At 41.5% G+C, this 72,089-nt stretch overlaps 1 protein-coding gene across 5 annotated transcripts; it reads left to right on the top strand.

The window, feature by feature from the left end:
* Positions 1-34,509: 34,509 nt before the first annotated feature.
* On the top strand, positions 34,510-63,029 carry ccdc136a (coiled-coil domain containing 136a). Of its 5 annotated transcripts, none has more exons than XM_079860186.1 (11): positions 34,510-34,587; positions 45,158-45,382; positions 49,833-49,907; positions 50,131-50,433; positions 52,765-52,800; positions 53,346-53,457; positions 54,266-54,545; positions 54,638-54,769; positions 55,476-55,541; positions 62,521-62,588; positions 62,907-63,029. In XM_079860186.1, exons 2-9 carry the CDS (start codon positions 45,190-45,192, stop codon positions 55,509-55,511), a joined length of 1,167 nt encoding a protein of 388 aa, XP_079716312.1. In that variant the 5' UTR covers positions 34,510-34,587; positions 45,158-45,189; the 3' UTR covers positions 55,512-55,541; positions 62,521-62,588; positions 62,907-63,029. The 5 variants fall into 5 exon arrangements, with proteins under 5 accessions (XP_079716312.1, XP_079716315.1, XP_079716314.1 ...); XM_079860187.1 differs by lacking the exon at positions 34,510-34,587 and adding an exon at positions 39,306-39,325; XM_079860189.1 differs by lacking the exon at positions 52,765-52,800.
* The last annotated feature ends 9,060 nt before the right edge of the window (positions 63,030-72,089 follow it).

Raw genomic sequence — 72,089 nt, 5'->3', positions numbered from 1 at the left:
TTCATAATCATAGCAACATCCCAACTGCAGTAAAATGTTAAGTACTACCATTTTAATAACATTATACAGTGATATATACGCTTTAATATTTTTCTTTCACTCTAAAGTGCACCTGCAAAGCACGTTTTGGGGGGTTAATTTTTTGCCAGACATCAACAAGTACTACTACTACTAATAATAATAATAATAATTACAACAACAACAACAACATATTTTACTCCTTTGGGAGGGCAACTATTCAAGTTATTATCTGGGACCACATTAAAAACATCCCCAAGTATAAATTTGCCATTCATAGTTGACATGTCTGCAATTTGTTTTTCTAATTCATAAAAAGTAACAGCATATTTGAAGATTTGCAATTAGTACCATAAATATTAGCTATAATATATTGCATGTATGAGTCCTCTTGTATGAGTATTAGCCACCTTCCATTGTTATCACTCTCATTGTGGACAATTTCCCACCTGAAATTTCCTTTGAGAATAGCGACCTCTGCTGATCTATTTGAACCATGACTGTCCTGACACCACTGGCTCTTCAAAAAATTGTGATCAGCCCTTGAATTATGCTTTTCTTGTAATTAATAAAAATTAGCCCTTTTATCTTTCAAGAAAAAAAGCATTTATTTGCAGAGACCCCAAGAGAAACTAATGAAAAAGTCAGGATTAGAAATAATTTAATCAATTACCATACCTTGGTTTATAAGAACACCAACTCCCGGTCAACCCTTCTGTTTAATTAAAAAATAAAACATTCTATACTGCCTAATTTGTGTTAAGAAAATAAAAACAAGGGAGAAAAAGAAGATAAAACCGAAACACTGGGACAATAACTGTCCACGACCCTGTTTTAACTGTCCAGCACAACCTAGAGTTTTCAGCTTTTTTATTTAATTTATTTTTTTACCAGAACACAGAAATTTCATTAATACGTCACATCAACTGTCGAACTTCAAGGGAGAAATCTGCCTTCATTCCTTTTTTCTCTCTTCTGGCGCTTTGTCCTCTAAACAGCAAATTCATTAATTCTCCATTTGTCATCTTGTAGTCAAATCTGCATCCCATCCACATAAGCCTTTGCTCCAAGAAAGAACGCCATCTTTCCAGCTTTTCTGGTGCACTCCACCTCTGGCCACAAGTGCTGTCTCACTGCTCTGTCAGTGGGTGTACAAGTCTTCCTATAATTGCAACTTGTTAATCTTTAAATGAGTAGTTCACTTTCAAATGAAAATTAGCTCATGATTTACTCACCCTCAAGCCATCCTATGTGTATATGACTTTCTTCTTTCAGACAAATAGAATCAGAGTTCTATTAAAAAAATATAAACTTCCCAGTTTTATAATGGCAGTGGATTGCAACCAACAGATTGAAGCCCAAAAACGTGCATCCATCCATTGTAAACGAACTCCAAATGACTCCGGGGGTTATTAAAGACCTTCTGAAGCAAAACGATGAGTTTGTGCAAGAAAAAGATTAATATTTAAAACTTTATAAAGTAAAATAACTAGCCTATTCCCCGACAGACACGTTGGGCATTGTTCTTCACCCGATTTAATTTCAACGTCACTTACCGCCCAGGGGACAAGAATCTCCGTGCCGATGCCCTCTCACACCTGTACCACCCTGAACAGGATTTTTCTGCACCGGAACCAATCCTCCCTCCAGCCATAGTCATGAGTCCCATCCAGTGGTCTCCGGATGACCAGATTGCCAAAGCCACACGCTCTGAACATGCTCTGCTGGGAGGTCCTGAGAGACAGGTTTTTGTACCATCTGCCCTACACCTGTCTCTCATGGACTCTCATACATCTCTGGGCTCTGGACACCCAGGCAGCCAGCGAACCCTCTCGCTCCTCCGAAACAAATACTGGTAGTCTGAAATGACCCAGGATGTCTCCCGATACGTCAATGCCTGTTCAGTCTGTGCCATCTCACGAACTCCTTGTCATTTTCCTGCTGGTAAACTGGTTCCACTACCCATTGCCAACTGTCCATGGTCTTATCTTGGCATTGACTTGCCACTGGTCTTCCTTCTATCGGAATCATACACTTGCATTCTGGTAGTCGTCGACAGATTCTCTGAAGCCTGCAAGCTTATTCCCTTGAAGGGGTTACCCACAGCATTAAAGACTGCAGAATCACTGTTCCATCATGTCTTCTGCCACTTCGGACTACCAGAAGATATCGTCTCAGACCGTGAGCCCCAGTTCATATCCCGTGTCTGGCGTTCCTTCCTCCAACTACTGGGTACTGTACTTCCATTAGCATCTCATCGGGATATCCCCCACAGACCAACGGTCAGACTGAACGTAAGATCCAGGAGATCGGGAGATACCTGAGGGGTATGGGACTCAGCTCACAAAACCAGCTCCAGCGAGCAGTACGGAGACTCAAGAGCCAGGCAGATGCACATAGATCTGCCACTCCCATTTACCTTCCGGGACAAAAGGTCTGGCTCTCAACTAGGGACATCCGTCTTCGTCTGCCTTGTGAAAGCTCCCCGCTACATACGTCCATTCACCATCGAGAGGGAGCAGGGCCGTGCAGAGACCTCTGGAGGGGCAGGTGCTCAAAGTATAAAAGGGGGGCACATGGAACAAGGCTTTAAATGGGGCTGTGTTTTTCCTGGCTTAAAATGAGGCGGAGGGGGTAAAATCATAATGTATTTTAATAATAAGATAATTAAATTTGTATTTTTTTGTAGATAATCATTTAGCCTAATGTGTTTCCCACAGTATTTTTTTGGGTTGAGCTTGCTACCTCTAGGGGGGTCCGGGGGCATGCCCCCCCGTAAGAAAATTTTGTACATTTTAAAGATAAATTCATTAATCTGGTGCACTTTGAGTCACCCGAATCCACTGTTAAAAATAATTAATCCACCCGCAAACCGCCCATATTCTTTGATTTAGATATCTTCATCTGATCATCACATTACAATTATTCACATTCTTAGTGTTAAGCATGATAATATGGTAACATATCACACTGAAGTAGGCTGATTTAAAATTAACATTTATATAAAATAAAAGTTCTTCTTTTGGCAAAATTACATTTCCTTAATAGCCTAAACAGAGGCTTTTCTCCCTTCAAACTTAAATTGTCAATGTTTCATTACATCACTGTTTGAAAACTCTAATTTTTTGTACCTTTTATAAAGGGCATCTGTCCCCTAATTTTATTAAATGTATGCTCCATCTTTCATTTCAAATTCTTAAATTTGATCAATATATTCAATTAAAATAATAAGACACTAGGCTGTTACCAATCAAATTAAATAATTTACATTGAAAAATTATAACTGTATTAAATTAGATTATTTTAAATATTTTTGAATATACAAAAATAAGGAATGTTGAAAAGATGATACTTTATGAAACTAAACCGCCAGTAGGAGGCGGCAGGCGACCGTTTTAATGAGCGAGTCATTGAGTCATTCATTCAAACGATTCGTTCAAAAAGCTGATTTATTCAGAATGAGGCAGTTTGTGAATGGGTAATTGAATCTTTGACTCAACCGATTCGTTCAAAACGCTGAATCATTCAGTAATGCAACAAGTGTTGCTGTGAGATGCGCTATGGTTCTGCGGTGATCTTTGTTTGGAACTATTTTCGCTGCTGAAACAGAACAAAAACAGTCATTGCGTCTAAAATGTAAGTGACTTAATTTTAACTATTTGTTTATTGACCTGTTATGAAATCAGTCTCGGTTTCAATCTTGATGGCATTCAGGAAAACAGTTACTTCTACAGCCTGCCCTACACACTGCGATATAAACAATATCTCTGCATGCTCTCTTCACGTCGTCCTTGTAAAATAATAATAATAAGTAAACAAACATCAAAATCACTTCGCTGAGAATGAAACGCCACTTATGTCAGCAGCCGCAGATTTGAAGATTTCTTCTGGTAGTGCGCGTAGCCGCGCGAAATTAAAAAATGTGCGTGCAGCTTAAGGAATCGCCCCGGATGAGTTCGTCAGGTGAAAGGACATCATGTGGGTCATTTCATTTACGGCTAAATTATTATTAATTAATTTTACTAATAGTTAGGTTGGGCAGGCATCCACAAAAGGGCCTTTAATTACAAAAAAAGGAGAGGAAATTTTGCCTTGACAAAAGGGCACTTTGTGACACTCCTTAAACCCTTCTAGTTAAGTCAAGTCATCTTTATTTATATAGGGCTTTTAACAATGTAGATTGCTTCAAAGCAGCTTTACAGATATAAACGTATAATTTAAGGTAAGATTGTTTTGGCGGTTCTTTAATAAAGTTATTTTCCAGCTAAAGTTAGTTTTGATTGATCGCTTCCGTCGCAACGATCATTTGTTATTAAATTAGGGGCCGCTAAGACAACACCATTCTCTCTACACAAACTTTAAACGCGAACCTGTGAGAAACGCTGATGGCATTCACATGCGCATTAAGAATTGGTTCTATAGTTATGTGCGTTTTAATATATGTGCGCAGGTTTGTAATTCCCTACAAACCAAGCCTAAACAAAGTACTGGTGTTTCCTTATAGTTTTGATACATAATTTTATTTTATTTTATCAATTCGGGGTAGGTACGCAAATTGAGTTTTCCCGACGACGCTTTATCTGTAGAGTGGTAAAGGGATCCTCCATAGGGAGAGACTAGTTGGCACTTCAGCACTGCGTTGTCATCGGGTCCAGGTGAAGGTCCTTCATCAGATCTGGATACGGCCTGGATCCGGCAGGCTGCGGGTAAACCTCGGGATAAACAAAGACACTAAAATTAGCGTAGATGCCATTCTTCTCATGATGTAACGAGTACATCAGGATTTATGGGAAGTGTTCCCGGTTCCAGCTGACCTAATCTATGCAGCCTAACATTGAATTATAGAAGTCTATAATGTATTATGTGAATGCTAGGTCAAAGAGATGTGTCTTTAATCTAGCTTTGAACTGACAGAGTGTGTCTGCTTCCCAGACAATGTTAGGAAGATTGTTCCAAAGTTTTAGTGCTAAATGGGAGAAGGATCTACCGCCAGCAGTCGATTTTGATATTCTAGGTATTATCAACTGGCCGGAATTTTGAGATCGCAATAGACGTGAAGGACTATAATGCGTTAAGAGCTCGCTCAAGTACTGCGGAGCTAAACCATTTAGTGCTTTGTAAGTAATCAGCAATATTTTAAAATTGATGCGATGTTTAATAGGGAGCCAATGCAGTTTTGACAGAACCGGGCTAATATGGTCATACTTCCTGGTTCTGGTAAGAACTCGAGCTGCTGCTTTTGAACTAGCTGTAGTTTGTTTATTAAGCGTGCAGGGCAACCACCCAGTAGAGCATTACAATAATCTAGCCTTGATGTCATGAAAGCATGAACTAATTGTTCCGCTTTTGTCAATGAGAGCATATGGCGTAATTTAGATATATTTTTAAGATGGAAAAATGCGGTTTTACAGATACTAGACACGTGACTTTCAAATGAAAGATTGGTATCAAAGAGCAAACCCAGGTTCCTAACCGACGACGAAGACTTAACAGAGCAGCCATCAAGTGTTAGACAGTATTCTAGGTTATTCTATAATCTTCTATAATCCTCTGGTTCCTTCTTCCACAGTGTCTGGTGTAAATGATGCACTCCTCCACCTGAGATTATCGAGGAGGACAACATCTATCATGTGGAAGCCATCCTGGACTCCCGACGATGGGGGGCCTTCTCGAGTACCTGGTGGAATGGTAAGGATATGGCCCTGAGGAAAGATTGTGGGTGAGCCGTAATGACATCCTAGACTCATCCTTACTGGCGGACTTGCACATGAATCATCCTAACCGTCCAGCTCCCAGAGAGGTCAAGGCCGTCTCCATCGTCGCCGTCCTGTGCGGTCAACCTCCGGAGGATGCAGCCTTCGAAATGAGACTCAGATTGCACTCAGATATCTTCTGGTATTTCATTTAAGCAGTTAAAAGTTCGTTTTACTCCTGTAATTTTCACCTAACAGAGTTTCAGAAAAACTAAAATTTACCTTTCTTTGTGTTCTGCCAAAAAAAAAGTCTTGTTTGGTTGTTATTTGCCATTGTCAGGACTGTGCGGCGCTGACTGTGCTATTTTTTTTTTCTAGGATAGATTAAAATCGATCATGTGGTGTCTGTGTTTATGTGTAGTGCGTGTCTGTGTTTATGTGTAGGGAGAGACAGATTTAAACAATCACCAGTCAGCAACCGCTCCGAACTAAGATTAAACCACCAATTACTTAATTCGTATCATATTTCCCCTGTTCCAGGCCAAAAACATCCGGGACTGGATGTTTGAGCCCCGAATGATTAGTCCTAGTGACGCCACTGCAAACAGGTGAGACGACAACACAGTCAGGTTCTGTCACCTCTAGTTCTGTGATGATGGCTTGGTGTGTTACAGCCTTAAGGTCTTAAGTATTGTTTGGTTGCTCCTGAGGTATAGACAAGTTTCCCGGGCACGTCTGGTTTACTTCCTGTTTCTGCCAAGAACTTCCGGCGCAGGCTGAGTAGTGGTGTAAAAATGGCTTTGGAATGGCAACATTCGACCGAAAATCTTATTAAAAATGGTGTTTTGACCATTCCGCATCCAAGTAAGGTAACATCATGGGCGGACAACATGTCGATATGGCCCAGCATCACAACATCCAAGATCTTTTCTTATTTTATTGATTCCATGGCGGTGGATGGGAATGCAATTACTAACCTGAAAAGCTCAGAGGCGTTTCAGTACCTCCATTCCGACAAAGTGGGCTGTGTACTTTTACACGAAATGGGCAGTTTAATTTACCTAAAGGCCGATGTTCAACCAAGCCAGTCCGTTAACAATTCAGCGCATAACGCCTGGGTTTTGGTTACCAAGACGGGAGATGTGGAGACTGCAGGCTGTACCTGTATCGCCGGACCCGGACGTTCCTGTAGCCATGCAGCCGCCGTGCTTTGGAAGGTACGTTAGCCCATCTTATGCTTGTATTAAGATGTTTGTATGTATCCGTGTGTTAATCTATAACAGAACACGAAGACTAATACAAATAAAAAGTAATCCCCTCTAGCCTGCCTGCCTAGCATTTTAAATGCTCGTTGATCGGTGCTGATAGGAAGAGAGACACTTTGCATACATTGCGAGTTACTTTTACTTTTAGAGTTACTTTTAAGACAACAGCAAGGCGTTTACAGTGAGCGCAGAATGCGGGGGTGTTTGACAGTGCTTTAACCCTTGTATGTGTGTGTGTGTGTGTGTGTGTGTGGTTTATGAGGACACAAATGTGTATAAAGACATGGGTATTACAACGTAAACATGGTTTATGAGGACATCTGCGTCCTCATAAACCAAACGGCTAAAAAACATACTAAATGGTGTTTTTTGAAATTCAAAAAAGGCCAAAAGTTTTCTGTGATTGGTAGGTTTAGAGGTAGGGTTAGTGTAGGGGGATAGATTATACAGTTTGTACATTAGAAAAACCATTACGCCTATGGAGAGTCCCCGCAAACCACATATCCAAGTGTGTGTGCATGAGTGTGCGTGAGTATGTGTGTGTGTGTGTGTGTATGTGTGTGTGTGTGTGCGTATGCATGTGAGAGAGAGATTGTGTCTAAGTTTATTGTGCAAACGTGTAACCATATCGTATCATTTATCACTTTATTAAATGTTATTTATTTATTTAATATTTAATTATATTTTCTTTTATTCTTTTATTATTCTTTTCATATTTTTCCAGATTTTTTTTATATAAGTCTAAATAAATTCAGGCATTAAGGGGTTAAACATTGATGTTGATGGCTGCAGGCCCAGCTCATTGTTTTGAAAAGTAACAAAAACGCTCTACCTTCATCATACCCTTGTTATTTTGATTTACAAAATGTTTTCTCTAAAAGAAGTCAATTGTGCTGTGATGCTCAAACCATTATTTAAAAAGTGTGTGATTTTGTTTCTATCTGTCTGCAGGTAGAAAATGCTGTGAGGCAAGGGAAGACAGGGCTTGCCTGCACTGATGTGCAGAATTGCTGGAATGCCGGGACAAAAAGCAATACTGGGCAGCAAAAAATCAGAGATGTGTCTTTCCGAAGACACAGCAGAAATAATCTATACCAACCAGCATCACAGGCATCCTCCTCCAGCATAGTCTCTACACCTAGTCGCAAGGTAAAAGTCCATGAGACACTGGAAGAATGGCAAAATTACTGTCTCTCCACACCAATAGCAGCACATTTTACTGCACCTGGCAGTGGACTAATGCAGCTCACTTTTAACACCAGCCTCCCTGCTCAGTCTGCCGAGACATCAAAAGCTCCACTGCCCCTACATCATGGTGATCACAACACACAACTTGAATGTGAGAAATGTAGGGCATTCTACACCACATACATTGACATGACCACAACCCAATTTATGTACATTGAGCAGCACACAAAAGAACAGAGCAGGGAACAACTGTGGCATGACATGCGACGGGTACGGATAACAGCAAGCACAGCCAAGAATGTGCCAGTTCGGGCTACCACAGCACCAGACAAATTCTTGTCTGAACACCTCCATCCTACCTTTCACGGTAACGCGGCAACCCGGCAAGGAGCAGAGGGTGAAGAGCACGCCAGGCAATACCTGCAAGACCAAGGTCATGACATCGATGTGAAAGGTTTGGTGGTTTGCCCGAGTGAGCCATGGCTTGCTGCGAGTCCGGATGGTGTCATGAACAGAGACACACTACTGGAGATCAAGTGCCCTGTCTTAGTCAAAAACCAGTCCCTTACTGAAGCACTTGCTGCTAAAAGAAGTGAGATCAAACGCATGCCCACAGGGGACTTCCATCTGTCCTTCAATGGGCCAAAGGGATATTACATGCAGGTGCAACTGGGCATGCACTGCACAGGGCTACGGCAAGCCTTGTTGGTGATTTGGAGTAACACTGAATGTCTGCAGCTCAACGTGCTCTACGACCAAACCTTTGTTGAGGGACATATCTCAAGGCTACACTCCTTCTATTTCACCCACATGTTGCCAAAAGTTGTCGATGACTTCGATGATGGAAGGCTGGAGTTGTGTTCCAGATACATGGATGTTGTAAAATCAGCATGACCTGCTTATGTGTACTGGGGTTATTAGTCATTCCTTTTTTAACCCCTTGTCCCCTGTTGTCACAAATTTGTGACAAATCCTTTCTAGCTTTTATTTATTTTTATCAAACTGATTTATTTTATTTATTTTATTTTACTTTTATTTATTTTTAATATCAGTCACTTATAATTTATCTTTATTTATTAATTTTATTTATTTAATATTTTATTTTATTCCAGTCTTTTTCATTTTGTAATATTTTGAGATTTTTTCCTGTATTTACTTTGTTTTTATTTAATTATAAAAAAATTCAGCCATTAAGGAGTTAATGAAATTGTCCCTTTGTTATGGAATAGGATCAATAAAAATTAATTCATTTCTTCTCAAAAATCAAATTGTTTATTGTCATGTGTCAATATTTACAATACAAGAAAAAGAATAGCACTCACACAAGTTTTTCTTAGTTAAAACTCTGTTTTGTCTTAATAATCACAACACCAGAAAGGGAACAATAACAATACATTTACACAGGTTTTTCTAGCTGAAATTATTTATATATATATACATATATAAAATAAAATAAAAGGAATATGTACAATTAAAAAAAACAAAAAAAAAACAAACAACTGCAGGTAACCCAGGTTTTACTTTTCATAGGGACTTACACCTCATGTGGCAGTCGGATGAGTCTGGACCTCATGTTTGCTAAAGCAGCACATATGGTAAGAATCTTGTCCAACCTCGGGGTCATGGAGATGGGGACAGTTTGGGACAGAATTTTGAAGACTTTAAGTCTTCGGATTGCCCTCTCCACATGTATACGGACATTGGCCACTCGTCTAGTGCGCGTTACCGCCTCATTGGTCAATTGACCACGCTTGTGGGTAAAGGCAGGAATATTCAATTTCACCTTCCTTTCATGTAGTACATCTCGAATCGTGAAACCCCTGTCAGCCATTACCTCATCACCAGGCCTTAGGGCCTCCAGAAACCCACTGTTTATAGTGATGAACTTATCACTGCTTTTACCAGCATAGGCCTCTGATATAAACATTATCAGCCCATGAGGTGACACAGCAACAAGATATTTGGCAGTATTGGTTCCCTTGTAATGACTGAAAGTGGCACTCCTACAGTTAAGGTTTGTAGCTCTCTGAATAGCCGTTTCAGCACAATCGATGATGCAAGTGGTCTGGGGGTGGTTCTTTTTAAAGGATGGTGGCATGTTAGCACGAATAACACTTTTTGGCAGCCAGGCAACCATGGGTTCAAGCTGCTCACCCAATGTATCAATCCAGTGAGCAATCACCTTACTTACTTCACCTTTAGACACTTTAAAGCGCTTTGCCACATCCCCTAACACAAGGTTCAGTTTCAGTTTCATGAGGGTCATCAGTATTTGGTCAACAACAGGAATACTACATGATGGTTTACTAAATGGCAACATCGTTTTCACCAAAGTAAAAAAATATACCAGACGCAGTCCTGTGTACAGCAGCGAGGTATCATCATCCAGGAGCATATCATCAGCCACAGTCTGACCCCCAGTCTGCGTCGATTTGTTCACGTGGTCCAACTTTGCCGCGTAGCTGTGGTCAGTTTTTGTTAGGTCCTCCCATTGTGTTGCAGCATCTTTAAACTTCGGCACGATGCACACTTCTAAAAGACAAACAGCATAAACTATAAATGTATATAACCTACTAACACAGGACAGAGACACATATATCAACAGTCGAACTTATGCTGCAAACTTTAGCTAACCAAAAAAATATCAAGATACACTTACCATCCGATTGCGTGTCACTTGTGTTTCTGTCGAGTTTACGTCTCTTTTGCTGGGGAGGTCGCTCGTTCCCACAGTTCCGGGAAAGGGTTTTCCTCTGTGGGCTTTTTATCAATGAAGTGATAAGAACAAACAAACAGTCTTTTGGGCGGATTCTTCAACTTCAAAGCCGCTAGCCACTTCTGAGATTCAACATCTGTTTTTGGTTTCTCATACAACGCATATGGGGGAGCACATCCACATTGGCGCCTTGTAGATGGTTGATGGTCGAAACATTCTCCTTCCGACCAAATATTCAGCAATCGCCACGAGTTGTTGCAGTGTGCAGTATAAAATAATAATAACAATAACCTATAGCAGCCTATAAATCTTCCAAAAGATTTCAGTAACAACTACGCTAGAGAAAAATATATTGATTATCATATGTTACTTCAAATGTTTCCATTCGTTATGATGATATGAAATGAGATAATAGTAAAAACATGAAGCCAAAATATGAAACATTCAAACGCGATCGCGCTCCAAAATATGAAACATTATGGTTACCATATACATACGTTTGATCAGAAATCCACAAACACAGTAACAGTAAACACGGGTCTAAATTTTATAATATTCACCATACACCTAGCAACAGTTCAACTGCAATGTCAAATTTATGCAACAATAACAAACTAATATGTAAGAATTTCTTACCTTACATCTTTCTTGTCTTCAAATCGCGTTCTTCTTCTGAGGTAAATCCAATTTAAGCTCACGGCGCGTCTTTCAAACTCAACAAAAAGCAGAGACTTGTGAAGTTTTTTAGTGCTTTGTTTTTGAGGTAACGAGCGCGTTTGCGTTCCATGTGGAGATTTGCATGTGAATCTCTTTTGCGCACGTGGGCGTGGTCAAATTAAAAATAATGAGCAAGCATTTGAGATACTGGACATCTTGTTGGTTTTATACAAATTACTTAAACAGAGAATATTTGTTTTCAGTTTGAATCCGATCATTTAAAAGTACACACTTAAATGTTTATAAAGGTATATAGCTCATAAATGTGTGACAAGTATTCGCTGAGTTTTGTTTCAGTTTATAGACGTGCTCAAGAAAAAAAAGTTCACCGCGACTGGGAGGCAGAAAGCACACCCTGTTTATTTTCTTTATTTTACAAAAGCACAATGTTTTGATTTGATTGTAAGTGGACACATACAAAAGTAGAAATATCACAGATTCTTTTTTTATATTTCTTTTTTCTGTATGACCATAAATGACAGAGTAATTTAAATTTATTGTGCTACAATGTGAAGAAAACCAGCAAAACGCGTGGGCGCATTTGCCGACCCCAGAGGGTTAAGCGCAACGGAGAAACTATGTCTAAAGTGCTGGAAAAGAGACAATTAAAAGTTTCTGTCGCAATATCGAGATCTTCTAAGCTATCTGGGATGCTGCGATGATGAAACTGATCAGGAAGATTATTAATAAAGCAATCTTTAGTGGCAGAAGTGATAGATCTAACATATTTGTAGCACGGAGTCGGCTTTGCAGCCTTGGCTAAATTAAGTTTACACGAGACTGATAATGATCTGAGATGTCATCGCTCTGCTGCTCAACGGCATCAACATTGATTCTGTATGATAATTTTAGATCTAGAGTAGGGTTACGACAATGAGCAGGTCCTGACACGTGTTGTCTAACTCCAATAGATTTCAGAATGTCTTTAAATGCCAATCCCAATGCATCTTTTTCGTTATCTACATGTATATTAAAATCACCAACAATTAGGACTTTATCTGCAGCCAGTACTAAATCTGATAGAAAGTCAGCAAATTATTTGATAAAATCTGTATGGTGCCCTGGTGGCCTGGACAGCTAGCAGACGGTCAGTTTAGCCAGTCTGCTTCCTGACCTGAGCCCCAAGTCATGTTTGAGCTCTAAGACTATGTGCCATATTACTAGAGAGAAGAGCAGCACCATCCCAGGAGGATGAATACCATCTCTTTTCAACAGGTCAGGTCTACCCCAAAAACTTTTCCAATTGTCTATGAATTCTATATTTTTTTGTGGACACCACTTAGACAGCCAGACATTGAGTGAGGACAATCTACTAAGTATCTCATCACTCCTGCGAACAGGAAGGGGGCCAGAGCAAATTACAGTGCCTGACATCGTACTTGCAAGTTCACACACCTCTTTAACGTTAATTTTGGTGATCTCTGACTGGCGGAGTCGAACATCATTAGTGCCGACGTGAATAATAATCTTAGAAAATTTACGATTAGCATTAGCCAGCACTTTTAAATTTGCTTTGATGTCAGGCGCTCTGGTTCCCGGCAAACATGTGACTGATGGCTGGTGTCACGTTCCGTGTAATAGAATCGCCAATAACTAGGGCACACTCAACAGGATTCACACTGGGTGTTTCACTGAGAGGGGAGAACCTGTTTGTTATGATAATCGGAACGGAAGAGCGGTGTTTTGTCCCGCGACTACAGCGTCTCACCGTCACCCAGTTGCCCTGCTGCACGGCCTACAGCCGGAACCGAACAATGTACAGAGTTCACTAAGCTAGTCGCATCCAAAGCAGTATCTAAAGCCCTTGCACTCTTACAATTAACCTCGATTAAAGTTTGGATGCGTGTCTCTAGTTCTGAAATCTTCTCCGCCAGCCTGACTATCTCCCTGCATTTATCACATGTAAATCCTGTGCTGACAGAGAAGGCTATGCTATACATGTTACATGAAGTGCAAGTGACAATAAGAGGAGAATGACAATATGTTTGTTGACTGATCCTACTAAGTTCCTAAGTTCCTACTGATCCTAAGTTGTTTGATGAACTCGTAAAAGGCACGAGCGCGCGCGAGAAAAAAATAAATAAAAAAAATAAAGAGCGCACGAATGGCTAACAGGCTAGCGCTATACTAGTGTGTTGTGCTAGCAATAACGATTTAGATTGAAGCTAGCGATGTCAGGTTAATGTGTGATGTTGAGTAAGCTATATTTAGCAGTGTAAACAACAAGGAATGATAATAAATAATGATTCAAAACAGAAAGATATATGAAGCTTTCAGACGCAAACCAACGCAACAACAGCAGCAGCAGCAAACGAGGCAGACAGGAGCAATCCATCGACGAACAGGCAGTTCATCACCAAGTACCTGGAGAAAACTGCCTGTTGCATAAAATCCCCAGGCTGATAGGAGTTGGACTTCCTGGTGGCACACATAAGCTGAGGTCCAATGCTATTTAGCAGTTGGCAATCTTCTTCTTGGCAGATGGTATTGCCCAATTATAGCCATGTCATCAAGGATATTCAAAGGGTTTTGATGCAGTCTGATGAAGTCATTTAAAGTCACCAATCTACTTCGTGGTCGTCTCTGGCTTTGTCTTTCTCTGACCCTCAATTGAAGAACATGCTGTAGTGCAGCCATGATTTCCTCTGCAAATCTAGTGAGGTGTAAACTCTATAGAGCTTATGTAGCCCCACCCCTTTTCAGCGCTGCGCTCGTTGTCTTTTGACTTCCGGTCTGTATTTTCACACCGATTTTGCATGTTTATTAATGAACGGCTCGTTTTAAAATCTTCCCGGTCGACTGACATTTCTTAAGTCATCTGCTTTAAACATTACAGTTCTCATGATAACTTTTGTTAACTTTATATTAAGTAAATCCACTTCAAAAGCGAATTACTCCTGGACAGCAGCGCCATAGAAATATACAAAGCGACCGCAAAAACGGAAGTTAAAAGACAATATTCTAAAGATGGCAGCGCCCTCGTTTCTCTGGCGCATAAGGTCTATCCTAGCTTACTTGAAGGAACCATGTGAAGGCTATCAGGCTGTAATAATGTTCACATTTCCCACTGCTTATCATCAATTTCAGTAATCAAATTAGGCCCTGCCTTGAAGAAAAGACATCTTCCTTTAATCTATCCTCTGTTTGTAATGTTCATAATGATAAAAAGCTGGCTTGTAAAACATGTATTTTTTGTCTGTACATGTGGAAATTGTCACGAACACACACGGGAAGCAGGGAAGATCCAATTTGCAGTAAGTATTTTTATTAAGGGAAAATCCAAAAACAGTGGTCAAGTCCAGGCATGGGTCAAATATCAATATAGCAATCCAAAACACAAGACAAGCGCAGACAAGAAACAGACACTGAAGTGGCGTGATAAATACAAGGACTCCGTGACACATACTAAAACAGACAGGGTTATATACACAGGGAAATGACAATGCTAATGGGGAATTGGCAGAGTGCAATGATTAGTGACAAGGGACAGCTGAGTGCAATGAAGAAACAAGGATCGTGGGGAATGTAGTTCAGAATGTGACAGACACCGTGGGGAAGGAGGACATCTAGTGGTGACCCAGAGAACTCAAACCAGACACTGTGACATAACCCCCTCTCTACGGAGCGGCTACCAGACGCTCCAAGACATGACAGACAAAACAAGAGTCCAGGCGGGAGGTGGACTGGTGGAGGATCAGCGGGAGGGATGGGGGGCCAGGTCCATGGAGGGAAACGGGGACAGGGAGTGACAGTTCATCTGGCGGCCAGGGCGGAGTCGACAGTCCATCGGGAGACCAGGGTGAAGCAGATGACTCATCGGGCGGCCAGGGCGAAGCGGACTTTCCCTCGAGTGGCCAGGGTGGAGCACGTCGTGCAGGCGGCCAGGGCTGAAACAACAGTCCATCGGACGGCCAGGGCGGAGACTCTCCCTCGGGCGACCAGGGCGGAGACCTTCCCTCGGGCGGCCAGGGCGGAGACCTTCCCTCGGGCGGCCAGGGCGGAGACGACCCCTCGGGCGGCCATGGCACAGGAACAGACACCGGCTCAGGAACAGGAACCACCGGCTCAGGAACAGGAACCACCGGCTCAGGAACAGACACCACCGGCTCAGGAACAGACACCACCGGCTCGGCGGTAGCCATCTTGTCTGAAGACACAGGTTTGGCGGCGGTCATCTTCTCCAAAGACACAGGCTCGGCAGACGTGACGTGAACAGACTCGGCGGCGGCCATCTTGTCCGAAGACACAGGCTCCGCCGACGTGAGTTGAACAGTCTCGGCGGCGGCCATCTTGTCCAAAGACACAGGCTCGGCAGGCGTGACGTGAACAGGCTCGGCGGCGGCCATCTTGTCGGAAGACACAGGCTCGGCAGACGTGACGTGAACACTCTCGGAGGCGGCCATCTTGTCCGAAGACCCAGGCTCGGCAGGCGTGACGTGAACAGGCTCGGCAGACGTGACGTGAACAGTCTCTGTGGCGGCCATCTTGTCCGAAGACACAGGCTCAGGAACAGTCTCTGGCTGGGCAGACATAACGTAAACAGTCTCTGGCTGGGCGGAACTCAAGTGCTTCCTCCAAACGTGCAGAACCACCAATGCGTAAAACCCAAAGACAGCTCTCCTGGCCGTGGCAGGACTGATGGTGGGCTGCTCCAGGACGACCTCCGGGACGACAGTGGGCTGCTCGGGCACTGCCTCCGGGACGACAGCGGACTGCTCTGGCACGGCCTCCGGGACGACATGCTTCCTCCATGCATGCAGAACTGCCAATGCGTGGAACAGGAAGACAGCTCTCTTGGCTGTGGCAGGACTGAAGGTGGGCTGCTCCAGGACGACCTCCGGGACGACAGCGGGCTGCTCGGGCACTGCCTCCGGGACGACAGCTGGCTGCTCGGTCACTGCCTCCGGGACGACAGCGTGCTGCACGGGCACGACCTCTGGAATGACAGCGTGCTGCACGGGGACGGCCTCTGGGATGATAGCGGGCTGCACAGGCACGACCTCTGGGGTGAGATCAGTCTCCGGACTGGCAAACTTGCGTCTCCTACCCCCTCTCCGTCTATGACGGCGAGACGGTGGCTCCGACCCGTCCCTCACCAGCCCAGAGTGGAAGGGGGGCCATGGTGGAGAGTGGTGTTGGATTCCCTCTCGACCAACCACTCCTCTGCGACCTCCCCGGGTCCCACGAAAAATGACCAGACGGGTTCCCTCAAAACGCTCTCTCCTCTCCCGCTCGGTGGCTGGGGCAGAGAAGTTGGCGAACATACCGCTGGATCTTTGTGTGTGACGTCCTTCTGTCACGAACACACACGGGAAGCAGGGAAGATCCAATTTGCAGTAAGTATTTTTATTAAGGGAAAATCCAAAAACAGTGGTCAAGTCCAGGCATGGGTCAAATATCAATATAGCAATCCAAAACACAAGACAAGCGCAGACAAGAAACAGACACTGAAGTGGCGTGATAAATACAAGGACTCCGTGACACATACTAAAACAGACAGGGTTATATACACAGGGAAATGACAATGCTAATGGGGAATTGGCAGAGTGCAATGATTAGTGACAAGGGACAGCTGAGTGCAATGAAGAAACAAGGATCGTGGGGAATGTAGTTCAGAATGTGACAGACACCGTGGGGAAGGAGGACATCTAGTGGTGACCCAGAGAACTCAAACCAGACACTGTGACAGAAATGTATTGGCTAGATGAAGTACATATATTTGTGTTATCTGTCACTATATCTATATATACTTTAAATATTAATAATGTTGAAACTTACATGCTTATCTCTGAAAATAATCATCAACCATTAGCCATTTACTTCAGAATCAATTGCAAGAACTCATTACAATTATTATAGTATTTCATAGGGCCTTAGGCCTTGTGTGGTTCAACAAACACATGGACATCAAAAACATTGCATCAAGTTTTATTAATCAAAAACATTGCATCTAGTTTTATTGATCAAAAACATTGCATCTAGTTTTATTAATTTGGTTTATTTAGTTCAGGACCTGCAAAAGACATTATACCGGGGATGAGTCATAACAACATATAGAAAACATTTCACATTGCACAAGAAATTACAGAAACTTAATGAATCCCCATTGAACAATAATCATATTACCTGAGTCTTCTGGCAAGATAATTGGCACAGAAATTGAGGGCCTGGCAAAACTCATCTCCTCTTAGTCTTAGAGCTCAAACAATAGTCTTAGAGCTCAAACATGACAATCTGGGGCTCAGGTCAGGAAGCAGACAGACTGGCTAAACCGACCGTCTGCTAGCGGCCTCCCGTCACCCAGGTCAGATAAATCCCATCACATAGAGCCTCTTTCACCTAGCTATCATCATATAGAGACTGTGTCTGTTCCCCGATTTTGGAAATCCAAAAAACGTTTAAACCCATCTAAGGTTAAAAATTAAAAAATTTAATTGATGTTCAACAAATAAAAAACAGCTATAATACAGATGAGCAAATGCTAAAGCTTGGGTTGCTGAATATGATCGCTTACTTTCATAAGCACTCATTGTTAATGATATGATTTCAGATAATAACCTAGATGTGCTGTGTTTGACAGAAACCTGGCTAAAACCAAACGATTACATTACTTTAAATGAGTCCACCCCGCAAGATTACTGTTATAAACATGAACCTCGTCTGAAACGCAAAGGGGGTGGTGTTGCTGTAATTTATAGTAATATTTTCAAAACCACTAAGAAATCAAGTTTTAAATATAATTCTTTTGAAGTGTTAGTGCTTAATGTAAAAATATATAGTATAAATGATAAATCACGTTTGAGATTTGTGCTGGCTACTGTATACAGGCCACCAGGGCACCATACAGACTTTATCAAAGAATTTGCGGACTTTCTATCAGAATTAATATTGACTGCAGATAAAGTACTAATTGTTGGTGATTTTAATATACACATCGATAATGAAAAAGATGCAAGATGGGTTTGGCATTTAAAGACATTGTAAACTCTATTGGAGTTAGACAACATGTGTCAGGACCTACTCATCGTCGTAATCATACTCTAGATCTAATATTATCACATGGAATACATGTTGATGCCGTTGAAATTCTGCAGCAGAGCGATGACATCTCAGATCATTATCTAGTCTCGTGTAAATTACATTTAGCCAAGGCTGCAAAGCTGACTCCGTGTTTCAAATATGTTAGACCTATCACTTCTGCCACTAAAGATTGCTTTATTAATAATCTTTCTGATCAGTTTCATCATCTCAGCATCCCGGATAGCTTAGAAGAACTTGATATTGCAACAGAAACTTTTAACTCTCTCTTTTCCAGCACTTTAGACACAGTTGCTCCTTTGCGCTTAAAGAAGATTAAAGAAAATAATCCAACGCCGTGGTACAATGAGCACACTCTGGCCCTTAAGAGAGCAGCCAGAAAAATGGAACGCAACTGGAAGAAAACAAAACTAGAGGTATTTCGCATTTCATGGAAAGAGAGCTCGATTACATACAGAGAGGCTTTAAAAGCTGCTAGATCTGCTTATTTTTCAACCCTATTAGAAGAAAATAAACATAATCCTAGGTATTTATTTGAAACAGTGGCTAAACTAACGAAAAAGAAAGCTTCAAACACAGAAGTTTCCAAGCAGCACAGCAGTAATGACTTTATGAACTTCTTCACTTATAAGATTGATAATATCAGGGACAAAATTATAACTATGCAACCGTCTACTACAGTATCGCATCAGGCAGTGCATTGTAGTCTCCCTGAGGAAAATTTTGATTCATTCGTTGCTATAGGAGAGGAAGAATTTACTAAACTCGTTAAATCATCTAAATCTACAACATGTATGTTAGACCCTATACCGACTAAGCTACTGAAAGAGATGCTTCCAGAGGTCATAGTGTTGTATTCTCATTCAATGTTTCCAAGGTTACGGGGGTTCTGTGTGCGCATGCGTTGTGAGAGTGAGAGAGACACAGAAAAGAGTAAAAAAGTTATCGTTCCAAGCTCTGGTGTGAAATTGAACTTCTTGCTGAATAACTAAAACACTTCAACACAACATTGGCGATGAGGATGGCACCTTTTCTTCCCGTTCCTGGTGAACCGCCTTGAACTGTGGGCGAGTTGGGCGAGTTGGATTGATGGGTTCACGGTATATCTCGAGGCTATGGACTATACTGAAATTTCGGATCGGAGGAAAATTGCCCTGCTTCGTCACTGTCTCGGGGCCGAGGGACAGAGAATATATCGCGCTCTTGGGGAAGCGGAAACTTACGAGGAAGCGGTCGCTCAGCTCGCTCTCCACTTCACGGGCCAGCAACGAGTCATACTACGCCGATACAAGCTACGCAAACGGCTTCAGCGATCGGGTGAGTCCGTGCAGGTCTACGTAACTAATCTGCGAGACTTGGCGCGCTCGTGCAATTATGGGACACTTCAAGATGAGATCGTTCGTGATCAGTTTATTGAAGGGATACTGTGTGAAAAGACACGGGAAAAACTGTTGTTAGAATCTGACGAACTAACACTAAATCAAGCGGTTGTAATCGCGCTGCAAGTGGAGGCAGCTCTCGAATGCTCTACACTGCTCACTGATGCGCACCCCCCCGCGGACATCCCTATGCAACAACTCCGACCTGCCAGTAACCAAGGCCACACTCCCTTACCCATAGGAAAAAGTGAGAGTAAGGATGCAGGTTTTCCTGTGCATTTTACACAGCTGCAGGGAAACCGGCGATAAGGGCGCTGATATCCACCATGTCACCTCCACCTGGCAACAGAGATGGCCAGCGCTGTTTGACGGACTGGGTTGCCTTACAGCTTTCACCCACAAGCCTCTGGTGGACCCTGGAGTATCGCCAGTCATACAGCCCCTGCGCAGGATTCCTCTTGCTCTGCAGGAGGAAGTCACTGCTGAGCTTCAAATGATGCTGGACATGGGGGTGATTGAGCCAGTTAATGCGGCCCCCTGGATTTCTAACCTGGTCATTGCAAGGAAAAAATCTGGTGGAATACGAGTCTGTGTTGACCTGCGCGCTGTAAATAAGGCTGTTATCCCCGACAAGTACCCATTACCTACAGCTGAGGAGCTGACCACTCACTTCTATGGTTCGACGGTCTTTACAAAGCTGGATTTAGCGGCAGGGTTACTTGCAGGTGCCACTCCACCCTTCCAGCAGAGACCTCACAGCTTTTGTCACACACACTGGGGTATTTCGTTATACTCGTATGCCGTTTGGCCTAAGCTCCGCCCCCAGCTGCTTTCAAAAGGTGATGGCCACCATCTTTGCTGGTATTCCTGGAGTTGCAGTTTTCCTGGATGACATAGTTGTTCATGCATCGGATGTCCAGACCCATAACAACCGTCTCAGTAGGGTGGTCAGTGCTCTCATGGCACATAACCTTACGCTGAATGGAGAGAAATGCACATTTGCAGCCTCAGCCATAGATTTTGTAGGGTTCCGTCTCACATCTAGGGGTATCGCCCCTCTTCAGTCAAATATCGAGGCGATTAACAAAATCCCAGAGCCCACCTCTGCCTCCCAGGTAGCCTCATTTCTGGGCATGACGGCCTACTACCTTCGTTTCCTGCCTCAGTACTCCCGAACCACAGCACCACTTCGCCAGTTACTAAAAAAAGAGGAGCCATGGGACTGGACTGCAGCATGCTCCGAGGCCGTACAGACACTGAAGTCCCAGCTTACCACACCACCTGTCCTGGCCCACTTTGACCCTGACAGTCAGACTATCGTCACCTGTGATGCATCTACACAGGCCTTGGGAGCGGTGCTGTCACAAGAGCAGGATGGAGTGGAAAGACCAGTAGCATTCGCCTCCAGAGCTTTGACCCCCACGGAACAGCACTATTCTGTCGGTGAACGTGAAGCCCTCGCGTGTATCTGGGCAACTGAAAGATGGCACCTTTTCCTCTATGGTCGTCGTTTCATCCTCCGCACCGACCATCAGGCTCTGATCACGCTCTTGTCAGCCTCCGGCTCAGGTCATAAACCCTTACGTCTGCACAGATGGGGTGAGCGCCTAAGGCAGTATGATTACCAACTCAAATTCACACCAGGGAGGGACAACGTGGTCGCTGATCTTCTATCTCGATCCATTGATGCGCCCACACCAACAGCCTCGCCAGGCAGTGATGACATGGAGCCAGAACTCATCCAGATGCTCCATGCACCTCTGAAAGCGTCCGTCTGGATGAACTGGGTTCGGGTCCGCAGACCCCACCGTAGCAGCAAAATAGCATCGTTTTGGTCTAAACCCCTCCAGGTGGATCGTCAGTTACAGTCTGCCACATTCTTGTTGAGCGATGGCTCGCGCTGGCATGCTAGCACACTGCGGAAAGTGCCGGCCCCTTTCAACTCAACCAGGTACCTACGGGCGAGGGAGCCTAGTGGGAGAGCGCCACAGTACATGCCCCTTCCGGTCCCTCCACTGGAGCCAGTACAGCCAAGGCCAGGCCCGGAGTTTCAAGGTTCCCCTGTCAGGGAGGCCCCGCAACCATCTCTTCCAGCATTGGGGCCTCAACACCTTCAGCCACGGCTTGACGTTTATCAGGGTGGCCAAGATGTGCCACAGTCGACGGCATTGGAGAGTCGACCGGTTCGGGCAAGGGCTCGTCCTGCATATCTGAAGGACTTTATCACAGACTATCACGTATAGGTGTTTAGTCATTTCTCCTCAACTATAGTTTAAGTTGAAACACAGTTTTTGTAGTTCTTTATGGGGAGGGGGAAATGTTGTATTCTCATTCAAGGTTTCCAAGGTTACGGGGGTTCTGTGTGCGCATGCGTTGTGAGAGTGAGAGACACAGAAAAGAGTAAAAAAGTTATCGTTCCGAGCTCTGGTGTGAAATTGAACTTCTTGCTGAATATCTAAAACACTTCAACACAACACATAGATTCTCTTCTTACTATCATTAATTCGTCTTTGTCTCTAGGATACATACCAAAAAACTTTAAGCTGGCTATGATTAAACCGCTTGTTAAAAAAACGCAACTTGATCCTACAGAATTAGTCAATTACAGGGCGATCTCGAATCTACCTTTTCTGTCAAAGATAGAAAAGGCAGTATCTTCACAACTGTGTTCCTTTCTTGAAAGAAATGATATCTGCAAGGATTTCCAGTCTGGGTTTAGACCGTACCATAGTACCGAGACTGCTCTCGTTAGAGTCACAAATGATTTGCTCTTATCATCCGATCGTGGTTGTATCTCTCTATTAGTGTTACTCGATCTTAGTGCTGCATTTGACACCATTGACCACAACATTCTTTTAAATAGACTAGAAAACTATGTTGGCATTAGTGGAATTGCACTAGCATGGTTTAAATCATACTTATCTGACCGTTATCAGTTTGTAGCAGTAAATGAAGAGATGTCTTATCGATCACAAGTTCAGTATGGCGTACCACAAGGCTCAGTACTAGGACCGCTGCTGTGCACTCTGTACATGCTACCATTAGGATATATCATTAGGAAACATGGAATTAGCTTCCACTGTTATGCCGATGATACTCAGCTCTATATTTCTTCAAAACCTACCAAACTTACCAATTCACAAAATTAACAGAATGCATAGCTGATACAAAAAATTGGATGACTCGTAATTTCTTACTTCTAAATTCTGAAAAAACAGAGATTCTAATTATTGGACAAAAAACTTCCTCACGTAATAACCTAGAATACTGTCTAACACTTGATGGCTGCTCTGTCAAGTCTTCGTCGTCGGTTAGGAACCTGGGTTTGCTCTTTGATACCAATCTTTCATTTGAAAGTCACGTGTCTAGTATCTGTAAAACCGCATTTTTCCATCTTAAAAATATATCTAAATTACGCCATATGCTCTCATTGACAAATGCGGAACAATTAGTTCATGCTTTCATGACATCAAGGCTAGATTATTGTAATGCTCTACTGGGTGGTTGCCTTGCACGCTTAATAAACAAACTACAGCTAGTTCAAAACGCAGCAGCTCGAGTTCTTACCAGAACCATGAAGTATGAAGGGATGTCAGAAGTGGATGGTCACGGGCTAGCTTCCTTTACGTTACAAGAAAGCTACCCCATTCGCGCGCGTCACTCACACATTTATCAGTCCCCTCCTAAGTTCAGGCGACTGGAAATATCAATATTGCAGTAAACGAGCCTGTTATAATACATGCACGCCTGCAAACAAATGCCGTCACAAGACATGATGACGCTCTCTGGCTATTCGCCTATTATAACCCATCTTCCCGCTCTCTCTCCCTTTGTCCGAGCCGCGCAAACTGCGCCGTTCTCAAGGGATGTCAGAGCGGACGGTCACGAGCAATGTTCAGCACCCCGCGTGCCTCACTCACCGGCGAAAGGAGGAAGAAAGAGTGTTTTAGTCCCGCCGAGGCCGGACCAACCTCCAATTCTCACACATTTCTCAGTCCCCTCTAAGTTCAGGCGGCTGGAAATACTAATATTGCAGTAAATGAGCCTGTTATAATACATGCATGCCTGCAAACAAACGCTCAGTGGCGGAATCTTAGGCTTTTCGCGCCAGAGACCCGTGTTCGAATCCCGGGTCTGCCAGCAGACAGAATTATGCCGTCAAAGCTTTCGCTCTGTCAGTCCCCTTAAAAAGGCAACTGCAGATGTGTATTTTGCAGCCAACGAGCGCGTTGTACAACCCGCTCGCCTGCACCCTAATGTTGACGCTCTCTTATATGCTCGCGCTAACTGAAAGCTTGTGTGTTTTCCCCTGTGGCTCAGTGGCGGAATCTTAGGCCTCCGCGCCAGAGACCGGTGTTCGAATCCCGGGTCTGCCGGCAGGTTAAATTATGCCGTCAAAGCTTTCGCTCTGTCAGTCCCCTTAAAAAGGCGACTGCAGATGTGTATTTTGCAGCCAACGAGCGCGTTGCACAACCCGCTCGCCTGCACCCAAACACCGTCTTTACGGTACCCCAGAGAAATCTCATAAGAGTACAATTCTGGTTATCCGGCTCGTGCCGATGGTGTCTTGAGTGTAGAAAATGTGCCCGCTTTCCAGCGTTCACCCCTACACACAAGCACGGTTCCCCCGGTGTCATTTACTCATGCAGAGCCCACACCTACTCACTGCCCGCTCTGCTACACTTTTATCCCAGGGGACGGAACCTTAATGCCACATACCGGCCGTGTTGTGAACGTAAGCCCTGTGCCCGCACACGAGCGCTCACACTTACTGATAAACACTGTATCCCCGGCGCCGCTCACACGTCCCGCTTTTCTCGCCGCAGAATGTTCTCCATCCAAAGTGATCGAGTCATTGAGTGTAAACCGGCCAGCTATCGCTGTCAGCGAGCCGCCGTATTCAGGCATCGAGAGCGCGTGCGCCGCACCGATACCTCTGATACAGGTTCTCGACCACACGCAGTGCGGTGATCGGAACCCAGAGGCCATTCTACCCCTAGCTATACATGCAAAAGCATGGAAGCGATTCCGGGCGTGTCAGAATGGGTGCTGAATACTGTAAGCAGGGCTATTACTACAGTTCGCTCGCCGTCCCCCGTGCTTTCAAGCACGGACCGGGATGAGAGTGAATTTGGAAGTAGCACACCTACTTTGTGCAGAAATAGCAAAGCTGCTGTGCAAGGGGGCATTAGAACCGGTACATCCTTCTCTGAGTGAGTCAGGCTTTTACAGCCGTTACTTCCTCATGCCCAAGAAGGACGGAGCTCTCAGACCTATATTAAGCTCTCATGAGGCGACCGTTCAAAATGCTCACGACCAGACAAATCCTCGAGGGACTGGTTTATTTCTCTCGATCTGAAAGATGCATACTTTCAGATCCAGATTATAGCAGTACTTCAGCTGGGTCTACTGCGTATGCGCCCGCTGCAACGTTGGTTGAACGCTCGAGCCTGGGCATCCGGCGGCATACGAATCAGAGTGACTCAGAGCTGCGTTTCAGCACTGAGACCCTGGTTAGTGGCCAACTGGTACCAGCGGGGAGTGACAATGGGAGCCATCTCGTACCGAAAAGCTATCTCGACGGACGCCTCCAACTTAGGTTGGGGCGCTCTTTTCGAGGGCAGACCGGTCTTTGACCTGTGGTCAGACCAGGAGAAATGCCTCCATATAAACTGTTTGGAGATGATAGCGGTCGAGAAAGCGCTCAAACGTTTCCTCCCACACATACGGGGCCACCATGTTCTAGTCTGTTCGGACAACATGTCCGTGGTGTCCTACGTGAACCACCAGGGCGGTGTCACATCCAGGAATCTCTGCAAACTGACAGAACGCCTTCTCGTGTGGGCTCATCACTCGTTGCGCTCGCTGAGAGCCGCGCACGTACCGGGCCACATGAATGTCAGCCCAGACAGACTGTCCAGAGACAACATTCCCCCGGGAGAATGGTCTCTGCACCCTCAGACAGTCCAGTCACTGTGGCGCCTTTTCGGCAGAGCGGAAGTCGACCTTTTTGTGTCAAAAGACAACGCTCATTGCCCGAGATTCCTCTCGAAGAGCGAGGACGCGCTGGCCCAAACCTGGCCCAGCTGCCCGCTGTACGCTTTCCCTCCGATCTCACTGCTACCACAGGTAATCAAGAAGATCAGGGAAACGCACCACTCAGTGCTCCTCATAGCCCTGCGATGGGAGAACCAAACCTGGTTCCCAGAACTGGTGAGGCTGTCGCACGTAGCCCCATGGCCGATCCCGGTGAGGAAAGACCTTCTCTCCCAAGCCGGTGGATCAATCTGGCATCCCCATCCAGAGCGCTGGTCTCTGCACGCGTGGATAATCAACGGATACCCGTTGCTTTGCCGGAAGGGGTCGTGAACACGATCACGCAGTCTAGAGCTCCTTCTACGAGAAGACTCTACGCGTCCAATGGTCAGTGTTCTCCAAATGGTGCGCTACAAAGATCCACACACGTCTGGGGTTTCGTGGGTGCTTTCCTTACTTCAAGAGCTGTTGGACAAGGGCAGGTCCCCTTCCACGCTCAAAGTGTATGTTGCGGCTATTGCAGCGTTCGCAGAGTCGACGCGCAGCCGTGCGATAGGAAGGAACGAGCTCATCATCTGCTTCCTTAGAGGAGCCAGGAGGATGAACCCCCCGCAGCCCCCCGCGGTTTCTATTTGGGATCTTTCTTTGGTCCTAGAGGCCCTGAAAGCGTTTCCCTTTGAACCGTTAGAATCCATGGATCTGAAATACCTCTCGCTCAAGACCGTTTTTCTGATAGCTCTGTCTTCAGTAAAACGTGTGGGGGATCTACACGCACTATCTGTTAGCCCTGCATGTCTCGAGTTCGGGCCAAATGACTCTAAGGTCATCCTCAAACCGAGACACGGTTACGTCCCCAAGGCGATTGGCACTCCCTTTAGGGCGCAAATCATCTCCCTATCGGCTCTGCCAGCATCCGATAGCGAAGACAGTAATAACCTCCTATGCCCGTCAGGGCGCTGAGAGTTTACATCACGCGCTCTGCCGCCTTCAGGCATTCTGAGCAGCTCTTTGTTTCGTTTGGCGGGCGCACCTAGGGTCTCGCCGCCTCGAAACATAGCCTATCCAGATGGATAGTGGATGCTATCGCAGCAGCTTATGCGTCAAAACACCTGCAGTGCCCTATGGGCATCACCGCGTTGCTGGCCGCCTATTCTCCTTATAGCTGCACAAGAGGGTGACACTCTCTATACATAGACCGGCGGAGCCGCTCTATCTTTTCCCTATGATGTGCTTATGTACTTGTGCTGGCCCGCGCTGCTGGCCGCCTTCTCCACATTTTTATACATAGACCGGCAGAGCCGCTCTGTATTCCTATGAAGTGCTTATTACATGTGCTGGTCCGCGTTGCTGGCCGCCTGTTCCCGCATGTTGTGTTCCCAGGGCTTCCCCGGGACTCATGCAGTGGATGCTCGGCGCGCACAGCGTTGACAAGGGGTTCCCGTAGCGTAAGTAACTTACGCAATACGAGAGAACCTCTCGTAAGAGAACGTACTTGGTTACCTAACGTAACCTCGGTTCTCTCTAGAAGAGGGAACGAGTATTGCGTAACCTGCCGTGCTCGCGCCACAAGCTCACTCGCTTCAGTCAATGAAAACCAGAGATCAGCCTGTTGAGCCCTTCCTAATATATGCTAAGCCGCACCCATTCTGGCGGGCGCGACGTCACGCAGGGCTCACCGGTAGGCTGCTGCAGTTGCCGCAGGACAGCCAATGAGCACGCTGATACAGCCTGCTATGGTCTGCTGGCTGCCGCACTGCATTGACAATAAATACAAAATTAAGGATAATTTTTTGGCTTCAGATCTCGAGAAAAGATGACTTTACCCGTAGCGTAAGCAACTTACGCAATACTCGTTCCCTCTTCTAGAGAGAACCGAGGTTACATTAGGTAACCGAGTACGTTTTAATACGTTACAAAAAATGTTTTACTATGGAAAAACCATTGGATACCGTTGAAAGGTCTCCAATGAGAAGGATGGATATTCAAGGACTCCTAAAAGTGGACAGAGTTTGAGCAATCATCATTCAACCATCATTTCATATCATCCGCATTAACCAGCAGCACATCACATTTACCTCTCTCAGGGACAGTTTAATAACAGCAAAGCTGCGTAGATCCATAATTGATCCACTGACTGTCACGAAACCATTGCCAAATACTCTCAATTTATGAGGACTGCTAATATATTTATTTATTAATTCCAAGTACCATTATGCCACTCAGGAATCTTCAGTACTGATAAACTTATGAGTGTCATAGTGCTATTATATAAAATGTAGGGCAAACTATGTTGGTCAGAGCTTTTTGCATTTCATTATTTGTTGGCATGACAACTAACAGAGAGATGACACATGGGTTATAGAGAAGAGAGGTGGTCTTTATGAATGTGGTTGTTTGCTTTAGAGATATTTTTTTGTTTGTAAATTGGTGACATCATTTACTGGAAATCCTTCCACGACCTTCTCATATGGCACATAAAGGGTTTCATTTTAAAATGATAGAAAAACTGAGCAGTGTGCTAGGTAATGATACAGTGAGTAAATAGTTTTTCTTTGGTTTTAACTGTCATATTCATCACCCGTGGTATGTGCTCTTTCCTGTCTGTGTTATAATCTCAAACTGTCCTATTTCTATTGTACGCTTTTCATTTAGTTGCTTAGCAACAATGCACTGCTAGTGGAAAGTCTGATGATAGGAATTACTGCTTCACTTTGAAAGGAAATAAAATATATACAAATAAAATATATAATATTATAAGGTTAACTTCCCAAGTCAAATAGCTTATGTCTGTTAATGACACTGAAAAATCTTTAGTGATATAGCACTGCATCAAATGTACACATCCATTGCAATCCACACAGACTACACTAAGCACTAAAATTGGAGAAAGTTTCCTCAGAATCTTTGTATGCACATTGTGCATATTTACATAAAAAAATAGACATATGTTTCTGCTGAAGTACACATACAGTTTCTGAAGCTTATAGTGTGTTGTATATTTTAAACACTACAGCTTTCACTGCTAAATTGCTAAAATCCACTCAGTAGAGCAAAAGTAAATGCAGTATGCCTTTCTCCAAACACAGTTTCTTCAACAATCCAGTGCAGGCTTCATATGTTATATTCACTTATAGACACTAAATATATGCGACACTGTTGGACTTAAAGTCAGTCAATGTTATTCCAGTAGCGCTAGATCTAATGTACATTGTTGGTCACCTGGCAAGTTTCTAAGTAAAATGTACACAACCGTTAATTACTCATTGTCTACTGCCTGATTTCATTAAACATCCAGTGTAAGAGAACACAACTTACACAATATTCTTCTGAGACCATATACTACCACTTTATGTGAGTAGCATTTCAAAAATTAGCTCACAATTCTGAGCAATTAACCGCTACAAGCGTATCAAGTCATTGCAGTTGAACACGAGAACCGCATCTGTATTTTGTAAACTTGGTCAGCTGATTCACTGAAAAAAAAAAAAACAAGGTTCTTGAATTCAACTGACTGCTCTGATCGCAGGTTAACAGTTCAATGGGATTTGGATCTTTTGGATTTGTGACGTGAAGTGACATAATGATTCGTAAATGATGACTTTTTTATTTTGGTAAAATGAAAAATTGTAAGTTATTTTTTTTAAAGCAGCTCACAATGCCCCGTGATATTTTTCTAGTATCTTCCAAATGCACTCCCACACTGGAACAGAAGATCAGTGTCCTGAAGCATTTTATATTCCCACAAGCCATGTATGTGTGTGTGTGTTTGTGTGATGTGTTTATGTGTGTCCCCAGTCCAGTTCTACCCACCCACACACATCACATAAAGCAGTGGATGGTTTGTTTACAAGCCCTCATCACTACCATGTTGATCCCTATACAGAGGCTTTAAGGCCAGATTTACTAACAGCTTGCACCAGCGCAAACTAAAGACTTACTAAAGACACGCAGTGAAAAATTCACACTGAAGAGGAGTGGGCACAGACGCAGAATTTATTGGAGGAGAGTAGATTGTGTTGGTCATTATGGAAATGATCCGGATGCTTCTGTGTTCTTTAATGTGTGTGTCGTCAGTAGATCAAGTGCAGAACTTTACACTCCCATCAGCGCTTTTTTGGAATCTGCTCTGTGTAGTAAATCTGGCCCTTAGTCTGTAAAAATTCAAATGTCTAAAATACGGAACATTATTTAAATATATTACATGGCTCTCTGGGTTATTTTATTCTTATTGGTTAACTGTGTCATTCTGTGGGAAAATATTCGTTAAGAAACACCCGGTTTCACAGACGAGGCTTAAATCTCCCAGACTAAAATGCATGTTTGAGCTGTTTTAACTGAAAGCAACTTGCACTGAGATATCTTAAAATATGTCAGTGCCATTGTTTTGTCTCAAGATGTACATCAGTAATGTTTTTTTCCTTCTAAGGAATGTTTATAAAAGCTACTTAAATGTCCTAATTGAACTAAGGCCTAATCGGCTTAATCTAAGCCTTGTCTGTGAAACCAGGCCATAATTGACTGTTCACCCAGGCAACAGATTTCTTTCTCTACCGGTTTCATGTCTCTTGTAACACTGTGATCTTTTTCTTCTCACATAGTAAATAATTAAATTTATATCAATATTTAATGTCCACTTATTAATTTATTTGATGAGTAGCTGTGTAATAATTGGCTCCGCTTGGCGTAGGTGTCCTGATTGACCTGTCGGTTTATTTGGTGGTTATGACTGGCGGAGTGTACGTTATCCCTTACATAATTTGTTGGTGAGAGAGAAAGAGAGAGTGAGAGGGAGGGAGCAAGGGAGCGAGGGCAAGAGTGTGTCAATGTTTCTCTCTTCTCTCCGTGTGCTCTTTTTCTGCGGTTATCATGGACATGGAATCATCATATCAGCAGGTAAAGAATCTGTTCCTGTTGTAGATTGTGTAGAAGGTTATATTGCAGCTTCTGCTGAATGTTGTGGTGTGTGGATGATTTAATTGCACTGTCTTTTTTTAGTCTGAATTCTGATTTTGTTGGTCTGTCAGTAGTTTGTTGTCCTGGTTTTTTTTTAACCCAATGTCAAATATTTTTCATTAACAGTTATATAAAACTTATAAAGGAACCCAATTGCAATATGTGTTTTTTTTATTTTTTTATTTTTACAGTATTACGAGTATTAGTAGAATGTAAGTAAACAATTTTGCTAAAGTAAATGTATCTTTTTTTCAAAGATGTTTCATTAGTTGTACTGGAAGATAAGGTGAAAATACAGATAAAGTTTTATATATCACAAACATGTATATTTGTTGCTAGTAACAATTCTCATTTCTGTAAATCATTGAGATTTTGCCAGTTGAATGAATTAGCTGGATCTAGAGCTGAGATGAACAAGAAGTAGTTTGTCATTTTGATGGTGTGATGAAAATACACAAAATGAAAATGTGCTTATACTGAATTCTAGCAAGGTTTGGACACCAATATTCATAACAGAACTGATCCATTAAGTGAAGAAGCGCAACCAAAAGAACACTTTATTAAGTGGACAGGTAAAGGTAAATCCTGTCAATTCACCACTTTTAAAGCTCTCATATGCAGTATTAAGAGTACTGCATGATGAAATGTGAAAATTAAAAGTGTTGAATTTAATCTTTACCATTAAACTGATAACGAATTCATTGTTTATCATTCATGTGTTGATTTGTAATAGAGCTGAATCTCTGGTAAAAATGCAGATGGTATCACAAACAAACCCTTTATTTTCATTAGTGGTCTATGAAACAGATAGTGCATATATTCTCTTTTCCATTAATGTGTTTTCTTTGATCCTCCTCCATATTCACTGCCTCATTTCACCCCTTCACTCCATTTTTTTCAAAGAGTTCTCTCTTTCGCCCACACAGCACATTGTTGTACCAGCCAATTCGCAGCACCCACACACACTCTCGCCCACCAACACCCATCCACCACACTAATGCAGTGATGCTCTGAGCCCACACACATTAACACCAAACCACAATAATGCAAAAGAGCAAAGATGCCTTCAGCACTGATGAGCTCTTCTTGAACTCGTGTACACAGAGAGAGGAATCCAGAATAAACCAGCATGAATTCCATATTTTTCCCAGGCTGGTTAGAGCTTGCATTAGCTGTTTCCATCTAAAAGTTGCAAATTGAACTTATGTGCAGTCATATAAGACAGTTCTATGCTCATGTTTTCTTATTGGATCAATTTTTTATCAGACTCAAACAAGTACATACATTTGTTATGCACATTTATAGAATTTATGACCATCTTGGAATTTCCATCCAGCAGTTTGTATGCGATATTCCAAAATGTGTCCAAAAATAGGTGGATGGCAACATAGCTAGTGTCATGCTGTTCTTAAGCGAAACTAAGCTGCTGTATCTGGTTCACCAGTACTTCCAATCCCCATGCTGGGAACCAGAAACCAGGAACCCATGTTGGTGCCAGCATGCAAAACATACCTTATGCTGGTGATCAGCAATTCAGAATTTTTCATCTAGGACTCAGGGCAGGTGCCTTTAAGAGTTGGTGGTGGTGCACAGTGGGCATTGGGACATGGGCATTTGAGCAGTGGTGGATCTGGTCTTCGGTCTTTGAGTTGTGGTGGACCCAATCCTGAATCGGGGAGCAGTGGCCTTTGTGCAGTGGCAGACCTGGATCAAGGCCTTTTAGGCCAATGCGAAAAAAGACCATAGAGTAATTGCAAGACTGTGAAAGAATAGGACCAAGAGACTGTGGCAGGACATGGAGCAGGACCGGTTGTGACAGGGCACGAAAGACCGGAGCATAAGTCTATTGTTGCTTTTGATGTGACACTCTCATCCAGTGACGATAGGATGTCAGTAGATGTCAGGATTTCCACATCCACAAACAGCTTAATGTTTGGCAATATTGCCTCTAATAATCTTGTTGCAATCTAGTACAAAAGTTGCAGTAAACTTTAGGTGTCTTAAAGTGCCTGATGTGACCTGAGTACTAACGCTTGACTAATCTGCTGCTCTCTCCTTGGCACCTCACTTCTCATTGCTGCTAGGTGAGCTACAGAAGTAATATGGCAAAGTAAGTGCAGTTGTGGAGGGCCGTTCAAATTAAATGTCTATCATAGTGTGATGTCACAATGTGTAGAAAGAAGATTTTTTTTCATGTCTTTTTTGCAGTAAGGAGGAATTTATGAGTTCTAAAACTTACTTATAAGAGTACAACGACGTCCTATAGGCCTATGTCAAAATATATATTTTTTATTCCTTACATCATGACTTCTTAATGGAACAATTAAGGAACCAGAAACATTAAGAGAAATCAGAACCAAACACAGAACTGTTGAATTCTGTTTAAAAGAATTTAAAAAGATTTTAACTGTTAAAAATATTTCCATCCCTAGACCTCATGTCTGATCTACTGTAGGTTCTGCAGGTTGAACAACGCAACGCAACAAGCAAAAAAGCAGAAAAAGTATTCAATTGCACAGACAATTAAATTAAACGAATCAGAGAATTAAAACTGATCAAACACCTAGGTAAGAAAACAGATAGACAGATTAATGTAGTTCATTCATCTATACAGCAGCACTGGAGAAAACAGTGATGTCATCGTCCAGCTCAGTATCAATAATATTGTTGAATATTAAAATGAACTGATGTGAGGGACAGCTTTTTAGTGATTCTAAAGGGAACAAAGTTTGTGTGCGGTCTATATATAATTAATTTAGATTTTTAATAAAAGTTTTGTCTTTATTGTGACTGAGATGACCAACAGGCACTTACATACTGCAAAGTTTCAGGAGTGGCATTCACATGTGCTTCACTAGAGCACAATCACTAATTTCAGAAGCACCTTTAGTGATGTGATTCTGGAACTGGGCTTCCTTCAGTGATTCCTTATGTCAGTGGTTCCCAGTCCTGGTCCTGGAGTAGTCCCAGCACTGCCCAGTTTAGATGTCTCCCTAATAAATAACACCTTATTCAACTCATCAGCTCGTTAGTAAAGACTCCAAGACCTCAGATGGATGTGTCAGATAAGAGAAACATCCAAAATGTGCAGTGTTGGGGGTGCCCCAGGACCAGGGCTGGGAACCACTGCCTTATGTCATGACTTCTTTAATAGAACCAAATGAACCAGAAACATTTGGAGGAACTTAGAACCAGAATCCAGAACTGTTAACTGTTGATTCGATTAAAAGAAAAAGTGCCCTATAGTTGCTTCAGTAAAAGAAAAAGACAGTGCTCAGTTTTCCTGGGGGCCATTGGCAGTACTGGGGCAGTTTTATGGGGGATGTTACAGCCTTACCAAGCATAAGTGGCAACTTCTTGGACAAGGTTGGATACTACTGTTTGTTTCATTCTTCTTTTCAATAGCTTGCCCTCTAAAGGACCTGACAAAGAAGTGACAGGACGAGAGAGTGGTGTTAACGGGTTCTGAAAGAGGCAAAAATAGAGGCGGTTCTACATGCCTCAAAATTTCAACAGACCCTTCATCTTTCGGACGGACACATCAGAAATTGGACTTGGGGCTGTTCTTTCACAGACAATACAAGGTAAGGAGCATCCTGTGATTATTATTAGCCATAAGTTGTCCCCTGCAGCAATGCAGTTACAATAGAAAGATGTATTGACCTTTAAATGGACTGTGCTGGAGCCATGATATTACTTGTTAAGTGGGCAGTGAAAGCAAATGGGCAATGCTTATTGCCTATAATGCCCAGAGTAGATCACTGTCCATCGATGAGTGCATCCTCACCTCCAGCTATTCTGGAGGGAGGGCAGCCAAAGAGAAAGGAGTTACATAATTTTACTGTGACTACCTTTATTTAAGATGTAGAGAGAGCGCGGCGTGTGAGACAGTGGGTCACATAATCTCGTTGTGACTCAAATCACTGTTGAATCTGTAATCTGTGAAATCTGTGGCTCTGCGCAGCTGAAAGCGCTCATTTTGTCTGCTGTGAGCAACTTCCTGTTCAACTCCGACAAAGTTAAACAAAGTCTGGCCGTGGTAGGTCATAACCGCCATAAACTTTTCATATGCAGGGCTAGTGGAGGAGGCGGTCTCACTGATAATATCTGTCTCAAATCTCTCTACATCTAGCTCCTCCGAACTAGATGTGGCCAATAACATGCGCAAGAAGAGAGCCGCAGAGCGGGCTTCCTGACCCGGCATGAGAGCAATGGAATTTCATTTGATTTCAAGAACATTTTTATTAAACATGGACCTTTTTTAACCCTCTATTGCACGCATTATTAATTAGACATTGTAAAAAATGTTTTGCATGTTTTTATTACTTAACATGAGCTAAATAACAGATATATATAAAAAAAATCTAAAAAAAAGTTTAAAGGGGGGTCGTTGGTAAATTGTTGCCATATGGCAACAATATGCAATCGTGGAAAGTACCATAAAATCCAAAAAAAAATTAAAAAACTAATTTTATTTAAAACAAGACTCAACAAATCCATCTCATACTTAGTGAAATGTTTAAACAAACATTTATACAGTAAAAACATTATATAATTTCAACAGTTATCTGAAATGTCTGGTAATAATAACCAGGAACCTGGAACCTGTCTCACTGAAATACACTATTCATTCGTTTCATTTCATTTAGTCATTTTTTTTGCTGTTTCATTTCATTTAATTCTCTTCATGACTTGTGAAAGTCAGTGAAGCAGAGGAAAACTAAACACTTGGAGCACTTGCTTCTTACAATGCCCTTGCATCCTGGCATTTTGCATCTGCCCTTCTCAGATGCATGCAAGGGCCAGTGGTCTGTGCGGTCTCTGCGGACAGGATCTGGCGGGACAAAGCTTTGGGGCCCTCTTTTATTTTTCCCCACCACAACAGCTTGTGAAGGTCTAATGTTTTTACCTTTAAAATATAAGCAAAAGTTGTAAACATAGTCTCAGAGTAGTTTCATGCTATGTAAGTCAATGGGACTCCATTAGGTTGAATGCACCAGGACGTTTCCATATTTGCATATAGTTGCCATATGGCAACAAATGTATTTTAGCATATTACAAAAAACGTATAAAATCAAAACTGAATTTAATGTTAAAAAATTAAAGTTTACTTACCCCAGATACTGATTTAATTTTTTTATTTGATGAAAATTTTCCAAAATTCTGAATAAAAGGCTATCTTCAGGAGCCCCAGACAGTGATGTTTGCATGTCAATGTCCATGAGCAAAAAGGACTGGCAAACAGGATATCCTGGTCATGTGACCTCATAAATTGTATTTTCTTAAAAGTTAAAGCCCCCTTTTCACAACTAACTGTAAAAACATAGATTTTATATCACAGCTTTAAAAAAAAATTAAGATAAAGTAATTGTTGCCATATGGCAACGCTATGCAATAGAGGGTTAAACAAGCTTGTTTCTGCCATTGTAGGCTCATTTTGTAAATGTTAGCAATTAATTTAGACAAGTGCAAACTGCATGTTGGTAATATGCCAGTACAGATGTACCTGCTCGTTCAGAGTCGCCTAGAAGTTGTGCAAGTGTTGCAAAAGTTACAAAAAATGTTGTGCACACCGCCACACGAAATGGGGTCTCGCAAATGTGCACGAACACCCACACTGCAATGACACACTTTTCATGCTCATGTGGACGCGAATATAAACCAGGCTTCAGACAGCGCGGGAATACTGAATTGAGTTCTCTTTCATGTCTTCTTGCACTTAAACAGACCTAGTAAACACAGTCAGTTATGTCTTAAGTGAACGTAAACTGTTGAGAAAGAAAACGTTTTCAGGCTGCGTGAATGGAGGACTCAAAACCAGAGGGTTCGTGCAACAGTTTATTAGACACTTTTGGGAATAAACAACATCCAAAGTGTAGTGACACACACAGACAAAAGGGATGTGTGAGAGCTCCAGAGCCGTCCACACAGCATAGATACAACAGCACATGAGACGAGGCACACACAAATCTACTGACAACAAGAGGCAGACACAGCAGAGAATATAAGGGAAAAGGGAACAAGCGACAGGTGAGGACAATCAGCTCGTGATCTCATCCGCATTGCAAAATCAGCACTGATTGCCAAGGTCACGAGCAGCAGAAAATGAAAGGACAAAATGTGGCAAAATGGGCAAAATGTGATCCAAGACAAGAGTCACTGTCTCCCTCGCTGAAGGCAATCTGGGGAGGGGAATAAAATGGGCCACCTTCCAGAACCTGTTCACCACAGTGAGTACTAACATGTTGCCGCTAGATAGGGGGTAGGCCTGTGATGAAATCCACAGCTATTTGTGACCATGGCCTCGAAGAGACTGTCAGTGGCTGGAGTAGGCCTGCCTGGGGTCGATTGGCGCCCTTGCTCACAGCACAAACCGGACAGGCCGATAAGAACTGACGAGAGTCCCGAGCCATGGACGGCCACCAAAACCGCTGCTTAATTAAACTGCAAGTCGTTACTGTTTGGCGAGCTAGTACGGATCAGTGGCCCCACTGTAGGACGCTAGTTCGGACCGATTTGGGCACAAACAACAGGCTCTCAGGACGCTACAGTATATATCCGTATCTGTTACATTGCACAGAGCCCAGTGTGTTGTGCTTACCATTCTTGGACCCCGGGTGGGAGGAGATGTTGAAATTGAACCGACCGAAAAACAGTTCCCAGTGAGCTTGTCGAGAATTTAGCCGTTAAGTGGTGCGGATATACTTTTTATGCGGATGCAATTTTTATGATCGGCCCAAACGAGAAAAGGGACCTCCGCGCCACTCCGCCAGCACCAACTTAACAGCCAGTAACTCCACATTCCCGATGTAGTAATTCTGTTCCTAGGGGGTTAAATTATGAGAAAAAAGGCGCAGGGATTCTTTAAGTTTGTAAACGCAGCCTGGGCCTGCACGACCAACAGAAGCGTTTTCGAATGGAGGTGAGATCAGTTAGAGGAAGGGCGACCTGGCTAAAATTCTGAATGAACCGCTTGTAAAAATGGGCAAACCTCAGAAATCGCTGGATAGCTCTACAACTATCTGGGATGGGCCAATCAGCAACCGCTTTTACATTGGCGGATACGCTTGGGTGAAAGAATAAATCTTAGGAACGGAACCGACCGTGTGTGAAACTTGCCCTTTTCTACCTTGGCGAATAAACGATTCTCAAGCAGCCGCTGGAACACTCTTCTGACGTGCTTGACATGGTCGCGCTCGTTCTGGCAGAAGATCAGGATGTCGTTGAGGTAAACAAATACAAACCGGTCGACCATGTCTCTGAGCACGTCATTGGCGAGTGCCTGGAAGACCGCCAGGGAGTTTGAAAGCCCAAAAGGCATGACCAAATGTTCAAAATGCCCCGTGGGGGTGTTAAAGGCGGTCTCCCATTTGTCCCATTCAAGCTCTGATAATCTATACAGAGACGCAGCGATCCATCTTTCTTCTCGACAAAGAAGAACCCCGCCCCAACTGGAGGAGCCGGAGGATGCCAGCTACCTGAGAATCATGAATACACTTCTCCATGGCCTCCCTCTCAGGCCCAGAAAGAAAGTAAAGGCACCCCCTAGGCGGAGAAGTGTCAGGCTACAGCTCTATCGCACATGTCGTACGGGCAGTGCAGAGGAAGAGATGAAGCTCGGAACTTACTGAAAACCGCTCTCAAGTCATGGTAAGCCTCCGGTACACTCACCAGGCTCACCGGCTCCTCCAGCAATACCTCCAGAACAGGACATTACAGGAGAAAATGCAGGACCCAAACACTAATCTTCTCAGCATGGTTGCCCGAAAATGTGAATGGCTAATCCTAGTGAGATGGGTACCGCAGAGAGTCCTGGCTGAAATGGGCTCGGCCAGTGGAACAGGCAGAACACCTAAGCATGCAGCCAGCTGGGTGTTCATAAAATCCCCCTTCGCTCCAGAATAGATGAAAGCTTACACCTGATGAGCAGCCCCATTAAATTGCAATAAGGTCTGGAGGACGGAACGACCACATGACCGCGGATTCCTTCCATGACGCAGCGAGCGTGTGAAACTCGATAGAGTAGTCAGAAACAGACCGACCTCCCTGTTGCAGCAATGATAAAGCCTGCGCTACCTCTATCCCCAGAGCGGAGCGGTCGGAAACTTGCGGAGCTCCTCCGAAAAAATCTTGTAACGAGCTTCAACATTCATGTCCATTGTCCCACATGGCCATTCCCCAATCTCTCGCTTGCCTGATCAGAAGTGTGATGGCGAAGGCCACTTTAGATTGCTCTGTGGGAAAACAGGAGGGCTGAAGTGAAAAAGTAACTTCCATCTCAGAGAACTTGCACTACAGCTTCTTCCATTAAGGAGTCTTAGAGTAAGTGTTTGAGTCTTCTTCTTCAGCCTCTCTTTTGACTTTATCTTTAAGCCAGCAAAGATTTGTAGTATTTTTTTGCTATAGTAATGTGTCTTTTAGCTGTAATTTGATTGTGTTGTACACTTGAATGCCAGCATGACATGATGGTTTAAATGATCTCTGCTTATGATGTTTGTAAATTGTAAATTGACAGTACAGATGTTTTACTGCTTTCTGCAAACACTAATGGTACAAGCATGTTTTTTATTAGTTTTTAGTTTTTGTTTTTAAATTAGTTTTTTAAAAAATGTTTTATTGTGACATAAGGGAACAGAAGATGTGAATCACTTCTTCCTTTTTAATTTTGTCAATCTAAATTAGTTGTGTCTGCTTTTATCTTGTTCTCGTCCTCAGCTTTGGTGCTCAAAGGGTATTTGATGTGGTGAAATCTTACCACTGTGAGTTACTGTGGTTACTGTGAACATGAGGAGCTGCTTCAAAAAATCATGGAGGGGGTGGCATAGATTATTCATAGACGCCTACACTGCTACACAAATACAAGACATGAACAAACATTAGACATGCACATTTTTATTTTATTTTTAGAATAAAAAAAGCATTTTCTTTATTTTATGAAGCAATTTTCCAACAAAGGAGGGATTGTCGGATTTAGCTCCCTTTGGTAGTCAGTTTTGTCCCCAAACCACATGTACACATATACACATCTGTTTGTCAAAGTAATACCAAGGTCAGGAGATGTATGAAAAGGTAGATCTGCTCTGATGCTGTTACATATAAATATGTTTCAGAAATTCAAGGCAATTTCACAAAGGCCGAGAAAACAGCATTTTTATCACTGTACTTCAGGTGCAAAAATATGTCATTGAAGATTGCTGTAATAAATGAAACCTGATTTTATGTATAAATTTAAAATACTGTGAAAAGTTTCCTGAAGTCAAAACTAGAAAATCATAAGCTAGAACAAAGAAAATAAAAAAGGCTTATACTGTGTCATGGATGAGTCACTCACACGCACTACTGTATCTAACACTGCTTCCTTTGATGTATCACTTCATTTCCCAGTCACAACTTGACTCTATCAAACTTTAATGAAACATCCTCATCCCAGCGACAGATTAATCCCTTCATGGATGAGAATATTCCCACACTGACGTCAGAACAATATGTTTGACTGAATGTGTTCCTTATTACAACCATTAAAGCTCAGCATGCTAAATTACATGAGCAGAAAGTCCTGCTTAATAATTGAAAGTTTTAATGTCTTCATTTAATTTGTTTCTTCAATTAATTCACACTTAATAGAATAAAAGGTTATACAAATTCAAAAACACACTTTTTTATTTTAGAGTTGGAATCTGAATGGCATTGACCACACCTCACAGGATGTTGGATTCGAAAGCTTCTTTTTAGTGTGTATTTTTTTCTAATAATATTTTTTTTTTCTGAGTTTTTTTTAGACATAAAATTCCAATAACAAAAGTAAAATATAGCTGCAAAAACTGTCTGCTTTCAAGGTGAGATCCCAATTCGTCAGCTCATTCTGACATAACATACATTATTAACCAAAATAGTTCGGAAGATAAGGAGTATCCTTGCCTTTCTGGGACATGCTTTAGCAGGTGAATTTTCTCTGTTGCCTTCTGGGCGTCGTTATGCGCTTCCTGCATGTAAGACGAACCGCCATTCCAAATCTTTCATTCCTTCTGCGATCAGACTTTTAAATTCTGTGTAGAGCTCTTTTTTTTTTTTTTTTTTTTTTTTTTTTTTTTGCAAGTGCACATATTGATTGACGGTTGTATGTTGTGAACATGGTGTGTGATTTAAGTTATGTACTGTTGGATACATGCTGCTCCTAACTAATTGCCCCTTGTGGGATCAATAAAATTGATTGAATTGAATTGAATTGAATTGAAAGACGTTCTCCTCCGTTCCCTGCCTGTTTGTTTCCTTGCTTACTCATTCTGATTGAGTATTCTGTTCAGGTGTGTCTAGTTAATTATCACATTAGCTTCTTTGTTTGCCCTGTGTGTTTAAGCCCTGTGTTTGGAAGACTGCTGTGATTAGATCCTGTTTCAACTTGATTTGCAAGCGCCCATTACAATTATAAAATAGTATAGCTGAGCATAATGCTGGAATGCAGAAATACTGAAAATCATATGACTTAAAATAAATAAATAAATGTATTTATGTTAACCCATAAAGCTAAGTAGTTTCTTAAATTTGATGATTAATCTCTATGTCATGTTTATGACATATTTATGACAGGTTATGATGTATTGGTCTATGTCAAGTTGTCATAACAAAGACATCTCAAACAATGTCATCTTTGCATTAAAAAATGGCATAATTGAGTGAATGACACTTACTGACAGTTGTCATAAACATGCATAAAACCTCCTTCATATTAATGACATGAGTTATGTCATGATTGTGAAGCTGTCATGTCAGTCTTATGCACACCCCTTCAAGTAAAGTGTTACCGTGCAAAGTTTTGAGAAGTTTGGACTTCTCAAGTTTGGAAGAGGAAATCTCCATCTCACATCTTTAGCTCACAGATACAAACCATAAGCAAGCAGCACTTGATCGATGTTGATCTCTTAATCTTCACTTTCTTTCTTTCCAGACGGCGTGTAGTTTACAGAAATATTGCATTGGAATGCTCAGAAGAACCCTTCTGTGTGTGCCCACTTGACTTCGATGTTTGCTTGCTTACTTGCTTTTTTTTTCTCGTGCACTGGTTGCTAAGCTGAACAGTCTGGGTAACAGCACATTCTCATAACATGGTAGCAGGTCAGAAGAACCTGACTTCCAAACTTTTGGCCCCATCCATGAGATCATTGAAATTTAGATTAATATAATGTCATATTTATCTTGTTTTTTGTTTTTTTTTAAATATATTTTTTATTTAACTTATTATTAAACGAATAATATAAAACTATGCTGTTAGTGCACTACAAATAAACTGGTTCTTGCCTTCATTTTGCCATTCAAAATGGCTCTGGCTCTTCCAAGCTTTGGAAATGGCTCTGGCTCTTCCAAGCTTTATAATGGCACTGAATTGCTGTTTCTGTTTTGAAGTAAATAAAAGTGCTCCACACTGCTCTGGGGGGTTAATAAAGTCCTTCTGAAGTGAAGCGATGCATTTGTGTAAGAAAAATATCCATATTTAAAACTTTATAAAGTAAAATAACTAGCTTCCGGCCAAACGAACATACAGATTAGACTTAAGTAAAAACCGCAACTTATGCGAGTAATGCGACACACTGCTGATATTTACGCTACGCCATGACGCACCGCGCTACTTCTGATGTCACAAGTTGTGTAAGTTGCGCTTCAGGCGGAAGTAGACTACACAGTTTGTTTGGCTGGAAGCTAGAATTTTACTTTGTAACGTGTTAAATATGAATAATTTTCTTATACAAACTCATCGCTTTGCTTCAGAAGGCCTTTATTAACCCCCCAGAGCAGCGTGGAGCACTTTTATGGACTTCAAAACAGAAACAGCAATTCAGTGCCATTATAAAGCTTGGAAGAGTTATGAAAGTGTTAAACTCTAAACTCTAAATCACAAGTGTAACTGACACACACACACACACACACACACACACACACACACACACACACACACACACACTGAGAGAGAGACAGAGAGAGGCAGAGTGAGATAGTAGTCAGAATATTCAACATTTTGAACAAAAATAAAATAAAATCTAAACTGTGACAGAAAGTTGTTTTTGATCATGTCTACATTTATATCCAAATAAGTAATTATGTCTGAAAACTCTTTTCTTGGCAACAGTAGTTTGATCTTTAAAAAACTGTTCAGGATTTATCTAACCCTGTTTTAAAATAATGCTATGTTTCCATCTTGCGGTTATACTATATATTAAATTAGTTTTTGTTTTCAGCAATATGTCTTGACCTCAAACAGATTGCATTAAACTGTTTATTTTTAAGTGACATGTACTACATTGATTGAAAAAGAAATTCAAATGTGTTTTTTTTTCTTCTAATGTTAGTATTATTTTATATAGAAATACATGATGTATATTTCAGAGGAGAATATTGTTTGGTGTCATGAATAAATCTCAAAATACAAAATTTGAAAGAAAACAAATATATTGATCTGAAATATAGTACATTCATTTTAAATGTATTCAGGTTCAATTACCAAACATACAATCATAATTTAATTTAAAGGGATAGTTCAGCCAAAAATTAAAATGGCTTGACTTCAGAAGGCCTTTATTAACCCCCACAGAGCCGCTTGGAGCACTTTTATCACGGATGGATGTGCTTTGATGGATGCCCCTTGACTCCCATTATAAAACTGGGAAGAGCCAGGACATTTTTTAATATAACTCTGATTGTATTCGTCTGAAAGAAGAATGTCATAGACACCTAGGATGGCTTCAGGGTTAGTAAATCATGGGCTAATTTTCATTTTTGGGTGAACTATCCCTTTAAATCAAACAATGATTTTATAAGATATATGACACTTCCTCTTTCCCTTTTTTGTCCTTACTTTAATCCCTAATTTAAGATAATCCCTTCACAGGTCTACATTTGCCATGTTTTGACATTATTCTGATAAAGTTTGAAGCAAATCGGGTAAAAATTAGGCCTGGCGGCGGATTCTGATCAGTGTGCAAATTCTCAAGAGTTTTTGAGCATGTTAAGGGCCCCAAAAGGACTTAAACAATAAGATAAGAAGTATCCTAAGGAAAACAATAGGGCCTTTGCCCTTTCAGGGCTTGAGCCCTAATAATAATCCTTAGAAAAACAGTAGGGATTTAGCCTTTTCAGGGCTTGGGCCCTAATAATAGTCCATAACAAAACAATAGGGCTTCCGCCCAAATAAGTGTATCTGTTGAACGGCTTAATAGATCAAAATTATTTTGATAACTTTTTTGTCAGCATGGTCTATATCTAAGGTCTAATGTGTACAAACAAAGTTTTGTCAAGTTCTGAAGTTGGTCAAGTTTTTTTTTTTTTTTTACAAATTAGAATGATGGATAATGTTTTTAGATAATCATAAAAAAATATTTACGATTGTGTTAAAGCCAGGAATCAGAAGAAACAAGAAATTTGATTCTGCCACACACAGTTGCGGAGGTTTTAGTTAAAACATAAAGTTGCTTATTATAGCCTTGTCTGTCCAGGCAGCTCACCAAAAGCCCTTGTAAATTCTGGAGCTGGAGGAGACCTCACACATTATGAAAGGGGATGCACATTGTAGAAGCACCAATTCAAAGACAGGATGATAATGCATGGGTGTTTTGCATGCCCCTCTTCGCCACAAGAGGGAGCTATTTATCAGATTATTTATGATAACACAAATTTCATACTCAAATGTAAGTAATCTAAAAAAATGTTTTTAGTGACAAATGAGTTATAACACCAGTGCTGATGATTCATGCATAAAATATGTCACAAAATCTGTAATATTTAGGTTGTCTTGAGGCAATGTGTTTATGTGATGTGAGGATGTGATTATATCATTTGTGTAAGTGACTACTGGCTATAAAGTGATTTTAAGATTAAAATCTGATTAAATGAGCTGTGTAGATTTTTTTTTTTTTTAAATAAACATATGCACGTCTGTGAACGAACATTCATTTAATTGTTTATTGTGATTATTTATTTATTTATTTACCATTGTTAATGTGTAATAGCCATGATGCAGAGCAGAAACCAAATCAAAACCAAAAGAATTCCTTGAATTAATTCCCTGTTTGGAAGTTTGTAGAACACACAGAGACACATTGAGAGAAAAGTGTTAATCATTCATTATTTCAGTTGTAAACTTGGTTTTCTTTCTCTACTGTTCAGGTGACAGAGTGATCTGACATCAGGAGAGTGTCATGAGCACGGAAAAAGAGCGCAGCGTCCTGAATGATGCAGATGAGGAGAAGGAGGTGAAGGATGAGAAAACTGGTGTGTCTGAGGAGCAGGAGCTGGAGGAGCTGAGGGCTCAGGTACTGCAGCTCCTGCTTGAGCTGGAAGAAGCTCGAGACACGTCTCAGAAACACGAGGAGGGCTTTCTGGAGCTGCAAGGTGAGACTCCTGAAAAACACAGTAATGACCTTAAAGTTAAATTTATTATTTACTTAGAGGACCACTTTTTTTGTGTGTGCATCATTTTATGTGAATCATACAACCATTATGGACATGACTATACCCCCCCCCCCCCCCCCCTGTCTTTCTCTGATCATTTGAAATAAACACAAATGATTTGTGTCACATGCCATAAAGTTGCAGAAATAGAGAATGAGTCATTTTTGTGCCTTGGTTTCAATAATAATAATATTTTCAATCATTTAATAATTTTGAATGAAATGTTTTTATTATACAATGAATGGTTAAATGTCAAACTTGTAACTTCAAACTTGCAACTTCAGACTACATATTTGGTATACAATGGATTATATGAGCTATAATATCTGCATAAAACATATTCAAATTATACAAACCATAAACTCAGCATGTTGACCCTCTAATAATTGTAATGAAATTGGCATTGGGCAAATGACTAATACTTACTGTAACCTTAATGCACAATGTCCTTAAAAAACTGTTTCTTTACATTTCTTAAAGTTATTTGTCAGAGATATAGATAAAAGTGTGGTCTGTCTGTTTATTTAGCTCCATGAGTTGTTGGACTCAATGACAGGCCCAGTAAAAAAGTTTCTATATATAGCCCTTTATAGCTCTTTAATGAGTCACCTGCTGTATAGCAGACAGACTCGTGGGACTCTGGTAATGATCTCCGTGTGCGGGGGTCTGTGACTGTGGGCTGTTTGTGTGTAACACGACAGGCATGTGAAATGACAGCTGCATGCTGAGGGAAGGTTCCAGACGGGTTGTCCTGACCAGCTCTAGGGCAGCAGATGCTTTTATTCCGGGATCATCTCCAGTCACCATGCTCTGCTGTTCCTGCTCATTCATGATCGCAGACATAGCATAGATCAGTCTCACCCTCTAAAGTTGTCCTAAAGAGGTTTCAAGTGTTTTGAGTTGCACAGCATTCTCACCCGAAACAGAACATATAGTATAAAGACCCAGAAATTAGACACTCTGGCCTAATGCTGAAGTATGGGGAAAGAGGGCAGGGGGGTGGGATACTCTCCATGTTTGTGTAAAAACATGTTTACTGTAAGTATATAAGTCTCATTTACATTAAGAGGGACAGCGCCTCCCCTGCTGAGTTTTTGGGTTGCTTATAAAGTCTTTTAATTTTAATGTGAGAATTTACTCTCTCTTAAATATTTTCCTTGCACATAAATGTCCATCCATTGCAAACCGCTTGTCCTCTGTAGGGTCGTGGGGATGCTGGAGCCCCAGTTTTTTTTTTAGCTGCAGACGAAATATAAATGTAATGGAGATTTTTTTATTTCACTACGATCTCTTTAAGAAAATTAGGCTTTGTGTTGTTCTGGACAATATGTAGCAAATATTCTGGTCCCACTTTGTGTCTTTAACTACTATGTTGTCACAACTTGTAGTAGAAACATGCACAAGGACGAAGATGAAGGGTCAAGAGTCTTTAATAGAAACAATATTATTCTCAGGAACACAGAATTAGTTGAGGACAACACAAACTGAAAAGGAATGAACTTAAAAAGAGGCAGTGATAAGATGTGTAGAGATGAACATAAACAGATTAACCCTTTTGCACGTACGATCACACCAATGTGATTGGAACGGTCAGTGCATCACGTGATCAACTGCTAAATTCAAGCGAGCTTTCACCGCTGTTATACTGTATATCACAACTATTCAGTGTTTTGAACCACATAATGTTTATTTTAGGTTCCAGACATTTAAAATCACATAAGTACTTGCAAAACAATGAATTTGAGTTTGTAAAATACACACTGATATCTATGGAAGTGTAATAATAATCCTTTCCATTATAATTAGATGACAAGTTTTATTCATATCAGATACACATTGTGTAAGTAGCTTTAAAGTTTACTCTATTCTTCTCCCAGTTCACTGACCACTTACTTTCATGTATTACGGGAGAAGTGGATGAATCGACGTTTTTGTAAATCCAACAGATCCGATTCTCTGAACTGTGGCACAAACTAACATGGCGGCACCCATCGTGCATACAGCTCAACTAGTGTAATCGTTATAAAGGTGTTTTAAACAACAAAACACTTACACTTGCACATATTAGACAATCGGAATATCAGATATTTCATGCTATATCTAATACATTTGTGAATATTTTGAATAAAAAAGGAAAAATTACATAAAAGCAGATCATCATTCAATTAGCGTTGTTGTGGTTGCGGTGTGTCACGTGACAAGCAATGATGTGTCACCATGGAAACAATGAAGTGACAGGTTCTAAATAAGGGTCGCCTTGAAAAACTCATATTTAACCTATGTGAAAAGGTTAACCAAGGTGGGAGAAAGGTGCAAATTATAAACAAAGGCTAGATTGAGAGTGTGCGTGTGACAGTACGCCCCGTCCTGGAAGGCACAACCTTATGCCGGAGGATGGAAAATGGAGGAGGCTCTGGAGAAGGAAGGAAATCCGGGAGGAGGTCAAACAAAAAAGTCCAGGGTGGTGCTGATGGTGGTGAAGTCCAAGGGGGTAGCCTTCAGCAGAGGAAGATGATCGCTGATTCAGGCCACAGCTGAGACTGCGCGCCACTGAGGCGAGGAGGGAGGAGCCATGGAGATGTTGTCACTGGGGACGACCAGAGGCGATGATGACGTGGAGGGGGGAGTCCACCGCGCAGCTGGGGAGCCGATACAGCGAAGGGACTCCAATGGTTGGACCCAAGATGATGACAGGGATCGGGAGGGTTGAGATCGAACTGGAGTGACTGAGGGCAGAGGCGGAGCCTGAGGGAGGGAGGAGCTGGCCGAAGCTGGAGGGGTGGAGGGCCAGGGGTCGGGGTGCCGGGGGGCCGGAGAGCAACAAACGGCCCCAAGTCTGCTGCGTATGCCCAATCCAGGTGGAGCTGACGTGCCGAGGGAGTCTGGCGAGGCCGGATGCCTGACGGTCACTGCCAGCATTGAGGGAGGAAGGAGCCAGGATGACAGGTCGAGGAGGAATGGAGCGTGCAGAGGCAGAAGGTGGAGTCACGGGCTTCCCACATCCAGGAAGAGATGACTCCCAGCAGGCCCGAGGAGTTTAATCACCACTGAGGGATTAATGGGAGGTAGCGATGACTGGGTGGCAGGAGTAGCTGGGGACTGGAGAGGAGCTTGGACAGGCAGTACAAAATTCAACAAAAAATAAAGCAGTCTAAATAGCATTCTGGAGAGGTAGTGGGAGAGGGAGGCTGAGCGGGACCAGCGAGTTCTGGACATAACGGACTGATTCAGGCGGTAGCAAAGGGGGCAGAATATCAACCATGTGCACTAAAACTCATTGAAGGCGCAAACTCTCTCAAGCTGAATGAACAGCACTCTCATTGAAGGCGCAACTCTCTCAAAAGCTGTTAAAACAGCTGTTTTTAATGCTCTCAGAGATTGCGACCACTGCTGTAGCGCCTTCATACCAACACCTGAAGAGAGGCTTCTTCCCAAAGAACACTCGCTCGTTAAATTCACTCTTGGTGACTGGATGGAGCAGGAACAGAAGAACAGCTTAGTTCCAAAGCAAAAAGCTAAATATGCATTGCATCTGCTTCTGTATACCCGCGCTGTGGGCCGGACTGCGAGATGCAAATCTTGCATGCAAATGTCCATTGGCTCATTTAGTTTAAACTCGAAGGTGATTGGGCTTTCAGGCAAGAATCCCACTTCGTCAGTACGTTGACGTGACGTCGAACGTGAGTCTGAAAGTAAACTACCTTTTTGAAAAAAAAGCAAAAACAGCTGTTTATTTAATTTGTAGCCTTTCTTTGTTTGATAATTTGTTCTTATTTTATTACTGACTGCTTGCTTTTCTTTAATTATGTTTTAATTTACATTAATTAGGCTAGTAGTTTTTTGCTGTAGTATCAAAATTGGAATAGAGAATTGTGATATTTCACTGGTATCTCAACATTTGAACCACTGCACAATCCTTAGTAGTGAACCCTGCTGGAGCAGCTCTAAATATGTGCGGTGCAATTAAATGATAGATAAAATATGATAGAGCAATAGAATGAACAGTGAAAGTAACAGAAGCTCATACAATACATTTTAACATGCTTAAGCATGAAAATAACTGAAGGAAATATATATTTACTTAACAAATTAAGCCAACTAATATGATTCATATTCTTTTGGTTTCTCTACCCTATATATTAAAAAATTGTAAGTGCAGTGAAAGTACAGGTATCAGTATAGGCAAGTACCAAAAATGAAAGTATCAGAATCGGACTCATTCTGAAAAAAGTGGTATCGGTGCATCCCTAAGATATATATATATATACACAAATATGTATAAAAACTATATTACACAAGCAAGAGTGCTGTTGTATCAAATACCCTTCCGGATTAGGTATGAGGTTGCTGACATTTTATATCTAATATATATTTCTCTATCCCTGTTCAGGTCTTCTTGAGGAGGAGCGTTTAGCTAGTGCTCATCAGGCAGAGGCCTTCACAAGACAGATCCAGCGTCTGCAAGGTAACAGAGACTCTGAATACACAAACCCAAGATAATAGGAGGTTGATTTGAAGTTGCCCCACAGAAATATGAACAGTATTGCATTAGTTGACAAAATATCAAATCAAATGCAGTTTTTATTCAAAATATTTGTAAGGAAGGAGGTGAAAAAAATGCTGCCACATTTTGACTGAGTTTGGTTTATAAAAGTAATCCGTTTCTTATTATCTCCCACCCCCTGTAGCCCAGCTTCGTTCTGTTCAGGAAGAGATGGACAGTCTAGAGGAGGAGAAGGAGAGCGAGCTTCTGGAAGCGCAGGAGGAACTGCGAACAGCACAGGAGGAGGTGCTGGTGCTGCAGCAGGCGGCGGAGGAGGCTGCGGCCGAAAGGGAGAACGACATCGCCAGTCTGCAGGAGGAGCTCTGCCGTTTACGGGCTGAAATCTCACGACTGGAGAACACGGAACAGGAGTATGAGCAGGAGATCGTCACTCTCCGAGCGGAAATAGAGATGAAGAGCCAGTTCCGTCAAAAGCAGAGGAAAGAGGGTGAGAACAAAACACAGGACTAAATGAGCTCTTTGTCAGATTGTTAGGTTACTACATTTCAGATTTTTCACATTTTTACTTTGATACCAAGTACTAACAAAAACAAATGTGAGAACCTTATTATAATGTTTTAAATGAATGACTGAGAAATTACAACTAAAATTTAAATGAAATGGAGTTACAATTGAACTGACAAAAAAAACTTTTCATGACAACAGTTTAGCTTAAAAAAGTTGAAACTGACGGTGTTAAATGTTAAAACGTTAGTTCACCCAAAAATGAAAATGATCCCATAATTTACTCACCCTCAAGCCATCCTAGGTGTTCTTTCAGCCAAACACTATCGGAGTTATATTTAAAAAAAATATCCTGGCTCTTCCAAGCTTTATAATATGAGTGAATAGAGCCTGAGTTTTTGAAGCTCCAAAAAGCGCATCCATCCATCATAAAAGTACTCCATAAGACTCCAGGTGGTTAATAAAGGCCTTTTTGTTAGAAAAATACAGTTGGAGCTAGGGGAGCTTACAAAATGGGAATTTTTAAAGAGAAATGTGGGAGGAGCTTGAGTTTGTTGCCTAGCCCTATTTGTTTGAACTCTCACCTAAGCTTATGCTACTCCTACATCCTACGTCATACATCAGGTCAGATGTCACTCTTCCGCCAAATCTAGACTCACGTACGGCCATTACCAGAAGCCAGTGATTATAGTTTATAAAGTTATAAATATGGATATTTTTCTTACAAAAATGCAACACTTCACTTCAGAAGGCACTTATTAACCCCCTGGAGCCATAAGGAATCACTTTTATGATGGATTGATGCACTTTTTGGAGCTTCAAAAACTCAGGCTCTGTTTACTCCAATTACAAAGCTTGGAAGAGTCAGGATTTTATATAACTCTGACTGTGTTTGGCTGAAATAATAAATTCATATGCACCTAGGATGGTTTGAGGGTGAGTAAATGATGGGAAAATGTTCATTTTTGAGTGAACTATCCCTTTAAGTTGTTTAATCTTGGTGGAATAGATCTGCTACGCATGGTTTAGGATAGGGTTGGTATGGACAAGTATCGACTTGCTACTGCCAATAGATACACAGACATGCTGCTGTGAGCATGTAAGATATGCTGCTCCTTCATGAATAGACATGCATAAATCCCGTAGCAGATCTAGACAGGTGGAGCTGGGGGAGGTGGAGAGTTTCAGAGGAACCAGCTTACAGTGAACACTGAACCAGACTATGTTGAGCAAGCAATGGAATAGCAAAGGCCAATCAGCTTGTGCCATGTAGTAAATGATGTGATTGCTAGCAGATTGCATGTAACGGACCTATCAACTAGATATATGTTGAAAATTAAATACAATATTTCTAAGACTTTTTAAAATAACATCTGTCACCAGATAACATGCAATCAATATAGTTAAAATAATATAGTTAGATTACAATACTAGTTAAATTAAAAAGTTAATGAAAATAAGTTACAGTACATACAAACACAACACAATTCAAATTTAAAACAGGCTATGCAGGTTTCAATAAAAAGGGACAATATATAAATAGCTTTTTTTTTCTTAAAAAGCTAATCCCTGGTGGAAAACTATACCCCAGTTTAATAGTTTTATTAAATAGTTTTATTTACACTTTGTGTTTTATTATTACAAGCAATAATTAAAATAGCTCTTGGTCAGTTTATAAAGCCTGACAGGTGAATAATTAATTACAATTAATGTGGAATACTATTCTGTTATAATTTTAGAAACCTTGCCCCAAAAGCTAGAAACGAAGGTTCTGATAATCTGATAATCTGATAAAAACTTTTTTTTATTTCAATTTCACAATCAGTTCAATTAATTTTTTTTTTTTTTTTTTTTTTCATGTAATATGTTTGTTTTTATTTAGACAATGTCTGAAACATCCACTAATGTCCATGTTGACATCATTTTGAAATCAATGCATGATACATTCACTTAATTTCTAAAGCTGGTTAGCGTCCTGCAGTGATGACCATAAATCACACTAGTTTTAATAAAGGGTGGAACCCTGAAGCATTTCAGAAACGTTTGCAGCACTCAGTGTCCAGCGGGGAAGAGCTCCTGCAGAATAGCAGATGGTGTGGGTAATTGTCATTGTTATGTGAAGATGCAGTAAACTCTGACACTGAAGCTGTTGAGAGCCTGGATGACTACATGCGTCCCACTGGAGTGATTGGAATGATTGTTCCAGTCAATGTAAGGCCAAGAACGGGGTGAAGAAAAGTACTATGTATTGGTCACAATGTGAGTAAAAGCATTTGGGGGGAAGTGTTGCAAATAATTTAATTGTTATTTGCAGGTATGGAGTTAGCAGATATAAATAAGATGGTTTCAGGTAAGCATTGTAAACTTACCTCTTTCATAATGTGCAATAATAAATAATAATAATAATAAAAACAACAAACTCACTTCAGTCATTAATACAATTATTGGTTCGCCTGGACTGTAGGGCTTAATAAGTTTAGCTAAGGATTCTGGCGCCATTCCGTGAAGTGCTTTAAAAACATATATCAGAATCTTATACTGTATCCTAAATTGTACTGGTAGTCATCCTAAAAAGGAGAACAAGGGAGTAACATGATCAGTTTTCCCGGCATTCCTTAACAACCTTGTTGCAGCAGTTTGTACTAGCTGCAAGCGAGCAACATATGTTTGGCAGGTCCCAAAATTGGTTTTGATTTGGCTATTGCCCTTAAATAGAAGAAGCAATTATGAACCACCATTTTTATCTGTCGATCAAATATGATAGATGAGTCAAACGACTATGCAATGTCTTGTAGGTTGCTTTGTTTAGAAAGTGTCTCTCTACAAACATAAACTAGTATTGTTAATACCCATGTAAAGCTCATAGCTTTCTATTTTCTTGCATTACTTGATCAGGTGATGTGGGTCAATTGATGGATGAATGTAAGAGTCTGAGGGAACAATGTCATGCACTGCAAGATGAAAACACAAGACTGACTCATAGATTGCACATGCTACAAAAGAGGAGGTGAGAAACTACACCTTTTGATACTCAATTGTCTCCAGTTCTGGCATTTTATGACATCTGGAATTTGTGAAAATTGTACATATGTTGAATGAAAGAACTTATCACAACTTTTTGACAAACTATTGTTGAAATTCTCTTTCCGTCATTGACTTAATTCCTATTGAAACTGGAACTGGAAACTGAGGCCGGACTTACCAGAGTTATTTTTTAAGGAAATTGCAAACAGTTTACAGCACAGCCTGGCAAAGCATTCTGAGTTTGGATTAATTGAGGGTGGAAGGAGATTCAGTTAATTAATTAGGTTAAGTCTGATGTACTGTAAAGTAACCAGCTACCGCAGCAAGCCTAACCATGTCCCTTTAGGGGCTCTGTAGAATGGGTTACTCATTTTCCGTGCCTTTCTGTCTAAAATACATAGATTAGATATCCCAAAACTTTGGATTTCATTAGAGCTAGGCAGACCAACCACACCCTAACCATACCGCTAAACATAACTCCATCCATTAGGTCCACAGAGGTGGAGCTGAACTAGGTCAAGCTTTACCCATTACATCCAGAGGCTCTGTTTTCAGATTTGCCTCTATTTAGTTAGGAACACCCAACTTCCTATGATCCAGCAATTCCAGATGACGAATTCAAGTCCTGCCCTACATTTTTTCTCATTCCAGAAGCTGGTTCACTTGGATATACATCATAATAGGGAAGAAAAGACTATCGCAATTTCCGTTTCATACCGACTTGAACAAGTTTCACTAGCATGTAGACGTTTCACTGCTGTATGCATCTTGTTTTGGATTTTATGTCACAGTTCAGGCAGTTCCTACATATCTCTTAAAGAAGAACAGGAAGAGACCGAAGAGGGAAACTATATGCAGTGTGGAACAGAGATGGAAACCGGAGGTTCTTATATGAGTGTGAATCAAATAGGCTCCAACTGCAGGCTGGTGGATGCGGGTATCCAGAAGAATATATCGTTTGATGGCAAACCTATCACCCCCACTAGCTGGACAGGAGGTTTTTCAGAGATCCTCTCACTGAGAGATCAACTCAAACAAACAGAAGAGAAGGCCACACACGTGCAACGAGAGGTACACACCCTGATGTAATTTATATTTTATTTTTTATATTAAATATTTCTTAAGAATATGTTCTCTACATTTTGCTTAATTGTGTCTTTTAGTGTGATGGAGTAAAGAATGAACTAGAAAATCTGCGGGAAATGTATGAGACCAGTCAGAAGGAGCGAGCGGAACTGGAGCTGGAGTTACTGCGCTGCAGGGAAGAGCTGGAGAGGGCTGCTGATGTAAAAGAGGTACATTGATTATATAAAAGTAGGCAAATATATATATATATATACAGTATATATAAAATGTATATATGACATTTTATAACAACTTATAATTCTACGTAAATATACACACAAGTAATCATTTTAAATAATTTGAATTTCTAAATTATGTATATATATATATATATATATATATATATATATATATATATATATATATATATATATATATATATATATATATATGTGTGTGTGTGTGTGTGTGTGTGTGTGTGTGTCAGTATACCTGAAAATAACATTGAATAATATCTGAATGCAAGTAAATTTGATTATATAAATTTATAATCTGGGATATTATTATACTTTGAATAGTAATATAGATGAACCATCAGGTTTAATGAGGATTAATGTGATGTTAAATTAACAATAAACTGAATTCCACTTTATCCCTACATTTGATGAAGACAGACAAATTGAATATTGTTCCATCCTTCCAGAGCATTTATGAATGTTTCTACAAATATGGATACTTTTAAACAAAAACACGCTTTAAACACGCTTTTCATTATTGCACTATTTTTGTCATAACACAGAAGGATGCAACTCAGGTAAAATACAAATAACAAGTTTATTTGCAGGTTTGGCAGATAATTGAAGTAAGCAGGTGAGAAACTGAGAAATGGGTAGTTGTAGAAGGAATGGCAGTGGATAACAGTCTTATCTGTTGCAGATGCAGATTGTTGGTGATGGTGGACCGGATGGCTGAAGCTGAAGGCAGACAACTGATGTTGATGAGGTGATTAGTGACAGCTGGTGATGATTGTGGAATGAGTGCAGGCGGTGGACCAGGAAGGATTCTGGGAGATGTATTGCTGAAGGTGACCGGGCTGGTGACTTAGGATTGTGACAGTCCTCCCCCACCCCTCCCAGAAGGCGTGACCTCACACCTAATAGAATCCATCCAGGGAGTGAGGGCGGGCATCCTGGTGCTGGACAGGATGACCAGTGCGGAGCAGTTGACTAGGGTGGTGCCGGCAGGATGGGTAGCCTCCAGGGTGGCACTGGCGGTGCAGGTAGCTCAGGGGACCATGAAGGATTTGCCTCCTTGGCCTTGATACTAGTGCAAACAGGAAATTTGGGAAAAACCTTTCTAGTTGTATTAGGGCACACAGAAAATTTGGGGACGACCCTCTTGGTCGTATCTGGGAATCTGTGGTCGTATCTAGACAGACAGAAGACTGGGAAACGTCCTTTATAGTTGTATCTGGACAAAATGCAAACTTAGGAACGACCTCCCTGGTCGTCTCTGGGCAAATTTGAATTACTGGGATGAATACCTCCACTTCGATACAAGTAGTAGAGCAGTGTGTGGCCCAAACACACATTATGGCCAACATCATAACTGGGGGAACAATCATTGGTAGAGGGGTCTCAGAATCCTCTGGGCTTGGAAGTATCTGGCTGGGTTCTGGCATGATGGCCATGTTGGCTGGATTCTGGCGGTAGAGCAGATACTGGGCTGAGCTCAGGGATGACGGCGAGCACGGGGCTCTGGTCAGGGGCTGGAGCCTTCACCGGACTGTACTCTGAAGTGAACTCTTTGTTTGGGGAGAATTCTTATACGGACTCAAGGACTGGAGGTAAATTTAGAGGTAACTCGCCGGTATGAGTGGGTTACTGAGGCGCTGAGGCTTTAGTGGTCCTTGGACTTGGCTCAGACTCTGGAGCAGGCTCATGGGTTGGAGCAGATTCTGCACCTGGAATGGACTTAGCACTAAATGTCGCGGCTGGAGCAGGCTTCGCAGAATAACCGCAGGATTCGCCGCTTTCGCTACCAGGTCTGCGGTGTTCGATACCATCTACCGGGCTCAAAGGAATACTGGAGACTCAGGCTTGGCGGGCATGACGGCTGGAGACACTTATGCTCGCATGAGGAATGAAGATGTCGAAGGACTTGTGAGGAGTTCGGTGGTGTTTGGTGGCCCAATGGACAAAACCTCTGATGCGAGGATGGCTGGAGTGGATTGGAGAGAAAGCGACTGAGTGGAACTGGCGTCTTCAAACTCGCCAACATTGAGGGAAGAACCACTTAGCCACAGCACATAATCAATATAGCTCTCAAGGGAACAAGTGGTAGCTGACGCCGGTATCTGCTGATAAAGATGGTTGTTCAATCCTCTCCAAAACATGATCTTCATGGTACCATCATTCCATGGGACCAAGTTGGAAAGCTCAAGAAATTCCTTTACGTAATCCTCAACTGGACGACCATCTGGGAAAATAGAAATGAGCAGATTCTCTGGATCACAAAGGGTGAGGAAAAGGCCCATAGTTGGGTCTGGTCTTCTGTCATAAAACAGAAGAATGCAACACAGGTAATATCCAAATAAGTTTTGGTGTGGCAGACAACTGAAATAAGCAGGTGAGAAACTGAGAAATGGGTCGTTGTAGAAGGAATGGCAGTGGATAACAGTCTATTCTGTTGCAGATGCAGAATATTGGAGATGGTGGACTGAATGGTAGGGATGGCTGATGCGAAAAACTTGACATTTTGGTGCTTTGTTGAGATCCAGAAGCATAGATGTTTCAAAACAATGCTCCAAAGCATGATTCAAAACACCCATGTCACGTGACTACGGCTATATTAAGCTTTGGTGCGTTTCACAAGTGTTTCGACAGGTGGCATACCCACCGAATCTGCGTTTGATTGACAGGGTCGGGAACAGACCACACAATCGCACATCTGTCTCAACCTACTCCCACAAAGTTTTAAAGTGAAGTTAACGCATCTTCACCTCATGGGTTTTTATGAGAGGAGAGAGATTTTGAGATAGCGGATGTTTTGCGATATATTGACATATTTCTATTGTGATTTGGTAAGTTATAATTTACATAGGCTGTATTGACAGATTGGCTACAGACAGTGACTACATAGGATACATATACACTCACCTAAAGGATTATTAGGAACACCTGTTCAATTTCTCATTAATGCAATTATCTAATCAACCAATCACATGGCAGTTGCTTCAATGCATTTAGGGGTGTGGTCCTGGTCAAGACAATCTCCTGAACTCCAAACTGAATGTCAGAATGGGAAAGAAAGGTGATTTAAGCAATTTTGAGCGTGGCATGGTTGTTGGTGCCAGACGGGCCGGTCTGAGTATTTCACAATCTGCTCAGTTACTGGGATTTTCACGCACAACCATTTCTAGGGTTTACAAAGAATGGTGTGAAAAGGGAAAAACATCCAGTATGCGGCAGTCCTGTGGGCGAAAATGCCTTGTTGATGCTAGAGGTCAGAGGAGAATGGGCTGACTGATTCAAGCTGATAGAACTTTGACTGAAATAACCACTCGTTACAACCGAGGTATGCAGCAAAGCATTTGTGAAGCCACAACACGCACAACCTTGAGGCGGATGGGCTACAACAGCAGAAGACCCCACCGGGTACCACTCATCTCCACTACAAATAGGAAAAAGAGGCTACAATTTGCACGAGCTCACCAAAATTGGACAGCTGAAATGTTGCCTGGTCTGAGTCTCGATTTCTGTTGAGACATTCAGATGGTAGAGTCAGAATTTGGCGTAAACAGAATGAGAACATGGATCCATCATGCCTTGTTACCACTGTGCAGGCTGGTGGTGGTGGTGTAATTGTGTGGGGGATGTTTTCTTGGCACACTTTAGGCCCCTTAGTGCCAATTGGGCATCGTTTAAATGCCACGGCCTACCTGAGCATTGTTTCTGACCATGTCCATCCCTTTATGACCACCATGTACCCATCCTCTGATGGCTACTTCCAGCAGGATAATGCACCATGTCACAAAGCTCGAATCATTTCAAATTGGTTTCTTGAACATGACAATGAGTTCACTGTACTAAAATGGCCCCACAGTCACCAGATCTCAACCCAATAGAGCATCTTTGGGATGTGGTGGAACGGGAGCTTCGTGCCCTGGATGTGCATCCCACAAATCTCCATCAACTGCAAGATGCTATCCTATCAATATGGGCCAACATTTCTAAAGAATGCTTTCAGCAGCTTGTTGAATCAATGCCACGTAGAATTAAGGCAGTTCTGAAGGCGAAAGGGGGTCAAACACAGTATTAGTATGGTGTTCCTAATAATCCTTTAGGTGAGTGTATATATACACTCACCTAAAGTATTAGTATGGTGTTCCTAAAAATCCTTTAGGTGAGTGTATATAGTGACACATTAATATATAGGCAGATAGATAGACAGATATATAGGCAGACAGACACATATAGATAAATAGATAGATAGATAGATAGATATTTTTTTTCTCATTTGAATGTCCTTGCTAAAAAAATATCTGTGCATGCCAGCAACAAGTGTTCTTTGTGAGAAGATTTTTTTTCAAAAGATGGAGAAATTATATGTAAAAAAAGAAGTAGTCTGAATCCTTCGACAGCGGAGCAATTCATATTTTTGAATAAAAATTTGTAACAAATGTGACATTGTGGCTTGATTTCTTTTATTAATATTAATTTTTCATGACCAAAACAACCTTATTCACAACGAGGAGCAACAGGTTACAAAAACCAAGCTCATGTAGTTGTCAGACAGATGTTAAAAACTAAACACATTAAAACAACACAAGAATAAAAAAACAACTAATTTTTAAATGGCTTGTTGTCAAGGTTGTTTAAGATCAACACGTGCAAGTGACCACTAGGTGTCAATGCGGAGACGGGTGTTGGATTGTTTCGAAGCCTCGACACAATACGGCACATTTGCTTCAACTGTTTCAGTGTCTTATGAAGCCTCGATCTGCCCACTACTACGAATGGCTGAAGTTGAAGGCAGACAACTGAAGGTTGCATTGTACAGGTATGTATCTCTCAGGTGAGTGTCTCTCCGGTGAGTGTCTCTCCGGTGAGTGGTTAGCTTTGAATGACAAGACCAGACAATGTGTGGGCATGTGTGGAGCGTCCTTATATCTGGTGCCGAGCCATGAGGTAATGAGGTAATTAGTGACAGCTGGTGATGATTGTGGTATGCGTGCAGGTGGTGGACCAGGAAGGATTCTGGGAGATGTAGTGCTGAAGGTGACAGGGATTGTGATTTAGGATTGTGACAATTTTTGACTAACTATTTTTTCTTTATTAATTAATTATTAATTAACTTTGTTCAATACTTTTGTACTAAAAGAGGGACAGCTATCCAAATTAATGAGAGCCTCATTCTTCTACTTTACATAGGGCAGGTCAGATAGTTTGGAGGTTGTGTGTCAGAGAGTGAGTGAAATCATTAGCAATGTATCAGCAAGTGATGATTTCAATGAAACGGGATGTGACAGGTGCAAAGAAAACAGACCTTCCAGGGGATGTTCATTTAGACATGATTGTGTGCTCACCAAATGACAGTAAATTAAGTTAGATCATTATTCCTAATCATCACTCACCAATAGGTTGATGACTTCACCTGTTTCCTCTGCTATTTTGAAATCCATTTCACATGTTATCAAACTCTGCGCACCACATGATTAAACATTAAGGTCAAGGACACCTTTGCCCTTTGGCTTCCATATTTAGTATGTCCCTTTTTTGCTTTAATGACAGTAGCACTCGTGCTGGCATGGACAAAACCTGATGGTCCAGCATGATTTGAGAACGTACCAAAGAGCATCTTGGGTCCCACTTTATATTAGGTATCTTTAACTACTGTATGTACTAACATTTAAGCTAATAATTTGATATAATGCACTTACTGTGTACATACATATTTTCATATTTAAAAAAATACAGTAACAATGTATTTTACAGTGTCCTTGTTGCATATGTTACATGTTCTTAATATAGTATTAACATCTGGGTTACTAATGTAACCCCTGTTCCCTGAAGGAGGGAATGTAGACGTTATGTCAGAACTGAACTGACGAATTGGGATCTCAATTGAGAGTCCAATTATCTTCGAGTTTAACTAAATGAGCCAATGCACATTGGTGTCACAAACTCCACTCTGCGAAGCTATATGTTCCTTATATAAGGAAGAGTGCATGCAACTCGCATTCAGGTTTGTGCTGAGACTATTGGATAACACTGGGAAAGCGTAACTATAGAAATGGATGCTACGGAGACCACATATCATGTGGAAATTTACATATATATGGACTGGCCAACAAGGCAGTACTATATATTGAAGGTCTCTGGAGTAGCTCCGGCCTAGTTAGGGGGAGTCAATATCGGCAGAGACACTTCAAGGCATATGCGTGCCTCGAAGAGGGCGCTCTCGCTGAAGTGATGGTGTCTATCATCTAAGTCCTGTCCAGAGACCACACGTGGAGGGTACAGAGGTCTGGATGCGAGAGCCAAAGGGTCGCGAGGAGCTTGAGTTCTGAAAACCAGGTCCGGTTGGGCCAGTAGGGTGCAACTAGTAAGACAATGTCTGTGCAAGTAGGCTCACTGGGGGAAACGCATACTTGCGTGGGCCAGCAAATCCATGCCTAAGATCCCCTTGGTCAGAGAGGAAAACAACTGGCAGTGGGACGAGTACGGAGTGGCAAACAGGTGTACCTGTGCGGCTCCAAAGCGTCTCCAGATTAGCTGGACTGCATGGGGATAGAGTCTCCATTTTCCCGGAAGCATAGGCTGCCAAGAGCTTGTCGGCTGCACGACTGAGCATGCCTGGAATATGAACAGCATGAAAGTGACCTCAGATGTTTCTGACTCCAAAGAAAGAGATGGTGTGTGAGTTGCGACATGTGACGGGAGTGTAGACCTCCTTTGTGATTGATGTACGTAGCGGTCGCAGTGCTGTCTGTACAGACCAGTACGTGCTTGCTTTGAAGCGGCCCAGAGCAAGCCGTACTGCTAGCAACTTAAGGCAGTTGATGTGTCAATGCAGTCGGGGTCCTGTCCAAACGCCGAGGCTGTATGTCTGTTGTACGTGGCTCAGCAGCTGGTGGTGGAGGTATCTGTTGAGACAACAGCAGAGACAGTTCTAGGGGAACTCCTGCCCGAAGAAATTTAGGGTCTGACTAAGGGCTGAAGGTTTGGCAACAGGCCAGGGTGATTGTACCCGGTGCGAGCCGTGTTGCCACGCCCATCTCGGATCTCGGCCGTGAAGCCAGTGCTGAAGTGGCCACATATGAAGCAATCCGAGCGGCGTTACTGCGGCTGCGGATGCCATATTCCCCAGGAGCCTCTGAAATATTTTCAGTGGAGCCGCCGTCCTGCCCTTGAGCGGGCTTAGGCAGTTCAGCACCGACTGAGGCCGTTCCTGCATGAGGCAGATTGTCAGGTTGACAGAGTCCAAACTTGACAGGGTCAGAACTACCCTCATGCAGCTCTTTGAGTGCCTTGGCCTGGTATACTTGCAGGAGGGCCATGGCATGCAGGGCAGAGTACTATAGTTTTTAATGTAAGTACATAGTAGTTAAAGACAGATAATATAAACTGGGACCACATCTTGAGTTTTTCAGTGCAAGAAAATTTGATTACTGACCTAGAAATAGTGCAATATCATAAATATTGAATCCCAGATATATTTTCTACACAGTGAGATACACATGTGTGTTTGAGCTTAGCTGGAGACTAATGATCACTCAATCTGTATTATAAAAATAAACAAATTAAAAAACAAATAAATAAATACATGTGTATGATATAATATTACAATCTAGTCCATATTCAATATGAAAAATAGTGCACTATTCATTCAGCCATTACTTTTGTTCTCAATGTCCATGTAATTTCTTTCCAAGATATCTATCATGTCATAATCACCCAGTTTCTCTTTTCCTTTCTAGGAATGATGCTCATATAAACCATTGATTTGTTGCTGGCGGTCTGAACTATATCATATAAAGAACAAAAGGTAACATTAAACACAGATATATTCTTATTTATATGTTGGTCTTAATGGTGTTTTTTTATGCTATGTTTTGTAAAAACAAACTTTATGCTTTCTAATGACTTGAGTAAATTAGACTCTTCATATTGTTATATATTTATTTATTTAGTTTATTATAGCAAATATTCTTGCTTTGAAAACAGGAAATACTTTAAAATAATAGTCAGACTGTTCAATGAGAAATGTGATTTATTGTGTGCCAGATTATTAACATGCCAATTACTTTTTTCTTACCTACATATGTTCGCCCCTGATGACAACCACAAACATCAATATGATCAGCACTCATCACAGCTTCTACAGTAACATCTGGAGCTCTGTTTTTTCTGTGTCCTTTTGTCTTTTCGCAATAATAACCAAGACAAAAAGTTCCCACTACAGATCACTTTTTTTCAGCCTGTTCTGAATCGCACATGACTGCTCTTGGTAGAATTCAAAAGCAGTGACCGCTTACCTCTGTTATATTCTCTATTACAATTTTTCCTATAATATTTCACATGTGCTTTATATTAGTTTAGCAAGTAAGTTTTAATGATGTTTTTGATTAATTCACCATTGCTACTGATTGTGTTGTGTTGTAGGCTTAAATATATTCAATATCATGATAAGACTACATTGATGAATTCTTCCTAATACGAGATGAAGTGCAAGAAATATATTAATTGTAACAGGCCAAAACAAGCACTATTAAGGAGGTCCAAATTGGAAATAAAATTTAAAGTTTGTGAAAAATGTATGAACAAAGTAAAATAAAATAATTACTTTTAAAAATACTTAATTATACTGTTATAATAAGTATTAAATAATACTTAATTATAAAAATAGTTATTTTATACCTTATATATTATTTTATGAAATTTTACACAATGCAATTGGTTTGCAATAACTGCTACAATCTGTTCTTTTTATATTTTTATGCATGTTACTGCATGAGGCAACACTATATAGTGTCATAACTTATTGTATTTAGATTTGTACATTGATAAGAAGAATGTGTTATTACAACAAAATGCCCCCTTAATTGTGAACTGAACATCATTAGTCAACAAACAAACGCACATCGTTTAACTGTGGCATGCATTTAGTTCATAAACTCCCAAGTTCACTGATGTAAAAAGTAAATGTAACCTCATATTTAGTAAATAGTTCAACAGCTTACAGAAACCACTTTAGTGAAGATATGTCAGGCTACAGGATTTAAATGAAACTGAGGTTGGGTTGTTTCCTCAAACACCTGCTGAAAATGTACCTTCATTACATTCTTTGGATCATTGACACATGCACCAAATTCAGTAGTGTTCTTCTACGGATGGCCATAAAGGGTCATAACTGTGACCTGATCCAGTCAATTAAACCTTAACAAATCTTTTCTTAAGTCATCTGAAATGTCTCTTCATCATGTTGAAACAGGATGACATTATTTAGCAGGTTAGACAATTTTGTCAAATCTGACCTGACCTGACCTGTTTGGAACTCTTTATCAAAGCCTTATTATCAAGAAAGTTCACATATTATTTGCTTTTCCTATCAATGACCTTGATTGTTTAAACCCTTGATTATATAAAGATACAATATAATTTATATAACATTTATTTGAACACTTTGATGTGGTGTCAATGACTGACACTGGGGGTCGCACCTGTGAGCCCCAAACACCTCTGATACTTTGAGAAAAGGCCAATGAGAATTGGCAAATGGAATTTGTTTGCCACTCCACTGGACATACGGATATAAAAGTGAGATGGCGTGTATCACTCATTCAGGTTTGTGCTGGGAAGCCGAGTGAGTGTCATCTATACACAAGCTCAATCCATCTATCCGATGGAAAGGAAGTAAATTGCTGGTGTGACGACGCATTGCAGTGGTCTTTCTCATGGTCCAATAGTACAGAGTTCCCCTTTGCGCTTCAGCAAGCCTGAAAGATCAGTTTTCTCTAAAAGAGCAAGCACAGATGTAGAGTGTTTTTTTAAAGATGCCTTTCCGCTTGTGTGTTTCTGGTTGCGGTTGATATCTCTGGTCTTCGGACAGCCACAATCTTTGTGAAAACACGCTGAGACAGCTTTCATGGATGGCTCATGTCCTCATTGCGAGAACATGACCATGGCAGCGTTGCCATCGTGACTCTCTTTTCTGGTTAGAGAGAGAGTCTCCTCAGTTGCTTGTCCAGGTCCTTCTGCGATGGAAGGCTGCAGCATTGCAACCGTTGTTGCTCCTGGATAACTTTGACGGTGTGTCACATGGCACACCTGATTTCTCATTCGGGGCTCTGGATGAGGAACAACTATCGATAGGACTCGGCTGGACTTCCACCCTCGGGTGCAGTAGCTCAGTCTGAGTCTGATGCAGAGTTGGCAGCCATGCTTTTCTGGACTGCCACGGCTGGATGATTGGTTTCTGGGTTCAGGGTGTATACGGGATGTTCCACAGGTGGGGTGTGTGGTTGCTGTGCACAGCTGTGAGAGTCCCCGTGTTACGAAGGACTACACAGCTTGCGTGGGGTGTTGGATAGGTTATAATGTTGCAAGTACACTTGTCACCGGCATCCGCACCACCAAAACCTCGTAACACGGTTGCGCGGAACAGCTCCAACGTCACCCGAATCCGCAGCCAAAAACAAATCATCCACCCGCCACCCACCCGCACCAATAATTTTCTCTGATTAAGATATCCACACCCGACCCACACCCGATGGTCAAATTACAATTATTCATGTTACACGGGATGTAAGACCTTCAACAGTGGACTCGGCGACGCTAGAGAGCTGATGACCATCTCTAATGGTAAAATACACTGAGGAATGCTGCTTTTAAATGAACATTTATTTAAAACAAATTTTAATTTTCTTAATGTCATAAACACAGGATTAATAACCGCGATCCGCGCATCACTATAACACGGTTCAGGTGTTGTAGCGATTTCCCCGAGGGACCCATAGTGTCAGTCATCTGCACCACGTCGAAGTGACTGACAGATAGGGAACATCTCGGTTACTATTGTATCCTTTGTTCACTGATGGAGGGAACGAGACGTGGAGTCCCTCTTGCCACAACTCTAAACTGCCCAATGAAATGGGACACTGTCTCGGCTCCTCAGCATAAACCTGAATGAGTGATGCATGTCGTCTCCCTTTTATATCCGTATGTCCAGGGGAGTGGCATGCAAATTCCCCTCACCAATTCTCATTGGCCTTTTTGCAAAGTATCAGAGGTGTTTGGGACAAGTGCGACCCCCCTACGAGATGTTCCCTCCCTCAGGGAATGAAGGTTATAATAGTAGCCGAGATGTTCTTGGGTGAGTCAGCCAAAAGTCAGCTGAGATTATCAAAGCCTAGCAACAAATATAATTATTATTATTTTTATTATTATTATTATCATTATTAATAGTAGTAGTAGTAGTATTCAGTTGTCACAGTGGTACCAAAACAGTTGTATTTAAATATGTAAAATTTCTAGAATATTTGTAGACTTTGAGTAGTAATATACAGTAGATGAACCATCAGGTTTAATGGTGATTAATGTGGTGTTAAATTAACAATTAACTGAATTCCACTTTATCCATACATTTGATGAAGACAAACAAATATTGTTCCATCCTTCCAAAATATTTATGTGTTTCTACAAATATGGGCACTTGTTGTGCTGTGGACACTTTTAAAAAATAAACTCTCTTTAAACACACTCTTCATAATTACACATTTCATTTGTACACTATCAATGTCCAATTCTCCTGTGATTTTTATATAAATAATATAAAATGTTTATATAACATCTGATTTTTTTTTCCTGAAACATCACAAACTTCAAGAAAAAAAGATCAACTGTTAAGGCTACTTTCATTTTGTATCCTAAATGTAATCATATTTTTGCACTTGTTGCACTAAATTGTTGATTGTGGTATTATGCCTCAACAAGGGACAGTATAGTAATCTGTGTAAAAGATTATATAAATCATTTTCACACAATAAAAATGGTTTGTAATTTCATGTTGTTTGGATATTCTTTTAATGTAAATGTTCATATTTTATGATTTCTAAGCTCTGGGAAAAGCATAAAACAAAAATATTATTATAATATAAACGTATGTACAGTGTCCTCCACAATTAATGGCACCCCTGGTAAATATGATCAAAACTGTCTGTAAAAAATAAATCTGCATCGTTTATCCTTTTGATCTTTCATTCAAAAAATTTGCAAAATTCTAACCTTTCATTGAAGTAAAAGAATTGAAAGTGGGGGGGAAATCACATTATGAAATAAATGTTTTTCTCCAAAACACGTTGGCCACAATTATTGGCACCCTTTTATTAAATACTTTTTGCAATCTCCTTTTGACAAGATACCAGCTCTGAGTCTTCTCCTATAATGCCTGATGAGTTTGGAGAACACCTGACAAGAGATCAGAGACCATTCCTCCATACAGAATCTCTCCAGATCCTTCAGATTCCCAGATCCATGTTTGTGCTTCTTCTCTTCAGTTCAGCCCACTCATCAGGTCAGGGGACTGGGACGGTCATGGCAGAAGCTTCATTTTGTGCTCCGCAACAAATTTTTGTGTTGATTTTGATGTTTGTTTTGGATCGTTGTCCTGATGGAAGATCCAACCACGGCCCATTATAAGATTTCTAGCAGAAGGCATCAGGTTTTGATTTTTTATCTGTTGATATTTGATAGAATCCACGATGCCATGTATCTGAATAAGAAGTCCAGGACCTCCAGCAGAAAAATATGCCCACAACATTAAAGATCCAACGGTATATTAAATTGTACACATGGGGTACTTTTTATCCTTGTGTTCACCAAACCCATCTAGCATATTTGCTGGCAAAAAGCTCTTTTTTTAGTCTCATCTGACCACAGAACCCTGTGCCGTTTGAAGTTCCAGTCATGTCTGACAATTAAATTTGCTGGAGTTTGTTTCTGGAGGAGCGAGGAGGATTTTTTGTCCCAAACAACATGTGGGGATGTAGGTTTTTTTTTTTTTTTTTGGCTTTCTGACCCCAAGACTCAAGTAATCTCTGCAATTCTCCATCTGTGATCCTTGAAGAGTCTTTGGCCACTCAAACTTTCATCCTCGCCGTGCATTAAGACAGTATAGACACACGTCCTCTTCCTGGCAGATTCGTAACATCTTTAGTTGATTGGAACTTCTTAATTATTGCCCTGATGGTCAAAATGGGGATTTTCAATTCTTTAGCTATTGTCTTACAGCCACTTTCTATTTTGTGATGGTCAACAATCTTTTGCTACGCATCAGAACTATATTCTGTGGTTTTACTCATTGTGATGGATGATTAAGGGGATTTGGCCTTTGTGTTTCCTCATATTTAAACTCCTGTGAAACACGAAGTCATAGCTGGACAATTTCATGTTCCTAGTCACCCTGGTGTACTAAAAAGGTAAATATTAATGGGAATATACTTCAGAGATATTTTACTCATAAAAAATTGTGTTTTGAAAAAAAAATTAAAAAACGTGTTTTGGAGAAAAACATTTATTTCATAATGTGATTTCCCCCCACTTTCAATTCTTTTACTTAAATGAAAGGTTAGAATTTTGCACATTTTTTGAATGAAAGATCAAAAGGATAAAGGATGCAGATTTATTTTTTACAGCCAGTTTTGATCATATTTACCAGGGGTGCCATTAATTGTGGAGGGCACTGTATGTATGTGTCACAGGAATCCTCCCCACCAGCCATCACACCTTCTCAACACCTGGGGCACGTTCATGCTCAAACCGCACAAGGTTTTGCTATGGTTTCCGGGTTGAACGATGTTTCCTGGAAACGGTGTGCAACGAGGTTTGAGATACGTTTTCTCTTGTTTGGTGGGTGTGTCAAAAATGTCAGCCCAATCAGCAGCAACATGCATATAAACACGCGGTATTAAAGAGACAGCTCTCGCAATGGGTCCAAATAAGAGATGGTCCTCACTGCAGAACACAAAGTCTATGGGGAGGAGTCCCACCTTACATATAAGGCTTGTTCGACTTCATGCAGCTCTGCGCAGACCGATCGGCGGCTGACTTGAAGCAGTGCATGCCGGTTAGAAATTGTGTCCGACTAGATACAGCGCCGACACCACGTGACTGTGACGTATGCCATCAAAGTACCGCGAGAGCGAATCGAGAGTAGCCGGAGAACTCAGCCAGCGCAGCTTCTCAAGAGCGGCTGCACGAGGGCTGATGACGACACAGCTGTTCCACGATTGGCCGGATTCACCGCATGACAGCGATCACGTGTGTTTCGTGTTTATTCGAACACCTTTAGTTCCTCTAAAGCTCACAAATCAGTTTTTTTTTATTACAGTAAACACACTTTTCATGTAGTTGACTATGTTATATTGTGTCATGTTTATCAAATTAAAATGGATTAAAAAACGTAGACTCCACTTCATTGATAGTAGCTTATGTTGAACTTTATTCTTGTTCAAACAGACGCTGTATGAAGCTGTACATAAAGTATTGAATGAAAATGTCTCTGAAACATTATTTGGCAAATATTGCATTTATTTCACTTCAGCTGTGGTAAAGTATGCAAACACCACGTGAGCGGTCACCACGGGAAGCAGAAAGTGTCTGACTTCACGTCTCTGTTAGCAGCTCCTCCCCGCCTGTACGCGGCTACTCTCGCCGATCGGTTACATCCAGCCGCAGCCGATGTCGAACACATCTATACTTAAACCTACCCATCTCCACCCCCTGATCCCTAAACCCACCCCTAAACCTACCAATCTCCACCCCTTAGGTCTGGATCCAACTCCGCCCCCTGGATCTTGTGTACTGCAGTGAGGTGCTACTGCCAAATAAAGACATTTACAAATGTGTCCGCAGCAGCTAGGTACTGTAAATGCAACAATTGAAGATATTAGAAGACATGTTTGTCGTAAGAGTTTTATTGTAATATTATAGCATATCAAGAGTGATCAGCAATAATGATAAGCCTAATACTCACAATAAAAATAATAAGGTCACATAGATCATAACACAGTCTTGAAAGTAAGAAGTGGATTATCCTTCTCCTGAAATGTTTGTCTTTTCATCCTGAAATGCGAGACAAATTTTGGCTCCACAATAATTAGGAATCATAGTTTCCACAAATCCCTTCACTCGATTGGGATGTTCTCTTTTATTCTGGACGGCAAGGGCAGAGACTGTAACATCAAGCGTATTTTGCAGCATTAAATATGTATTTAAAGCTTTTTCTTCAGGCTCCGACATTTTTTCAAAAAGAACACAAAGAGTGGCCTTCTCAACTGCCATAGTTGCAACTCTTGCGTCATCAGAACAGGGTGTTCAACGCACCACCGTTTCCGTTTAAAAAACATTTTATAACTTTTTGTCGGGGCTGAACGCAGCCCTGATCACCCAGCTCCACCCATCCGATCCTAGTCTCAGCCTCAGGCGTCATGCCCACAGACCGTTGGCTGAACGTCTGATGCATATGGCACACTTTTCTGGAAACACTTCAGGAGTTTCGAAGTCGCGATCTGATTGGTTGAAATCTAACGGATGTCTGGGAGACGCGAGTGTCGCGTTCTTTATCGATCCGCCTGGAAACAAATGTCATGACACCAAAACCCCTTGCGGAAGAAGAAAGCCGTTGTGTTTACAACTGTGACAACGATCAACAATCAACTAAATCAACTAAATTAACTAAATCAGCTAAATGAACTAAATTAGCTAAATCAACTAAACGATCACGATCAACTAAACGCTGTATTTTCAAAAGAATGTGAAGTTCGCGGCTCCATTGATGCAGTAAACTTGCACAAGGTTCTTGAATTAATAATTTATTAGATGCACGTCGGTCTGTTATTGGTGGGACATCAACACTATATTGTCACACCCCTTAATATGACGCCGTACAAAACAAACTGTGATTGGTTGCGTTACATGTCAGTCAAACGTCCTCTTGGGCGGTCCTTGGCCAAGAAATGCTGTTAGAGTCCAGACCTTCTGCCGTCAGTCTGAAGGTCTGGCTATGCGAGACTAATCCAATCCCAATCACCTGAATTCTAACGCAATGCATCTGCACCAGCTCATTACCTCACCCTTCTTAAACCATCACTCTCCACACTGTCAGTCTGGTCTCGTTGTTGCTACTTATACGCTTCAATTCACCTGGCTACCTACCTGATACCCATTGACCCGTCTTGCCCGTCTTCAGTCATCCTTCTTCTGCCATGCGTCATCTGTCTCCTTCACCCAGCGCTTCATACTCTCATCCCTCTCTGCAAAACAGGAAAGCACAATCAACGTCCAGCTAAGTGTCTGCAATCTCTCTGACTGTCTCATATTGACCATTAATCCAAGCTTGCTTCTTCATCGCTCCACACCTGCAAACAAATTTTCCAGCTTGTTGAATTACCTGTGTTGTCTCCTTCTGTTGGTATGTATGTGTGTGTGTGTGTGTGTGTGTGTGTATGTATGTATGTAAGCTGGGACCGAGATGGGTCTTGTGCATGTTGCCCACTTGGGTCCCACCTAGTACCAAGTGCAATCATGAAATTCATCAGGGCAATTAACATGGGGCCATTATGTAACCCGCAGACAATGGGGCCTACATGGGGCCCACATACAAATGTTGGTTCGGTATATATATAATTTTGGTCACACTTTAGTTAAGGGTCTAATTCTCACTATTAACTAATAATTAACTACAACTTTTGCCTCAGTAAACTCCTAATTACTGCTTGTTAATAGTTAGTAAGGTAGTTGATAAGTTTAGGTTTGGGGTAGGATTAAGGGATGTAGAATATGATCATGCAGTAATATGTGCTTTATAAGTAATAAACAGTCAATATCCAAGTAATATGCATGCTAATAAGTAACTATAGTTAATAGTGAGAATTGGACCATATACTAAAGTGTTACCATAATTTTAATACACAAGCCAATCAGAGTATTTAGACAGACCATATATGTTTATATGATCATGCATGAGAATAATCCTAAATAATCATCAAATAATAATACATTTATTTGTGTAGTGCTTTTCATAGTATACATATTTTCAAAGCAGAATTGTAACTGTCAGCATTGGTTGGAAATAACAAGGAGTGGAGGATCTAATTGCAGCAGTTTAACGTTTAATAACAAAGAAATTCAAAACAAAATACTTGAACAAAATTTGAACACAAATTAACTGGAACAGAACAACCATCACACATCGACAAGGACAGACAATGATTTGAAAGAAACACGGGGCTTATATGACCAGACAAACTAATCAACTAAATGATTAACAGGTGCATAAATTAATCAAACAATGGAAACAAACTGAAAACCAGTGCTGTGCTTTTCATGCCCTTCCCCCTTTTTTATTCCCTTTCTTCTGTCTCGTTCACTCGGAAGTACGTCATTGCTTACGTTAAATAAAACGCCCTTAACCCTTGATCACATGGAATCCGCAATGGAGCTGATTTATTATTTACAGTTTTTTTTTCCAGGTCTGTATGTATGCTTG

The sequence above is a fragment of the Squalius cephalus genome (genome assembly GCF_949319135.1).
Source record: "Squalius cephalus genome assembly, chromosome: 23".
Taxonomy (NCBI): domain Eukaryota; kingdom Metazoa; phylum Chordata; class Actinopteri; order Cypriniformes; family Leuciscidae; genus Squalius; species Squalius cephalus.
Note: the sequence above shows the minus strand (reverse complement) of the source record. Positions and strands in the feature narration are given on the sequence as shown.

What these genes read in the sequence shown, in the direction of transcription:
- ccdc136a (XM_079860186.1), top strand. Translation starts at nt 45,190, where the DNA reads ATGAGCACGGAAAAAGAGCGCAGCGTCCTGAATGATGCAGATGAGGAG. An exon ending in ACAGATCCAGCGTCTGCAAG is followed by an intron (nt 49,908 to 50,130) that starts GTAACAGAGACT and finishes CACCCCCTGTAG; the next exon opens with CCCAGCTTCGTTCTGTTCAG. An exon ending in CACATGCTACAAAAGAGGAG is followed by an intron (nt 53,458 to 54,265) that starts GTGAGAAACTAC and finishes TTTATGTCACAG; the next exon opens with TTCAGGCAGTTCCTACATAT.